This window comes from Charadrius vociferus, unplaced genomic scaffold (genome assembly GCF_000708025.1).
Source record: "Charadrius vociferus isolate BGI_N301 unplaced genomic scaffold, ASM70802v2 scaffold311, whole genome shotgun sequence".
NCBI lineage: Eukaryota > Metazoa > Chordata > Aves > Charadriiformes > Charadriidae > Charadrius > Charadrius vociferus.
The window spans coordinates 1,725,620-1,792,548 of NW_009646965.1; the positions used below are offsets into that span (position 1 = coordinate 1,725,620).

The window sequence follows — 66,929 nt, forward strand, 5'->3', positions numbered from 1 at the left end:
AGAGTGAAATGGAGCAGCAGCATGTTTCAGTGAACACAAAATTCAGAGTGCTGCCTGATAGACCATTTTCAGACAGTCAGAGCATCGTCACTAGGTAAGTTACCTAAGGTCACACTACTCTTTTCATAAACCCACCAGGAGACAATATAATGAATTACTGCTGGGCTACACCAACAACAAACTAGTATTTCTTTTCCTGTGGTGGCTCAGTTGCTCTCCTCAGAGAGAAGAAAGCAAAGTCAAGAAACATATAGATACATATATTTGAAACTCCACCTCTTATTCTCTACACCCAGGCCTAACACTCATCTCAGCCATACTGGAGTGCCAGAAATACCTGTTCTCCCCTCCACGTTTGTCAGCTACACCTTGCTGCACCCCTTTCCCTCAGATACCAGTTTGTTATTCTCTGACAGTAAGCACGTTTACTGTGGCTGCCTGCAAGCACTTCAGAAAGTAGGTAACTCATCCCTGCTATTTCACTTGATCAAGATTTATTTTGATGTTCAAGAACAGTCTGTGCTAAATGAATGTGTTCTTGTGGAAGGGGACACAAGCAGCATATAGCACTAGACTACAAGATTAATACATATTATTTTTTTTTTTAGAAGCTCTGAGGAGAAATATTTCTGACAATAGCCATCAGGCTATTGTCAGGCAACTTAACCTCCACAGCGTTAGGTTACTATGCCCTGAACTACAGGGAAGATTTAGTTTAGCTTTAACTGCATAGGACATACTGGCCCTAGAATTGACATCCCAGCTGAAGAGGCAGAATCCACTAATTAGTGCGACAGTACATCGAAGGGATTTTCTATGTACCAGAAGCCAATTTTGAAATACAAGCAGTATCATGTACATCCCAAGAAAGCAAGCGCTAAAGAAGCTTCACAGCAAGCATAATTGATGATTTAACAATTCTTTGCATATAAAATCTTAATTAAGGTGTTTTGAGAATCAAGAACCTCTGTGTAAGAGGCATTCACCATTAGCAGCTTGTTTTTACTACCTGCTCACAGATATCATGCTGTAGGAACTCACAGAGGTTTTTTTAAGCAAAGTTACTACTCTGCCAGCCAAACTAAGCTGGTTTAAATAGTTGCTGTAAAAACTGTAGACTCACCACCTTTTTAGTTATACTGCAGACATCCCCAAACTGATAGTAAATAGCTGAATTTTGAAATATTGTTGAATTACAGGAGAAAATATAGAGACCTTACTTTTCTAATGAGAAACGTGCCAACCTAAGCACATGTGGACTGCAAAACAGTGTACTTTAGAAATATTGTTATTATATAACATTAAATCATACATTTTAAAAACGTGTAAACTGAGTGAATAAGTACATCCTTTTCCCTTTTTCTTTAATAGATGCTTTTTACTTTATAAGTAAAAAAATAAGTAAAGGAGGTAATAAATTTATCAAAAATAGTGCTTTTGGTTGCATTACAATAACTAGCTATAGGAGAGGGTTAATGTCTTTTTAAACAGAACAATACAGAGCATATCTGATATCAGTGATGTGCTGGCTATTAGAATTAGAGATACTGCTTTCAGCTCCTTGTAGAACAGGCCAAATGCTAATCACTGTCATTGATGTAAAACGAAATTACATCTACTGAAGCCAAAAAAAAATACAGAATACTTGCAAATATATACAAAAGAGCAGATTTATACAAATGTAACTGATGTGGCCCATTATCCTAAAAAAATATCTTAAAACATAAAGCTAGAAGAATGAGCTTTTTAATTGTCCAAGACAACTGAACTTCTGCTTAGGTCTAGAGGTAATTATCTACTAGTGCATCTATGTGTTTTTATTTTTGTAACTACAACATTTTTGCAGTATTAGAGTAGAAAAGTCCATTCTCTACACTTATAGTACACATCAAAGAATAAAAAATATCTTTTAAGAGCACACTCATAATACCTTAATTTTAAGAACTGGCTTCCTGAAGGTTTCCAAACTGTGTGATAAACGAGGGGCTAAATGAAGGGACAGTAGCATAATCCTCTCTAAATGGGCTTATACGATGCTGTTAATGCTGCTTTTGCAGCATTAACATACTTCAGTACTTCAGATGAGATCATTCCAAAGCTGAAACTGCGTGCAGAGGCCATCTCCAGGTCAGGGACATGAAGTTATTCTGCAGTCACACTGTTTTTCCACTGCCTCAACCACTATTGCTATTGTGTGATAAATGGCAACTTGCTATTTTTAGGGAATAAAAATAAGGGGGTAAACATATTCTACTATACTGCATTAAAAGAGTTTTATTCTGGCAAGTAAGTACACTAAGATTCAGAAACCTTTGTTACCAAGAACACACAGCACAAGAGACAGAATGAATTTGAGTCAAGGATACAGCATAAAGCCCCTTTACAACCAAAGCACTATAGCAGTTCTACTTTAGTCTCCATTCACTGTAGAAAGGACTCAAATCTTAAGGTTGTAGCAGAAAAATGACATAAGAAATTCAAGGGTATCAAATGTTTATATTATGGTGGGAGACAAAGGTGTGTATTACGGAAAGTGCTGAATTTATCCTGGCAGCATTCATAATGGTGGCTGGAGAGAACCCAAATAGGTCAAGAAAATAAGTCCTAAAATTATTTTTCAATTATAAATTATCCTGATCGGTTGTTTTCAAGTTTGCCATTTAGTATGATATGTTTTCATTATTTAATAGGTGCAGGTCTCATGACAGACCTGATGAGAAATTAACAAAAACCTACTTCAAAATAAATCCAGATCATAACCCTCGATCTACACTTTTACTTTTTTTATCCCATTCATTTTCTGCCTCACCATCTTTCTGCCTTTTTACATAGCAGAATCACATATATTATGTCGGGTTTAAATATATTTTAGCATTTCACATTAACAAAAATCTCCATTCTTTTGCGTGGCATTTGAGCAAGGTGTTTAACAAAAGAGCCAAAGAAAGACAAAAATCCTAAACAGAATTAAATCTTTTCCTGTAATTATTATACACAAATCACGAAAGAACCTATATGAAAGAATTAAACTGAAGGCATGGATTTTGATCACAAAATGTTTACCCCAGATTTGTAGAAATCAAATCCTGACATTTTCATCCTAATCTTCAATAAGAGTTAATACTGATGAGAATACATTACAAACTGTCTTCTCTGTCTAAGCTTTCTCCCTTCATAAACAAAACCAGAACGATCAAAATAACAGTCATTTTAGAAATAATACAAGTTAAAAATGGTTCTGAAATTAGGCACCTAGCAAGAGACATAAACCAATTCATTTATTTGAATACATATCTTATTATTCAAAATAGCATGCAGAATGTTATCTGACTCTGAAGTAGCAAGGCAACTGAACAGTTGCCCTTATTTGAAATAATTCCACCTTTCCTAAATAAGTCCACCCTCTTTAAGGGCTTTCAGAACAAGAGTAAAACCATCCCTCCAGTGTCAATAAGCAACATAGACTCTTTTAATCTGGTAATGTAAAAGCCACTGGAAACAATAGACAACCGCTATGTCCAACCAGCAGTTCTGATAAAAAATTGTTATATTCTCTACAGGTGTGCCAGTTCTTTTCTGTGCAGAAAACCACAATTGCAGAACTTAAATGATCTTAAGACTCTCATACAATTGTAACTATAGGATATGATCAGATTAGCATGTGTGCAGAGCCTTCTTTTAGCTCTAGAAGAGATTTTTTCTTCTTTAAAATTATGTTTGTTTCTTTGCCTCTCTTTTTCTCATTCTGATGAGAATGAGTCTGATGAGTCTCTGCCCAATCTAGAGAAAGTATCCACAAACAAGAAGATTTGGCTAATGGGATCTAATTCCTTTTTTGGCTACACAGGCATACCACTGTGAAGTGAATGGTTTTATAATGATATCTGGAACAAGAACAAAGTACTTAAGCTTGCAAACACTGGAAAAAACACACATTTCTTCTACGTTTCAGGCAGGGAGAGCACAGGTGACGTGATTTCAACATCAGAACCTGCATCACTTTCTTTTTTAAAAGAACTTGTCTCATATTCCAGGCACAGTTATCCTTCTGATTGTCTTTTATACATACTTAAAAGTATTGTCTTATACTTTTTTGAGTCTCATTGGTCCCAAGTGAAGAAGTAATAAAAGAGAGAACCAACGCACAGACTGATCTCTCCCCAGAGATCATCCACTTTTTTCTCAGCAAAAGCTGGAGTCTGAGACTGTAGACAAACTGCTACTAGGTACTTGGAAAACACCTTTTACATGAGGCCAAAATACTTCTGTGTTGCCACATCTAAGTGCATTTTTTTTTACTGAGAAACATTAGCGATATCAAGATATAACAGTTAAGGCACAACAGTTTCTGGGAACAGCTGAACCTGTCTTATTTTTTTTTCAAACAAACAGGAACATTTAAGCTATGCCATGACTCACTCTGCAAATTGCCGTGGTCAACACTGCCTTAGCTATATTAATATCAATAAATTAATGTTTTGACTCTCAGGACACCGCAGCTGAGAGTACAGGAACCTCTGACAGCAACACAGTTAAAGGCAGAGATAATGCAAAAGCAGATCCAAGCAAAACTGTCGAAATCAGTACTCCCAACATCTATAAACATTTGTGACAAGCATGCAAAAACTTAAATGCTTGTCTCAAGTTTTGTAGCTCAAGCCATTGTCTGAGGTTAAAATAAGAACAGCTATTTCACTGAGGGTTACCCTACCACTACACCTGTAACACATTTCATATAAGCAGGCTCACAAACAGTTGTCTTGTAATCATCAATTAGCTCAGAACAATGTTCTATATTCTGAATTTCCTACAAAGACTGTTCTGTATTCCTGCTCTTTAATAAGCTTCTGATTTTTCCACATAAAAAAAATACCACCCCTCAGTTTATTTTCACTGTTTTCCCTAAACAATTCTTTTTTAAAAAAGGGCAAGCTATGTATGTGTTTTTCTAAGTGTCCTCTTTACGCAACTTACCATCAATTCTGTGTTTAGTCAGCTGTGCCATTACATCTTGAACAGCATTAGCACTAATACAAAAGTTCTACACGTCCACAGATTACTTATAATCCAAACTGATTTCAGCTGTATTAAATGGTTTCCTCATCATTCTGGATTAACGTCCTCTGTGTCTGGGGGAGGGTGTAAAAGAATTGAAATATAATTTCAACTTCTACCCCCAAAAATAACAAATTCTAGATTTTTAAAGCGAAAACATTTAATAACTAAATAATTCTTCGATACAGTTTTAAAATAAAATGCTGAACTCTTTACTGTCTGTTTTAAGTCAAAATTCTCAACAATTCTTACTGATGATCAAACTTCGAGCCCTCAAATTACTCAGGAAATGAACTAAACTAACTAATTCTTAAGGCACATTAAGAAGAGTATGTGGAAGAGGTCATATTTCTGTATGCTGATAAGAAATCTTATAGATTTATCACAAATTCTTCCGTTCAGTATTTATGGACCACTGACCGACCTGTGTCAGTGGAAACATATGGGTTTGTGAACCAGCAGAGGAATATAAGGAAAATTTGCTAGAACATGTTCCCATCTCCTATCTGAAGACAAGCACATTGAAGATTATTCAAAAATTGTCTCCTGCCCAGCTTCTTATATGCTAAAACATTGCCAATTATTAAACAGAATGTATGTGCACCAAATGTTTTGAGGCACAGATTTAACTGCTTTCTCACTGATGTGAAATTTTGACAAACTACCACAGTTACAGCACACATACATAACTCAGTGTAGTATTGTTTCTTTATTAGGAAGTGAAATTTAAATTATCATTTGAAAACAACAGATAAAATGTAATGTCCAACTGTTTGTATATGTGAATAAATGTCATTGGAATTATATTATCTTCACTCCTGTGCCATGAAAACAAGCTCTACATTACACACACATATATGTCATAGCAGATCTTGTATGTTCCAGGAGCTCTCTGTGCTCCTAACTTTATCATTAGTATCTGCCACTGCTGTAGCCCTTCACTCAACATGAACTGCATCCTGGGAAACTCCACTAAAGATAACTTATGTGAAGAAGTGCACAAAACTGGAAGTCATATCAGGAGAACTTGTTTCACCAGTAATATTACATGTATCAAAGTAGCAATTCAGACTTACTGCACATGGCCTTTAATTTTACTATGTTTGCCGTAGACTGTTTGTCCAAATTCTCTGAACGTTTCATGAAACAAAACCGTTAAAAATTGTGTAGCAGCTTTCCGAGGTGAGGAACCCCTAACACTTTAGAGAACAATACATTATGTGCTGGGAGGAAGTGAGTGAGAAACATACGCAGTTTACACATCATGTGTGCAGTAAACACACATTTAAACAATGGACGGTACATTAGTCACCAATCCGTTTATTTTGAAAGTGATCTGAGCTCCTTGAATTTCACTTGGAACTAGTACTAGAGGAATGCCTTATTCTAATTCAGTACATGTATTACCATAGTAATAAACTAATTCTGTTGTTATTACATGTGTGTTATAATTGGGGCTCATGATACTGAAGTCAACATAAAATGAACCCCAGTTGAGAGAAAGAAAATATTTTAGGGTTAATTCTCTGCTGAAGGCTACCAAATAAATTTGAAATTGCCAGTTGCTAAACCCACTGATTTCACAATGTTCCTTGACACAGACTAAGTAGAGATGAAAGAAATTCTACAGCTAGTCCCTATTGTGCAGTCAAAAGACTCAGCCCTTTGATAATGCAGTTCCAAATTATCAAGAAGTCAATCAAATAAGTGCTAAAAAAATAGTTTCTACATATTCACAATGGCCTGATTAAAAGATGATGCTTACGTAAAATGAAAAGGACTGCAAAATGTCTCACCCAACCCTGCTATGACAAGCAGCTACATTATGTAACTCGTTCATAAAAGGACCAGAACCTTAAACAACCTTTAAGTAGTTAGTTCTGTCCCAGACCTCGCTCTTCTGGTACTTACCAACCTGGCTCTATATTCCAGGCTGGATTTACTATTCACTGTTAGTCAACATTATTGTTCCAACATTAGAAAGTGTTACCTTGCTCAAAAGATACACTCCCTATGTATATTCTAAATAAAACTTTTTGACTTAAAACAAACAACTGAGTTTACTGCATCTTCCACCTATTAGCCTGCAGGAATCATACTAGTTTATAGACAATGAGTTAGATTTGAACACATATAACGTGTTCACATGCATTAAGTACAATAACTTTGTATAAGTTCTTGGGAGCAAAATGGGCCTTGCAGAGCTTTCACCAGTGATACTTTGGAAGCAGTCCCACTTGGCTTTCCAAATGAATCTGTAGGCATCAGAATGAGAGAACTTCTAAAGGAAGCACAAGTAATGCAACAGTTATTGATGGTCGATAAACAGAAAACCTAACAATGCCATTTCACTGCAAATTATTGTCAAATTGAAATGGGATTTAACCACAGCATTGACATTTAAATGGATATAAGACACATCCCAGGGAAAGTAAATGTGAACATTTGTGCTGATTCCCTTTTACCAACTATTATCTCTCTCTTTGCCAATTTTCTTGTATGCAGTAAAGGAAAAGTTCTTCCCATATTAATACTGAAATCTGTTATTCCATCAGCATAAGAATGAAAAAAGAAAGGAATGAAAGATGAGTAGTACACTTTGAACTGAACCAATACAGATTTAGCCGCTTTACTGTAAATTCCTTCTTAGGCAAGCCTTCCTGTACCCGATTCCTTCTCTGCAGTCAATACTAGATTTATTTCACCACAGTCTCACAAGAATGAACTACTAAAGGTCATGAGTCAAGGGAGGTTGGACCATCACTAGCAGAAAGCTTGATAAGAGGTTCCAAAGGATGCAAGTACTGTATCAGCTCAGGTCCTGAAAGCTGGTCTGCCTTGACAATACCGCTTCCAGTTCAGGACATAGAGCTTGTTCAGATGTCTCCACACCACAGTCAACTGAGCATTGGCTAAAGGAATTATGATCCCATTTACTTTAGTTATATACCTCACTGTTAAGCTTGTAAGAAAAAACTACCAAGAGCTTTGATGAAACAGAATTTTCTGTTTAAATATCCATCTAGTATTGGTTCATAAAACTGCCTCACCATTTCTCATTACTTTTAATGATATATAAGATGCAAGATGTAAGACCACTAGAAAACAGTAGAAAAGCATGGATGATGAAAAGAAAGACATATGGAGAAAACATGAACAGAAAAGCCTAAAAAGGGAAAAATACAAAGTAATAAACACAGATCCTGTGTGAAATCGAGAGCTCACAGTCGTCTTGTGGACGCTAGAACAATCATGGTACTATTGCATAGCTGTGCATGCTCATTTTGAGAGGTAAAAATGTTAGCACTGCACAATTTTAAACAATAAAGTCAACCTTGTACCTTCATTTTCATTTTTAAATTGCACAAACCACAAAGATTTGTGGTGCATAAATCCATTTTCAATAGGCTGCTTAATTGGTACTGCAAGTCTGATGTATCAGCTGCCTGGGGATCTGGACAGCAGCCAAGCAGCCCAAGTTCAATTCGTACAGTAGCTCTATCTGCTCTTTCTTCTAACATAGAAGGACTACAGCTACTATAACTTAAAGTTACCACTAATGCATCTTGCATAAAGTTTACTTTATAAAACCCTTCCCCAATCTATTAGAGCTATTAAGAGAGCAGATCAGTACTTCAAGACATTCCGGACTGAAAAGTACTTTGTGGGGTTTTTGTTGTTTTGTTTGTAAACACACTTCAATTCAGTAGCCTGATGTGAAAAGTTCAGGAGAGCTGGTCACTTTTTTCGGTATTATATTTATAAATACAGCAATTCATTATTCTGTTTCTCCTCAACTAGAAAGGAGTGATGCCACATGAAATCAGTAACCGTATCATACATGTACTAGTGCTGTCTGCATATCCCTTTTTACTATCAAATTTCTTTATGAGGGAAGCCGTGATAAAACGTCTATTTTATAAAAGCTTAAATTTAAACACACCCATGTTGAGATGATTTCCAATAGGTCACTGAATAGCAATGCATTGTAGTGTGTCAAGTAAAGCTGAAACAGCTTGGTAGGATCTTTGGAAAATAAATGGAACAGCACAGGCTGATATAAAGGCAGAATTTCTTTCTCTGTGTATAAATATTTTGGGTTTGGGAGTGTTGTTTTTTTTTTAAACTCACTCAGTTTCTTTCTGTTCACCTTCTCACAAGAACAAGTGGTATAAATATTCCTGAAAGGTGAATTTTGGACTCCGGTACTTTAAATATTAATCAAAAATAAACTTCTAATTATGTTATGAATTTAGATAAAATCCTTTTATTGCATGACCATGTATTCTTTCTAACTGATCTGCCCATCATGACTTGAAGGCGATCGATCTATTGGTCCCACGTATTTAAAGAAAAGCTTTCTTGTATGCAAGCAACGTTACAAAGCTATATGCATCACTGATTTAAAAAACAAGTCTGTATTCTCCACTAGAAATTTACATTAATATGCTCTTACAGTAGCTTAATTAAATACTCACTGCTAAGTACCACATGTAAATAGTGTGACTTGTACAAAATTTAATTTGAAACTATTCAGAAACACCAGCTGCAAAAAATAGAGTATTTCGTTACAAAATCCTGTCAAATCAGCATACTCCTTTGGAAATGTCTATTATTATTCATTATCTGATCCCAAAGGATAAACCTAGAGAAACTGTTATTAAGTTTTGAATCCAATTCTATTATAAATATTTAGCATCATGGGAATACTCTGAGCTCTCCTCTTTATTTTGCTCTTGAGATATCACCTAAAGGAACTGTTAGGTTTTAAATGTATCAAATAATGTAATACTGGCACGTTTCTCACTTTTTCTTCAGCAGTATGTTCTATGAAAACAAATAATATGTTTTTCCTTCATCAATTCATGTTTGTCTTGATTTGTACATAGGTTGTCATACTCTGCATCACAATTGTTTCAATCTCTATATTGCAGAAAAACAGGGAATGAGGAAATTAATTTACCAAATTATTAAACTGTTGTTTACATAAGAAAATAACTTACCTTGCAAATCTGTGCTATCAACGAACTATTCATTTTAAAGACCTTGCAAGTGTAAAATTAGCTGTTACAGAATTGCAGGGTTTGAGCAGTAAGCTACTGTAACAGATAAATACATACAGCAAGCCAAAACACTAAGAAAAAACATTTAACATTGAAGGCAGCCAAATAAATTGCAACTTTTTTTTTCTTTTTTCTTTTTTTAAAGAACAATCCTTCAATAGTTATTGTAAGAAATGTGCTAGAGATTATAATTCCAGCTGCAGTTCACAACAGTAACAAGGCTGTCCTGGTCACAGACAAACTATTTTCACTCCTCTCCAATTCTTCTGCCTAATCACTTCATAGGCGAGGATTGAATATGATAGTATTCTCTATAGCGAATACAGAGACCAAAACTTTCAAGCTTACATACCTTACATTGGACAACAAAATCCATTTTTAGTCACGAGCAAAAAAAACCCTGGATTTTGCAATGAATTGGTCACCTGTGTATCTCTCCACCAGAATCTCAGAATTTAAGCTACTTTACTGCAGTGTCTCTCCTTTTGGTATTCAGGAAATTGCCTACTAACTTTGAGTTTCAGAATAATGTTTTTCATACCGTAGGCTGAGTAGCCAGAAACAAATCTACCTGACTTACATGTAGTCTTTTAGGAAAGCTAAATGAAAGCCCTAATAAAACAGTACTATCAAACCACTTGCCTTGAGTAGCAGATATACAAAGTCTGCACATAAAAAATAGCACAGAGGTATTTATCAGGTTACTATTCTACATTGTCCTATAGCCACTTTAAACTGATGAGACCAATTATATATGGTATCAACTACTCCCAGGGTTTTGCAGTTATGTTTATGAAAGGTTAAAAGCAGGCACTAATATGAGTATCATGACTCTTTTCAGGCAGTAGGTGAAACCTTGAAGAAAAAGTGGCTCTGTCTTCAAAAAAGTGACCTGACCTTTGCTTTGGTGGGTTTTTACTCTGCAAGAAATAAAAAGCACTGCATGCTTTCCAATGCATCCTTTCTAGCTAATAAACTATTTTGTTCTATCACTCAGCACAAAAGGACTACATTTTATAACAATCAAATAGCATGTTATTAGAGCTAGCTAACGATAACTCCACACGTCATACTAGAAACAAGCTTCATGGACCTGGAATATGTCATATGAATCATGAACAGAGTAAATACGTAATTGGCCAAGAACCTTTGATATGCTTACTAATTAGAATTAATTCTCATCGAACTAAATAAATTTAATTTTACAATGACTTTGCAGTTCTTTGGATATCAAAGGCATCACAAATCCAGCATGCTTATCATTTATGACACTTCTGCTCTGAGAATTTCTTGCAGCATGCAAAGAACTCTGTAGGGTAACTGTGATGTGTTGCACAAGCAAGCTAACCTAATGTTGACCTGATGATTAATAAAATCTGTTAAAAAACCACAACAGAATGTAATGTTTTTACCTGCAATTGATGAAATGTTTCTGAAATAACCTGTAGTTCAGTATAAGCAGTAGTGTTGGGTTTTTTACTGGACACAGAATACAGTGCTAGTGAAAGTAATTCTAGTACATGATGTGGTAGTAAAGAACCCCTTCTGTTAATAGACTTTTAAGTATTTAAATATATTTAAGTCTAGTGTAAAATGCTACTTTTATGGAGCCAGATCCTGCAGTCTTTGTACAGCTAAAACTTCCACAGAAATCAATGGGAGCTTTGTAAGTATAAAAATAAGGCCATGCCCAGGGTCACCAGCATAATACAGTTCTGCTGTTATGCTTTATGTGTGTGCTCAGACTTTCTCTGTCACTTGCAAGAGTATAAGAGATCAAAATACAGAAACCCATGTGAAATCAAGACGACAAATACCCTTTTTAAATAAAGAGTATGGTTTCAAAGAGAGAATGGCACAAACTGTTAGGGCATTTTTTGTTTGGCTAAAATATTAAGTATTGTTAAAAACAATAACTTTGTCTTGAATATTTACAATATATTAAGTGAATTTTAAGAAAAGTGATGTTTAAAAAAATAATCTTAAAGTTCAACAACAGTGATCTCTTTGGAGAACTGTAGCAATGCCTATGACAGCAGAATTTGGCTCCGTATATTCTCTTAGCAAAAAACAGACTGTTTAAATAATGTAAGTTGCTTTTTTAAAAATGTTATTAGAGCTATAAACACTGTGGGCCCAGCCCTACAGGTAATACTTTTAAATTTCAGGGAGCATTTGCCTCAGTGAACTACAAGGATCTGTGCTTTATTTGCAAAATCAGCTCGATGCTATTTTTAAGCAAAAACCAGGCATTTCAGACATAAACTTTTGGATAACAAATTAAAGCAAGGGGCTGATCCTGCAGACCTTATTCCTATGGAGATCCTATCCTGCAGAAGGTCCAAACCCTTCCATTCGACTGGAGTATTTCCAGCCAGCCTTGTCCCAGCAAGGCAGTGCCGTATTCCCGTTGACTTCAATGGGGCAACTCTGACAAGTCACGAGACTACGGCCAGAGCCCAACCACGTTGATAACGAACCGGTTCACAGATAGTTTTTTATTATTATTATTTTTTAACAGTGTTTGTGTATTCTACTTTCAACCAAGCTTTGCTTCCAGCCGTAAACGCCGTCAGTTTAACGACTGGATGGTTGTGGGGTGTGTTGTTGGGAAGCGGTTGTTGGTTGTTGCCAGGCCCGCTGCTGACTCGCGCCATTGTTGATTTCGCTGTTGTAGGGGAAAGGCTCTAGGGCGGCAGATAAGGCTGTTGCCATGGTGATGAAGGAGATTCCGAGGGAGGAGTCTGCAGAAGAAAAGCCCCTCCTTACTATGACATCACAGGTGGGCAGAGCGCGGGGCTCAGAGGAGGCCGCGGACACAGCGCGAGATGCAAAAGCCCCACGGGAAACGCGGCACGCGCAGCCCGAGGGGAACCTCACCCGCTGCTTAGCTTCCCCTGGGCGCAGTGGGGCTGGTTGAACCCACCCGCTAGAGGATCCCACACCAATGTCAGCACAGTCCCTCACCGATATGGGGAAAAATAGCGTGGGGTAAATAACGTAATCGCTTGGGGGTTTAGATGTTTTGACATGAAAACTTAAACAAAAATGCATTTTTGCCCCCAAATAAAGGGATCTGTAGAAAGTACGGTATGTCTCAGTTACCAGAAAGTTATTTAAAACCAATTTAAAATCTCAGTTATAATTCATGCCATCAATATTCACACCACAAATATTCATTTGCAATGCACACATAAAATACTCTATGCATATATGAAATAAGAAACAACCACTTCACAGCAGTATCATTTTCAATCTCTCTGATCCCATCCCTAAGCTCTCACTGGGATTCTGCTCCTGGTCCAGGTCAGAATATGTAATTTTGCACACCCCACTGCTTTCATTTCTACAACTCCAGTCAAAGGGGAGGATGTAACGTCATCACACTAAGCCTTACACCTTGGAGTAGCCATCGAACATTAGGTGGTTTCATTAGTTTCTTGAAGACAGTGACTGAATGCTACAGTAAAACACAGCACTTCCATCTCGCAGCAAGAGTGGATTGTATTCCCTCCGGTCGCTCACATACATGAATTTGTTCCCCAAGCAAGTGCATTTAGTTTACTGTTAGTATTTAGCACACACAGGTGATTCCCACTCATCAGGAGGTTTAATGGATGTAATCTTAACACACAAGTTGTTCTTTTGTGAGAGCCTTCGGCAACATCCACAACCCTCTTTTATTCCTTTCACATCTAAAGATAACAGCTACTGTACTTTTTGAACATATTTAGGATGCACACAAGGCCAGCACATACTTCTCTTACAGAGAATCGTGGATGCGCTGCACTAATACACATATTATAGAAGTATCTTCTACTACTTTGGAAACCAGGTCTGGCAATCTCCTCCTCAGCCCCTGTTGAACACTGTATTTCGCTTGCGGTGAACTCTAATGTCTATGGAGTAATTGCACAAAGGAAAAGGATGCTCTCTTTAAGGCATCCTTTCTAATTTTCTACTAAGTGATAAACAAACAATTAGAAACCAACACAAAATGCTGCCTCCTCTACCCATCCCTGCCCCCCCCACCCCACCAAAAAAGTGCAAAACTTCCATTGGCTTCAACAGGGCCAGGAGTTCAGCCTGGGTTCAGTAAATGTTTAATGCACCATTTGTAGTGGTTGTCAGTCTACTCAGCAGAAGTCTATGATAAATTTATGAGTAAAATGCTTGTGTCTGTTAGTCAGTGTAATTTCTTCCACTAAACACAAATACCTACTTCCCTGCTATGCACCAAAGGGGTGCAGAAGCCAAAAGGAAGCAGAATCAAGTGAAAAAGTGAGTATTTTCCATAGCCATCTCTGCATCATGTATGTGTGATGTGCAGTTACGTGACCACATTGCATACATCATTTGTATCCTAATTATCTGGCTGTAATGTTGTTTTGAGATGCTTCCTCTTCAGTGTGTCTGTGTAAATGTGTACAGCTCTCATTCAGACCATTCATTCTGAATAATGCACCGCTATATTGTGATATTCATTTAGCCATCACCATCAAAGTGTTGTCTCTGCTCTTTACATGATGAAACAGATGGATGTGGTTGCTGCTCACAGAGTGAAACACACAAGTTCCAAATTGGCTGCAAACAAGTTTTCCAAGCCAGATCAAATTGGGTCATCAGAATAAGGCCTGGTCCTTCCAAAGTTACCACCACTGAACCCAGTATATCTTAGGAAGGAATTACACACAGTAGATATCTTTGTTGCTCCATCCCTACAACCAGTTAAGCAAGAAACTTGCAAATAAAATGCAAGGTTCAAGCGCAGATAGAGGAGTACCAACTGTTCTTAAAAAAAAAAAAAAGTGAAATGTCTCATTTCCAAAATCCTTGCTGAATGGAGGATTAATCACATCTGACTGTGGAGCAGACTCCACAGGAAGCATAAGTGGAATCTGATACATGAAGAAGAGATTCTAGATCCTCACTTTATGAGAAATAGTTAGTGATAATGTACAGAGGTCCCTGAATTTGTATTTTAAGAGATGCCTCTTTGCTCTCTTCCTCTGGAAAATGTTAAAAACATATTCAAGAGAGAACAAGTCAGATAAATATTTGCATTTTGTTGTTATGCTTCTAGCAAAGCCCTGCTTATAAAATATGACACTTATTTGTTGACATAAATACTGTCAATTAAATTTTAATGACATTTCAAATTCACAGATTTTATATCATCAGGTATTATTTTATATCATCACATCTGGAGCCAAATCTTCAAGTAACAGGAACCAAAGAAATATTGCAGACTCCAGTGGGATTATGCCACTATATGGCAACTGGGAATCTTGACCATCATTCCAGAAGTAATGAGTGTATTACAATAAGCAGAGGGATATTCTTCATAATTGGATAGGCCTTTCAGTATCTATTTTTTTTATTCTGTCTCAATTACTTTCAATGAAAGTCACTTTATTGGTGTGAGAAAGTATTCAGTAGTTGCCAAATTTAACACCAAGCATCAACAGAAAGTAAGCTTTCAGTACTAAAGGGATTTTGTGGAAAGCGGCTCTCTACCATGTTGTTTTCTCCCTTTATCTTTTGTAAGATAATTCAGAAGAGACTGGAACAAATTAAAAAAGGTTGTGATTTTTTTTATATGAATAAAACCTAGAAAAAGTGAAAGAATATTGAATATTTGCTAAAGGTTCAAAGATTAACTGGAAGTTAAGCTACTATCCCATATACTTCTAATTAAAGCAGAGAAGTAAATGAGAAAATTCGTGCATAAAAGTTTGATTTGAATTCCAAAATAAAATTTTTTGTTTAGCCTCTTCACAGCTTCTTTGCATTTGTCAGGAGGAAAACAGCTCACTTCAGAATTACTTTCTAATGAGAAATTTAAACCTAAATATCCCCTGGAGTCAAAGTTTAATTGTACAGTCAGCCATGAAATTCCCAATTTACTACAGGTCAGCGAACTTCAAAAGATCTGATTCAATAAAGTACTTTGATCCACACTTACACTTTAAAATATGATTAACCGCTTTATTGAGCAGTAAAAAAAGTGCATGCTTAAATGCCTTGCCAGCCTGATTTTAAACAAACAAATCTGAGTCACAAGAGTTATTTGTCACAGATCCATCACACCTAATTTAGATTCTTCATTAGAATACATAAATTGGAAAGCTAGCGATGGTAGGATCCCTACAAAGATAATAGTAGGAAATAAGACCTGCAGGAGATGATTCATGTCCAAGATGGTCCTGTGGCAAATACACTCTGGAACAAAAACATGAGTTCATGAAAAATTCACCAATAAGAAAAGGAAATGCAAAGTATATCTTGAAAGCTATCCCCACTTCTGTTTATAGCTGAAAAATATGGGAGCTGCCTTCTTAAAATTTACATGAACTACACAGACATTGTACATCAGAGTACAATTTTGATATTGACTGCTTATAATTTAAAAAGTTAACCTACAGAACACAGTTTTTGGATTTGAACTGGAAAGAAGAAATTTTAAAAGTTGAAATCACATTACAAGAAACATTTCTTCACTCTGAGGGTGGTGAGGCACAGGAACAGGTTGCCCAGGGAAACGTGGAAGCTCCATCCCTGGAAGCGTTCAAGGCCAGGTTGGATGGGGCTTTGAGCAACCTAGTCTAGTGGGAGGGAGGGTGGAACCGATGGTCTTTAAGGTCCCTTCCAACCTAAACCATCCTATGATTAAATTCATCCTGTCCCATGAAAAATGCATGCTACAACACAAGTTGTCAGAAAGGAGAGATACATTTCAGAGCTACACCCCAATTAACTCCACCAGATACTTAAGACTTTTTTTTTTTTTTTTTTTTACACAGTCTCTCTATGAGGCATTAATTAGTATTCAGGAACATTTTAATTTAAAGTGAACTTCATTTGCATGCCATTTGTTGATCCATGCACATTTAATATTTGCTCAAGGGCTTTAGTAAAATACTCAAACACTACCACTCCCTAAATACTACTGATTTTTCTTTTTTCCCCTCTTGGTTGGGCTTTTCTGTTGTTTGTTTATTGGTTTTGTGGTGGTGGGGTTTTTTTTGTGTTTTTGTTTTGGCTTTTTTTTTTTTTTTTTTAACACTTTTTAAACTCTGATAGATCTTCCAAATACTTCCATTCAACTTTATACAGGAAACAGAATAAAGATCACTAGATCACTGATATTCTGCTCCTGATGTTGTTAGTAGATTTTCTGATGTGTATCAAGGACTCACTACATGAATTTGATTGCATAATCAGTTTTCAATATAAAAGTTTACAGTCCCATTTGAATCAAGCATGTTCATTCTAAGCTTCTCAGCATTAGACTTGCATTGACTTACAGTCCACTCCATAAATGTTTACTAAATAACATTATAAGATTGGCAGAAAGTTGAAGTGAATGAATTAGCTTCTGTTCTCTTTTATACCAATCTAAACCAGAATTAACTCCATTTTAACTAACTGATATACATTAATGTAAAAAAAGGCAAGAAACATGCCAGTATAAGATAATGACAATAATTAAGTTTGGACTACAATAATTCACTGTACATTACAATCTGCTCTCTGAGGACAGTGGCAACTTCCTTACTGATCTTAGGACAAGAGCTGAGATTATTATTTTTTTTTTTTTAAAGGATTCACAATAAATTCATTAGCAGTATTTGTCATACATCTCAAATCTGTCTCGTTTGATTTATTATAAAATTTTTCAGTAGTTTAGCAGGGGACACTTCTTAAGTCCTATGGATAACTTTTTTTCATCTATTATTAAAACAAGGTCAATATAAGAAGAGTAAAAAAGGAAATAAAATTCATAAGTGCATGCTTAGCAGTACAAGTATTGATTGAATCTTTACTTCTAAGTTAAATACTGCTCAACACTATTATTGCTTTTAGGGCAGTATGCATAATTTCAGCAGAAATATTCTCACGAGTATAATAAAGTTGTCTTGACAATATGCTTAAAAGTCTTAAATTGGCTGCTTGCCTAAAGTTATACAGATTTCTCTGTCACATAAACTAAATACATCTTCCATGAAATAACATTTTTAATTTGAAATTACCATAGGAATTGATGGTGTTATTTTTTCATAAAGTAAACTACAGTTTCATACATTTAAAAATTCCTTACCATTCCATAAGCACAGAAAGATTTTAACAAACAATTTTTAATAAATAATATATCATGCCAATTAAACTCTTCTTTTTTAATATTAATTATTTATGAATAGGAATTAATTTTCAGAAATTTGTTGGTTATTCCTTCATGAGTAGTCTAAGTAACAATACAATATCCTGTTAAAGAGTTGCAAGCCATGTACTACAGTTGTTCTGTGTTCAGACTCACTGTTTGTACAGTGAAACTGTTCTACTGAATTGCAAGTCCAGAAAAATTCACAAACAGCTTTTCAGTGTAAAGCTTTTCAATCTGCAAAAAAACCTTTCAAAGCAAGCACACATGCCATGACAGATCCCTACGGAGAAAGACTGTAAAGCTTAACAAGAAATTATGACTTGCTTCCTATGACTGCCCACAGTAACGCATCTAAAACGGCAACCTTATTCCAGATAAGCTACAGAAGTCTATTTTAAAAGAAAAATCCACAGAAAGGACAAGAAAAATCTGTGTGATTTCAGAGTAATTACAGCCCTATATGCAAAGATACAGCAAGAATACAGTAAAAGATGAATTTTGTTGCATGGGAAATCAACAAAGGACACTTTCAACACAGCTGAAGATGGAATGGCATAAGCTTTACAAAAATTAAATTCTGTGACAAGCCATGATATTTGATATTGTTAATTCTCTCATCTTCATCTTTACAGTCTTCACACTGCTATAGCATGAAAATTTGGTCTTAAAAAAGCAGTTGTGCATGCTTCATCTAAATTGACATTTGATTATGTACAATACTCAGAATAGTGCATGAGGCTGTATACAACCCACTGGTGTTGAAACTCTTGAACTCTATGGATCACTGGTGGTTCACAAAGAATTTGTACATGCAGCTCACTTCCATATGCTAGCAGACTTCTTTACTTTCAGCTATTGAAAAACATTAAATAATTTTCTAATATTTTGTAAGCAATCATCAGTATCCCCCAGAGATGCTGCGAGAGTACAAACATAATGCTAGCAATGCGAGTGAAAAAGGAGTGAAAAATGACTTCTCTAGTTTCTGTCCTCTGCACCTTATTTAAAAGCATTTGAGAACTGTGGTTCTCAAAGTCAGACTTCCTCTTCAGCTGCAGTTGCCACACAAAATTTCAATGAATGATACAGAAACCATGATCTAGCATCATGAGTTACCATTTGTTCCCTGTAGATATTGTCATGACACTTGTGCCTTCTCCCACAGTATAGGTTTCTTCAAGGCTTTCTGAACAGATAACTTTGGATTCTGTAGCCTTGCCGTTCTACAGGACTTCCTAACCTGAGTAAACTCAGCTTACACGTCAGATTTGTTAGCCCCTCAATTAACCAGCAGGCCATTTTAGGAGTACAGACTAGGTCCTTCCATAAACTAACATTACAGAAATAATTTCTTTAAAGGAACATTAATTTCTTAGTGATGATATTACTTCAAGGATTTCTAAGCATCCATGATGATGCATTAATTTTGTCTTTGATCACCATTATAGATTAGTTCTCCAGTTCAGACAGTGTTATGAGGAAGAGAAGAGGCTGAAACACAAATTGCAGGGTAACACCACAAAGAATGCATAGCCAAGTGAGGGAAAATAAACAAGTAAATAAAATCTTCCAACACTCAGGAAGGGGAGGCACTCTGTTTTAGTACACAGCTTCCTTAAAAAGTGCATAGAGCGTGCAGATATTAATGCAACAGATTTACAGTAAATCACATTTTTATGATTAGTAAAAGCCAAACTGTCAGTCACAGTCAAAATTTGACAAGAGCAACTTTCCTCCCCTTCCCTCATGGCTCTGATCCACCAAGACCGTTAAGCACATGCTTAACCTTCAGTTTTGCAGGACACACTTAAGTGCTTTATTGGAGCCAGGCCAAAATCCAGGAGCCAGATACAACTACAATTCCCATGTTTAGTTTCCTTTAGCCAGACCAACAGGAACAGAGGAAAAGAGATGGTGAACTGTGAGATATTTAGTTCTACCTTGCAACAATACACCATAACTTGTATAGATCAGTACTTACAAACACAGATAGGATGCTACTGTGGCACAGCGATCACAAGTTATCACCAAGCAACACAACTGCTGTTTATGAGGATGCAACACAAGCATGTTATCATTTACCAATTTAGATATCAAGCATAGGTTTTAAACAACACAGCTGGCATGTAAATATCCAATACGGTTCCTGTAGTAACCCTCCCACAGCTTCTCTGACTTCACACAAGCCCTCTGTCAGTTGTTTGCAATAGGCCCCAGAGGGTCACTTGACTTGTGTGATTTCAGGTAAGATATCGTCACCTCTGATTCACAGGCCACTCCTCACATTTCCTACTGCTTAGCAACAGAGTACAGGTTATCACCTGCTGAGCAAGACTAGTCTTCAGAGAGGCAGCAACACCAAAGTGCTCTTTGCAGAGGGGTCAAATGAGTTTGTCTCAATTTTAGAGCTTCCCACAATTCACAATTGGTGGAAGTCAGTTATACTGTGTGCCCTGTGAATTGATTCTCTGTTCTTGTGAAAACCAAATATTTGGCTGGCACATCAGTTTTGTTGAGACATAAATTCACACTACGGTGACAGAGAAAAGATTAGTATGACCCCGGCACAAGAATGATGCAAAAAGTCAAATAGTGATCACACTTACTATGCAATAGCAAGTCAAGTGTGTTGAAGTGATAATTTCCATCATGAAAAATTTATAAACACACTAGGAAAGTGGGTGACGGAAAACAAAATTCATGCAATTTGAACTTTTAGCATGATACTAGTGATTTTGTCAGGAGTTCCCTTTCCAAACCTCCCTCAGTGAGAAAAAGAGGTCTTCCATTCTTATCCTGCCTAGATAATGATCCGCAGACACAACCTTAGGCTAGTACTTCCAGTTATGCTCTAGCGAACAATAACCTCAATTTCTAGTTGTGGTTCCCATTTATCATTTTTTAAGAAATAGCAAGTTAGTGGAAATGAATTCACTTGTTTCCTCTTACCTTACTGAGCACCACCAAAGATCGCAATGTGTCAGATGTGTGCAGAGAACCTATCTATCAAGAAACCATTGTTGTGTATAATACAAATTTAGTGACTGAAGTTCGTGCTTTAGTAGATGTTGCTGTTTGAGTTAAAAGAACAGTATAACACTAAATAACTACTCACATTAGTCTAACACGTTCACCTCTTTGTCCAGTCTCAATGAAGCAGCAGACAAGTTGCTCAAAGTTGAAAAATACAATTTCTGCAATAGAAAATCTGAGTTAAAACATCCCTGCTTTCTCCCATGCTCATTACCACATGTTCATTACCACACACTGAGCTTTCTAGGTCAGACCATTTCACTGACGCAGTCAGCAGCCCAACCACACTGACCAGCGCGCTGAACAGGCAGTACACCAAAAGGTGTAAGTGCCCAGGAGCAGCCTTGCTGCTGAACTCTACAGGGGATTACCCATTAGTAGTTTGGTGCTTCCTAAATGCGTAATTCAGTCAGCCTCAGGTGACAAAATGGTAGAATCCAATCCAACTAACTTGGGTAGCTAATTACATCTAAATTTTAGTTGCCTCTTGAACCAGTCTTTCTAAAATAAATTCCATATATAGCCAGTTGGAAAGCTAGGTGCCTTTGAGAGCCTCCTGAGGGACAGCCTAAATTAGGCAGGCAGGATCTCTCTCTGGAGTTGCTTTTCTAGGCATTTATCTCTCCCTATTGAACATGGAGGGAATTTAGGCACTTAATTTAAGAGAACTAGTTCACTATGTGCTCAAAACATAGGTGCTAATTAGCTGCCTATGCCTGACTGGAACCCCCCAATTTAGATTCCAAGTAATTTATCTTAAAGACTAGCATTATGTTATGCCCTACTAACATTTAAAAAAGAAACAAAACAGCTTGCATGGTACACTGCAACCAGATCAAGATCAGGAATGTAGCGAGTGTATAAATACGGGATGTCAGGACCATACCTTACTGACGGCCTTAGTGCACTCCAGGACTCCCACAGCATAACCCCAGCACTCTGAGAAGAGAAAGCAGACAAACCACTTGTAGCCATGAGCAATGGAGGTTGTGTAGGTGAACATTATCAACTGTAAACGTGACACTAGGTAAGAAGTTGGTCCTCTCAGCTGTTCCGCTGAGCACCAGGTGTGCTGCAGCTCCCTCTGCCTTAACACCAAAAGAAGTTAATCTGTGGAAACTTTTCACAACAGAGCCCTGTCAACTGCCCACCCCTCCTTTTTTTTTTTTTTTTTAAATTAAGCGGCTCCCTAGGCGTTTCATAAGTCTCTTACTACAACACAAGATATAGACTGGGAGCAAAGCAAAACCAAAGCCATAGCAGTTGCTGTATACATACATAATCTCCCACCGTCTCTGGCATGATAAAACACACCAACACCAGGATCACAACAGGCGCCTACATTAAAAACGTGAGCCAAAAGCCCTGAAGATGAACAGAAAACAAGTTTTTACAGGACAGCAGAGCTGCCACCAAGGTATCAGCTGAGGGCTCGCTGTGCCCCACCCAGGGTCCCTAGGGCAGCACCAGGCCTGAGGAGAGAACCTAGGGCTGAGGCTGCAGGAAGAGGTTTTATCAGGCATGGCACTCCTGTGGAGGCAAGGGGAGAAAAGAAGGCCTGGAAGGATTTAGGGATGGCTGCATGGCAGAGGAAAAGATGCTGGGTAGGTGACTGAGGGAAGCTGAGACCAAGCTGGGTATTAGCTAGAGGGAAGAAAGCCCTCTCATGGCTGCTGCTTCCTCTCAGGCAGCCACCACTTGCACCTCTTCCACAGCAAGATCTCCACTCCCACCCCAACACACCTATGCCCAGACCTGCATAGGGTTTGATTTTTTTGACCCCAAACCAGTTTCTCCAGCATAGTTAATTTAGTTCCTACCTACCCTTCAGGCCTGAGAAGCACCCAGAGGGAGAACCACCACAAGCTCCCTCCTCTTCTTCTCACAGCCGCTCTGGAGGCAGTATAGAGACCACTAGGGAAACAAAAATTCAACAGCAAAGGCAGCTGCAAGTAGTAAGCTACATAAGCTGAATAAATGCAGACAGCTGGGGAGGGGGTGGATGACAGGGCACATAAAATGGAGGCCAGGTGGTTCTCCTCAGTGCAGATTAGGCAGTCCTGTAGCCCAGGGTACTGAGGGCAAACATGGCTGACATGGCTTCTGGCATAGCCGCTGTCTGAGCTTGCCTCTGCACCTTGTCTCATATCTCTTCTAAATAATGCTTGCTTTGAGTAGATTTAAACAGTGGGGCTGATCTTAGCTATCAGAGGACACTTTTGAGTTACCTGGTATCTCACTGACAAACTCCATATATATGCTTTTTAGAATAAAGAAGTCCAATAGCAGTACTGGGGGGAGAAAAAGCGCCTTTTGCTGTGGTGCTGTCCAACAGCAGAAGTCAGTCACAGAAAATTCATTTTAATTTGGCAGTATTTTATACTCTGGATGAGTCTCTTCAGATGTATTGGCAATAGGGAGTGTCACCCTCTGCAGATTTTAGATATCCTTCACTAAAAGGAATATGCAGGTTTTTTCTTTAATTAAAATGGATTTTATAGAGAAAAATTAAGTTCTTGGAGGCATTATGAGAATTTATGGCACTCACTGGCTAAATTAGCACTCAGAAATCAACAGTTTCACAGGCTGAGTATATAGCGCTTGGCGTGTGTACAAATATTGCAGACATAAACACGGAGCAGCGCCAGCCGCCAGGCTCCTGCTCCCAGTGCCGCTTCCTCCAGCGCAGGCTGATGTTGGGATGCTTTCTTAATTTCGCTTTGCTTCTCTCGTCTGCAATATAGAGATAATACTTCTCAGCTCTGCGGTGGTGCCAGGCTTGATTCATGAATGTTTTAAAGCATTCTGTGATGTTCACCCTGAAAGGTGCTTGAGAACCATAAATTATTACTTTAATATAGATAATAGTTTTCATCTCATGAATGTTTTATAGTACTACTCCAAATTCATGCCTGATATAACTCTAATAACTTGAGGAGAGTTAAACTAGGGATAAATTTGGTACAATATATGAGGCAGCAAAATTAAATTCAAAGTATGAGACTGAGGACTTCCCAAGTGGCATTGCATACAGAGTCATGTCAGAAACCTACCCCACTGCCCGCTTACCTACAGCAAAAATAGCTGCTCATGGCATTCTTTAATGTTAAGGTTTGATTCATCATGAAACGTCAGCTTCACGACAAAAACATATTTTTCTAATATGTTCTATTGCTATACATATGTAGTTTGTATTTACTGAGAATTAGTAGACTTGATAATGTCTGTTTTGACCCAGATATTTCAGTTGAAAGCAGATTATTTTTCACAGGAACAAACCTTTTAAGAAGACACTCCTACAGCTTCCACTCCTTGGTCATGGGAGCATAGGACACAGGACTGGAAGGAATCCTCTGGGCCACAGTCCACTTCTCAAAAGCAATCACACTATAAACAGACATGTAGAAAGCTTGTCAAAAGCCATTTTAAATAGGTAGGCTTTTTGTCCCCCTACCCTAAAAAGGATGCTGTTCATACACTTCACTGCTGTGACAGTTAGATTCTTTTAATTCCCAGACCAGATCTATTCATGGCCTGTTTAGATCTCTCTGTTGTTGTGCCAGCCTTTCTCAATAGCTGAAATAACTTTCTTCTTCCAATGTCATCTACCCACTCTCCCTGTATGTATACATGAAAAATAATCATATTCCAACTCAATCTTAATTTTTTTAGCCTAAGAAAGTCAAAGTCTTTTAGTATCCCTGTAAAATGTGTTCTTTATTCCTCTGATCATTTGGGTGGCCCATCTCTGATTAATTTAGTGTATATGTTCACAAAGAGATTCAGAGAAGAGGAACCTATTTGTTTTGTAATTAAACAAAAATGCTGCAAATGCATCAGAAAGAAGACACAACTTAATAAAAATTAAATCTTGGTATTTGCTGGCAAAATTGATGAAGTGGATATTACCACCAATCTTCTTTCAGTTTGATGGTAGAATTTTATCAAGGGACTTTGAACAATACACTGCTGGTATCAAACTAATGAAGGCCTGTTGCTGAACAGGTCTTCCTTATATAAACAACATAATGAAGAAATTTCTAGGGATGTGATAACCAGCTTTGAAAAGAAAAACATATTTGCCAGACATCTGCTACTTCATACTTCACTTGAACCCTGGAGAAATTCAAATCTTAGTTGGTTCTAGTCTCCTTCCCCTCCATGATTCTGATTCTCAGCATTACTGCTGCTCCTCCCGGAGTTTATCCGCTTACCCCTGCAGCAGGTTTGGGCAATAAATTGCCTTTCCAGTAGGTCTTCAGGTTTTCTATTCTTCACTAGCTTCAGTGAGTGATCTTGGCTGTCTTGGTTCTCATAATCTTTCTTCATTCCCTCCTGCTCCCATCTTTCCTATTAAAGAAAATTCCCATGGAATGTAATGGAAAACTTGATAAGCATCCAAATCTTATGCAATAAAGTACCCTATTGATACACTTGTATAGGTACAGAAACAGAGTATTTTCTGTGAAGTTTTCACATTTACAGTTATTCCTACAGAATCTCTTCTTCCCTCCTGTCCCCCTCCAAATGGCATAGGACTTTTCTTTATGTTGTTAGCATATCACAGCATAGATCACTGAAGATCCAGCTGATCCAGAGGCTTTGACAATCTTTCTGCTGGATGCTATGTTCACCCAAATATGCAACTTGTTGCAAAAGTACAGCAGTTGCTGCTGACGCTAGTTCCTAGAATGGGATGTGTAAATGCAAAAAGAAAAATATATTCAAGCAATTTTTGCTGGTATCTGGATTTGATCATAAAGAAACTTAAAATATTAAGTTATTTGGACAAGAATTAATTAGGCATCCACCTTCTTTTTTTCACCAATAGAAATGAGTAAGGACCAAATCATAAACAGAAAAATACGGTCCTCTTCAGTCTTAAAAATTAGTATTAGGTAAAAGTATATTCCTGGAGATAATGTTGGTACTGTAGAGCTACCTTTAATGGAAATCAAACGTGTGAAGCTGGTATAAATGCAATTTCCAGTCAAGTGTTGAGATTTACCAAATTAAGCAAGTAACTTGTGTGTGTTAAATAAGACAGCAACCTGGACAAACAATTTGGAGAGTTAAAACCCTACATGATTAAGTCATCTGTAAGGTGCATTTGCATATGGGTTTAGCATATGTAGAATTAGAGTTTGGGACAGTATCATTCCCAGATTTCTAAATTAAGTGCCTGCATTTGCACATTCTGCTACACACAGTTGGGCAGGCAATCACTCATCTGTCTTCCATTTTATTCATGTAAATTGGTATTGCGGTGCAAAACTGTAAGGTGCTGGGCAAATGAATAAGTGCACATATTATACAGTCAATTGGCATTAGGTACCAGCTTAAATATTCGATCCATCAAAATAATGGACTTTTTATTTCAATAGCTTTGCTATTTTCTTGCAATGTTGTAATACAGAAATCAAGTACTGAACAGCAGTGAATCTAAGATGTTTTGCTGTAGTAACTTTAGAGATCATCTTGCTACTGGAGTAGCTAAATGCCAGTAATTAACAAACCTAAAATGAGGATGAGTAAACACCTTTTTTGCCAGTTTTTGTCCATGTTAGCATCCTAAATTTAAAAGTTCAACTATATCTGAGAGAAAATTTTGAAAATTCAACAATGGAAAAAGAGTGAGAACAGAATGAAGAGGAGAGAAGAGAGGATAAAAGTAACGCTGAAACAGCTCCAGATGAAAGCAACAGACAGAGGGAAACATGCTTTTACATTATTAAAGATAAAGTAAATGCAGGCCACATTGTCAAACATCCATCCAGCTCAGCTTAGGTCTTGATCCTCCAATCAGAGATAGATTGCAGAGAGGAGACTTTTATTTATGAGGCTGTTTTACTGTTTTGTCTTTTTAATCCCTAATACATGAAATAGCCTGTGATATAGAGATTTCCTTTAGGTAGCAGAAAAACAATGCATTCATGCAATTACAATGAAAAAGGAAAACTGCTCATAAATAAAAACTATTGTGAGTCTTCATACATTCAGGAAGTTCATACATGCATACTTCATGCAGGAAGTTCATGCATTCACCAGGCTCCATCCACTGTCATTCATATGTCTTTGTATTGCAGAGAAGTGTTTTCTGTCTCAGCAGGTTATTGTTTAATGGGCTAATGCATATTTGCTAGATGAAATGGTATTGTGCAAGTTCTGTGGGGAGGGATGTTACTGGTGAAACAACCAACCACTTCCAAATACTAAAAAAGCCCTGCTTAGTCTTCTGGTGATAGAGAAGGCCAACTTCACCTGTTGATTTGAATGGAGTTACATCAGGCCTTGTATACTTTAGCCCTATAAGCAATAGTATGCAATAATTTCAATGGAAAAATCACCTTGCTGCTTTATTTTTGTGCAATTTGTAAAACTAGAATATAATTTTGCCCCAAAAGAGTGACTAAAGTTTTTTATTTTAAGCCCAGAGCTATTTGTACATCTTCTAATTGCAATATCTTACTCTCTCACAATCAAAAATAAAGCACATTATATTGTGAGAATATGTTTTATTTCTTTAAATTTTGCTGCTCAACAACACTCTGTGACCCTGGGTTTTTTTGTCGCTAGCTGGTGAATGAGCAACAAGAAAGCAGACCCCTTCTGAGCCCCTCTATTGATGACTTTCTCTGTGAAGCTAAACCAGAAGCTGTTGCAAGGCCTGTAACATCAAATACTGCAGGTAAACGAAATTCTTTACTATCCTTCTCTAGCGAGAAATAATTTTAGTATTATCTTAATTATGGTACATTTTTGTCAAGTGATTTGTTGATTTGTTACTATTTGCACAAGATTACAAGCTGGTATTAAATGATAATTTCCTGATCTAGTAGTAGAAAAAACTTTGTTACATTTGAGGGCAAATCGATGTGATCCACATCACATGTATTCTAGCAGATCTCTGGGGCTGAATTAAAGGGAACTTGTTTAAGTTCAACAGGAGGCATATATCAGTTTGATCAATTCTCAGTCTTTGGTTTTGTAAAATTTTAACCTATGGGTAAGCTACATTTAGCCTGGTTTGATCCAAACCCATTCCTTGCTCTAGAAAGACTTTCTTTAATAAAAACTTGGATGGGATGTCAGAGAGAAGGGAAGAGATATCAAAACAGTTTATCCAGACTGAGTTCGGAAACTTTGCTAGTGAAAGGATCTAACACATTTCTTAGCTCTTTTGTGCTGCAGTGAGACAGTAGAGCAGATAATAAAAAGTAAGAGTGAATCCTGAAAGCCTTTTGAATTATATTGCATTGTTTTTTAAGTATATTGTCCTTTGGAAGTGTTTTTAGAAATTGGCCTCTTCCTATTTGGTATATGTTCAAAGGTAAACAAAGCGGTTGAGCAGATCAACAGATACAGTAAAATCAGCATAGCACTACAGTATATATTTCTATCTCATAAAATGAATTGGCTTGTTAGAAGCCATTTAATTAAAATCTATATACATGCAAATTATTAAAATGAATAATTAACAGCTGGATGATTATCTTCACATGTAATTAATGTGTCTAAAGCAGTATGCAAGTTATAATAACAAAAACTGGAACACTGAATTAAATAACAATTGTAAATAATATTTTTTCCTTTTATATATATCTAAAGATATTATAGGGATGAATAGAAATATTTCAGGTTGTTTAATAATGGTGTTTCTTATAAAAGAATAAGTATCTGTAGATCCTATATCTGCCTTGAATATCTATCAATCAGATTCAGGTGGGTTAATTTGATTTATTTAATAAGAAAATGAACATTTCTTCTTTTATGAAGATTGATGAAATTCAGTGATTTATCAAGAACACAGATAAAGCACTGCAAGAGATAACACTAATTGATCTGTCAAAAACACCTTCTCTATAAAATGTTGATAAAGACGTAGTTTTTCTATCTTTTATGTGCTGAAGAATTTCAAATGTTACTTTTTAAGCAACTTTTAAATAAAGAACTCGAACTGAATGTGCCTTTTATACTGATATAGTCCTTAACAGAAATAGCAGTAGAATTTATAATTCAATATTTATCCCCCAAAAGATAAACAGCAACAACAGTAGAAACCACTACTAAACCTACCATTATTCCTTTATGACCCAAGAAGTCCACCCAAGAAGCTGTCTACTCTTCAGCTTTTTCCATAATGGCACGTGGCACAACAGTAGTGCCCTAAGCAGCTGTTACCAGTACTAGATAAATCATAAGATTAAACCAAATCCTATCTAAAAGCTCACATGGAACCCTCACAACATAAGAAAAGCTGGAGTAAGGCCACAGCCTTAAGACCTAAGATATCTTCAAGATTTTCAGAGGAAAAGCCTTTTATACAAATCAAGCTTTTTTAAACTGCATCTGTTTAAGCGCCTGAAATCCCTAGTCATATTTGAATATGCTGGTCATCATCTTTAGCCAGGAAATATATATCTACTCTAGTCAAATGCAACTACATTAATAATTTTTTTCCAATTAAAACAAATTTTAGTAAGTGAGTTATTTGAATTAAAACAACAACATTGAATTCTAACATTTTGTCTCTAAGTATTATCAGCAGGTCTGGATCTCTTGGATCTTAGTGAACCTGTCTTACAAACCCAAAACAAAGCAAAGAAATCAGAGACTCCATCAAGAACTGAAGGGTTAAAAGCTTCAACCCACAGAAAGAAGACAGACAGTTCTGACCTTATCAGTGTGGATACTGAGCAGAAAGTCCAGGCTGTCAGAGTTTCAGACAAGTCTTCTCTAGATTTAGGTGAGTGTAGCTATTTTATTAGTGCTGCATAGCCTTGCTTAGCACAAGTTTCTCCTTGCTGCTATCACAAACAATGAGCAACACCAGAATTTTTGTTGCACTGCATTTTAGCAGGGAGCGTAACCTTTGTTCCACATTAGAAACTACTTGAAACACTTTGTCACTGTAAACATATTTTGCTTTTGCCTTTGCCATTGTACCTACTAAGTTGTCACTAAATGTGCAAATAAAGTTTTGAAAGGATTCCTTCAAAAAAGAATTTAGTCAGGGTCAGTAAAACGGTAGAAAAATTTATAGGGGTATCATGGGAAATTGTTAAAGCACACAAATCAGAGGCAGCCCGTACTGGATGTCCTTTTCAGAACTGCAGATGTCAGAAATACACATTAGATTTGTAAACACTGCTTTTTCTATGCATACAAGAGGGAAAGAAAGCCATTCTTGACAAAAGAGCTGTATTTGTATAGACTGAAAAAAAAATCCCAAGCACAACTCAATATCTGCCAAGCATGATCTGTAGATGAGCTTTGGAAAAGGTGAATTTAATTTAGTTCCATCCAAACTAAATTACTTGCACTGCACCTGAGAAATTTGCAAGGTAAATGCAATTTATACTGAGGTAGCAAATTTTCCATTCATCAGCACAGAAATTTTTTGAGAGAACTTTGTCTTCAAACAGGAGCCGAACATTTCATTTTTGCAAAGCAACTCTGACATATGACTGAATAATATCAATTGCCTACACAGTCATTTTTAAATGGTAGTCACTAAAGGGAGTTTTATTTTTATGATTTGACTACAATTAGGAAATAAAAAATATTCAAAACTATCAAATACTTAATATAATTTTATCAACAGATACAAATCACTGATTTTAAGCTGAGAGTTTCACTGACATTCTGACCATGAATGCTAATAGATTTAGAAAAATGTTGTGAATTCCCAACTATTTTCACAGAATATCAGCTAGAAAGTTGCACAACATTTCTGTATATTGGACCTTGACTAAAATATAGTCTTTGGTGGCACCATTTTCACTATAACCTACATTTAACAAAGGAGATAAAATTTTCTGCAGTAGTTTCATTAAAAGATTAATATTTTCTTTTCTTACTTTTCAGTTGATATTCAGACACAGATAGAGAAATGGGATGATGTCAATTTTCACGGAGACAGGAGTAGCAAGGTCCACCCTTCTACAGAGCGAACATCATCATCATCTAGAGCTCCATCAAAAGAGCTTTTATGGTACAACTTTTTGCTTTCCTTACAAAAACATTTCCAGTCTAGCTCTCTTAATTTACAGAAATGCTTGCTTAATGACAAGTCATATTATTAAATCTGTTATGTTCACATTAAATGTGTTCAAACAGACGTTTTGGACAAGGTATCATAAGCAAGGACACTATAAAATGACATTTTGCCAGCAATTTTTAATGTTGTGAAAAGTAGCAGGTGCAACTACTAAATAAGTGGTGGTGAGAATTCTACAGAGGCATGCAGTGATCCAAACCCAGCTACAAACATGTGAATAAAATGAGTAAAAACGGATATTTGGCAGTGATTTGACAGTCACCGGATATCCAGTGTATTTTGTTTTTGCTACTAAGAGGGCAGAATTTCTGTGTATATCTGGAAGAGGGAAGATAAAATAGCCAGCCAAGAACTACCTCTTTCATGCAGTTCAACTAAAATTGCAGGGGATGTAAATGAGGGAAGAATCAGACTGTGTTTGGGAACAGTTCATGTAGATTAATTCTGCTGCCTTCTTGATATGGAAGCAACAGTCATTCACTACATTATGCATGACCATAATTAGCATTTTGATACACTAAAAGCAGTTTTCTGACCAAATGATGCTTATCCTGTATCTTAACCTGGCCTTTATCTGTGTCTTTCATTAACTTAGAGCTTTACAGAACTTTTGCTCAGTTAACTTGACTTTGGTCTCCAGAGTTTCATTTTCTAGGAAGTAATCATATTAGGATATTGTGGCAGAAGAATGCACATATGCCAGGGTGAAGTCTTGTAATGTGGTTGATTCTTAGATGCTGACTGCAGGTACAGTCTTATGTCATTGTCTAACATCATTTTGCCTGGCTATGAAACAGAAGCATAGTGGCAGAGGCAAAGTCTTCATTCCATTATACTGGTTTCGTGCCAGTACATACCTAAGGCTCTACTGGCCTGGCTCTGTTCTGTTGTATTAACTATTGTCTGCAAGTGACTGAAAAGCCTAAAAGTGGGACCACTGGGAAGGGTCCAGGCACTTTTGATAACTGCAAATTAAACAATTCTGTTAAAGGAAATTACCTAATTAGTCAGTATGTGCTTATGAACCTGAAAGACATAAGGCAGCATGTCTTAGTGTGCTGTGATGAGTATGGAAATGCATTATTTCTAGGTCCACAGAAAACAGATCACAGTCTGAGCTGACTAACGTCAAGAGTGCTTTGGACTCTGATTCAACATCAGAATTAGAACTTGCACCTGCAACACAGGTAAGAGGATTTGGTAGATTTATTAACAATAAAAAGGCAAGTAGAAATTGTCCCACTGGCTAACTGTTCGCATTCTGGAAGAACTATTTAAGGGATATTTTCAGGATCATCAGTTAAAAGACTCATACAGCTAAATCTTCACACAGCTTCCAAATTAATATGTTATGAAACTAAATGGACTGTGTCAGCATCTCAAACATTCAGAGTTTAATACTGCAGTGAACTGTGACCTTCCTGTACAGAGAGAAAGAGTTCAAAATACAATTTATAGCATCTTTTTTCCCTTCCCCCAGTTCTGAAATTCAAACTTCTAATGGTTCCCTCTCCCTGTAATATATCCGTTCTCGAGGTCTCTTGGTCAACCAGGAATCCCCAGAATTCAGAAATGGCTAAGGAATACAGGAAGGAATCATTAGACCAACACTGATTAGCAATTTATCACCACAAGTGGGAGACCAATGTGGTCAAAGGACTTTTTCCTGCTGGAAAAGGAATTCTAATAGAGAGGGCTGTGGGCTGAAAGTTTGCCCAATTCCACTCTCATATTGCATATTGGACAGGACCTTGTGGAAATGATTACTTAAAGTTGTATGGGTTTAGATATGTATGTATACATATATATGTGCAAACATACATTTATATATGCATTCACATAGATCAGGTTGCTTATACACCTTCTTTCCTGCTTCTTATTTTTTAACTGAAAAATTTCCAGTTTAGCCAATGCCACTAGCAGGGGGAAGACAGAGTTTTTTGGTGGATTATCTTTTAGTTGAAAATAATTTTCTCCTCTTCCACAGCTATTTTGAGGCCTGGACTTCAAAACCTTTCTGGAAATTAATGGAAAATAATAGCCTTGTTTGAAAATGGAAAAATGAGACACAAAAATGCCAAATGTCCTTCCTGAGATTATGTACCAGTTTTTGCAGACAATAGAAATAGAATCCAGTTATCAGGATCCATTCCTGTGCTTTGGTTAGGAAAAAAGTCTCCTTTACTTCCCTGCCATCTCTAGATTACAAACAGGACTTTTTTTCCCTTTGGAAAACCTAACTCTAGTTATAATGCACAATATCTTTCCTTTCTGCGCAATAGATTTATATATCTTCGTAACATAAAAGATCTGTTGCATCGTATCATCCACTTGAGATGGACAGTGTGTTTTCACATGCTTTGTCCAGCTTATCTTTAAGTACCTCTAACCTTTTTAGGAGGCTATTCCTCAGCCTAATAGATCTAAATGCCAGGAAGTTTGTGCTCAACTGAGATGTGTGTAAATCAAGTAGACAGTCACAGAATTTAAGTGCTGTGCCTTTCTGTAAAAGCAGTTACAAATTTAGTATATAACATCTCTACTTTATATGGTCTGTTTCCTGTTTATCTTCCACTAGAATAACTGCAGAAGCAAAAATCTACATTTTTAATTCAGTAAAAGTTCAGCCAGTTAAGGCTCCATACTATTTTGTAAAATGACTGGTAATTCAAAATAAAATAAGTGAAGTGGAATCAGCCAACTTGAAAAAAAAGAAGCAGAGTATAAAATTCTTATCTGTTGTTCTGGTATATTTCATGGTTTGTTTTGGTTTGTTTTATCATAAACTGCTTTTTTTCAAACTTGTGATGCTTTCAAGTCATGAAATATTGTTAAACTGATAATTAGTAGTGCAGAGAAATGACCTGAAGTGAGATTGTGTTCTTGTTCTAGGTAGTTTACTTAGAAATTTAGTATTTTCATTCACTGCCTGCTTTATCCTGCTTACACTTGGACTGTCAAAGTTGTCAGCTCCCAACGAACAGGCTCATCTGTCTTGGCTGAGTTCTTAATCTGCTTGCAAAAGAAATCACGTTAGAGCTTTTATCAAAGCATATGTTTTCCATATTTTGTCCTCTATAGGTCTTGTCTATCTCATTTAAGGGTAACCTTTGCATATGCAACAGATTCTGCCATACCCTAAAGATTTCATTTTGTCAAACTTGCTGCAGTTTTCCATCAGCAATTTCTCAATCACCTTCATCGCTCATCTTTGACATGTTAGATCTAGTTCCTCAAAGTGAAATACTAAGTAACTAGGCCACTTTTTCATTAAAATTATGCAATCTTCTTAACAAAATTCTGTGTTTACCAGCACTTATGCCAATACAAAATCACAAAGGCAAGCTTTTAATTAATAAGGAAGAAATGTGTTTGAAGGCTGGAATGGGCAATAGCATGGTGGCTGTCATTGGATGTGGCTGTCATGCTTCTCAGTATTCTACTCACATCATACCTTACCTATTATTGACTCTTAAACTGCATTGGCCCAAAGAATCTTTGTTTGTTCTTTCATCTGCCATTCTGGAAAGGTCCTTGTTATGCTTCTATTAATACTGAGATATCCTACAGTGCTTGGGTTTCTTTGAAGGTTTATTTTTTCTGTTATAATTACAACTGCAGAGGAAGATAATATGTTCAATTGTATATGCATAAAGTCTGCTCATGTTTTAACTCTCTAAATGCCTCCCTGGGCATTTTAGATATTTTATTACTCACTCAGATTGCATACAAAAAACCCCTGACATGATAAAAAACTGTACCTAATACTAATATGTCAGCACTCTTAGACAAAGATATAGCGCAAAGCCTGAACCTTAGAAATCTGCAGTTTGGGCCAGCAATATTTAGAGTGCAACATTTATTACCCACTTCTCCCACATAGCTACAGTAAGACTAATGGCCCTAGGTCTCCCTGGATGTGCCAGTTACTCTAACGATATGAAGAGTTACAAGGGACATATGTAGCTCATTATTTGAAGACCTGCTCAAAAGTGAAGACTAACCAACAGTTAAGGTCCAACAGAACGTAAGCAGACTACAAGCTCAGGAAAGTGTGTGCAAATGCATTGGAATGGAAGATTTTGTCCCTGAAGACAGCAGCCAGTGATCAGCTACAGCACCTCCATTGTAGAGTGGTGAGCATATCAACCCACAGTGTATGCAGAGTGTCCATACCTCAGACATACCCATTCCACCCTGACCTGCACCCCACCTTGCACTCCCCTTAAGGGAGGCAGCTGCAGAGTCCCACCCCATCACCAGCTGGAGATGAGGAGTTCTCCAGTGCTGGCACTCCATTCCCATCCCCTCTCCTCCTGCGCTAGTGAAGGGCAGTATGGTTGTTATCTGTGGGGTCTTTCATTTCTGGGCATCACAACTCAGAATACTGCATTGTCTGTATGTAAATGCAGCTTATATGAGTTTTGCTGTTTGCTTCTTTTTCTCCCTCTGGTTGAGGGCAGGTGTGCATATAATTGAGGAGAAGGTATATTTCTCGGGGGATTATGCAGGGACAATGTGTATATTCTGGCATGTAGCAGAGGAAGGGACTTCTGTTCTTCTTGTGGTCTTCCTGCTCGCGCCTCTACTACCCCAACAAGCTCACTCTCCCCTTCTGCACTACTACTCAGTCTGAACATCATGATTTACAGTATTGTCCTTGATCTAAGGAAATTGCAGTCACTGGAAACAAAAGGTTAAAAAGCGGAAGTAATCAAACTGTTTGCAAGAGCCAACTCATAAATAATGAAAAGGCTAGGAACATAATTAATGTCTATCAACAGAGTTTTGTGTCAAGAAAACCAAATTTAATTCTTTGATCAGATAACAAGGTCGGATTGATAAATGTTGCTGTGCGATATTCTGCAAGATGTTTGAACTAATATACCATATTCTGATTTTAAAATTAGCACCATACAATATGAATAAATCAGCTGTTAAACAGATTAAAACTGATTAACTTAAGTCCTCAAGTACAGGAGTTATTTAATGGGAATTGTAATCACATGGGGGTTCTTCTGTGATTCCAAAGAGACACCAAAGAGAAATCTTCAATTTTATTGATCTGAAAATGAATATACAAGCCATTCCCAATAAAATTTGCATATGATGCAACAGTGGAATAAAAAAATATGTAAACAAAATAGTCATAAAAATGAGCTGGTGACCAACATATATGTACGAATACATATTCCAATACAGTCGCTTGAAAAATCATACATTTCAGAACAAGAATGCAGGCTCTACTTACAACACTATGCTGGAAGGCAATTTGAAAAGAATCTATGGTTCAGAGTGTACGAGGATGTCAGCATGAGTGCTCCCTGTGCAGTACTGTGGCAAGAATAGCTTGTAGAAGCAGACATAATTAGTGGGAGACCTCAGGAGGTCACCTGATTTCTGTATAGAGAAATGGCAACACAAGTACTGGAATATAGAGTTCACTTTGGTTGACTGTATGGCTATAAAAAAACCAAAGCTATAAAAATAAAGAGGGAGAGTAAAAGAGACACAAAAAAAGGTTGAAATGTGAATAAAATGCCTTATAATGACAGAATTTAAGATCTCAATCTCTGTATATCATTTAAAAGACCATTAAAACCTCATTAAAGTCATCGGTATCTTTCCACAGAGAAAACAAGGGGCACTAAAAAGCACTTTAACTACTGGAAAAAGAATAAGAAGTAATAGTTGGAAACAGAAATTAAAATTAATAAGAGAAGCAAGGAGGGTCATTAAACAAATTTGCAAACAAAGTGATAAGATTAAGGTCTCTTGATAACTTCAAATTAAATCCAAGTACCTTTCTCAAAGACATATATTCCAGACAACCTCAATTTATTTTCTATGGAACGTCAGTTTCATCCTGTGGGTGTTGAGTGACAAATACCATCATGTGATATGAAATGGATTATTTGAGCCAGTTCTTTCTTCTGCCCTAAGTTCTATTAATCAATAAACTAACGGTTTAGTGTATAGGAATGGTTTTTGGTACACTGTCCATAACAACCTGAAATCTCTTCCTGGCCTCACCAAAGGAAAAAAAAATTTCCAACCAACATGGAGCAGAGTTAGTAGGTGTGAAAAGAAAAACAACAGATCCTCAGTGTAGACCTTCCCTCACACTCTGTGCTTCCTGTCACTTGTAGCAAAGTCCAGAAGCCAACACAAAGGAATGCACAGAACACCCCCTCGTACCACGTGGTTCTCACAGAAATTGTGCTGTATCGTTCTTTTCTACCCATATGTGTATCATCAACCCAATATACATTTCACTCGTAATCTCTACTTGAGACACTGAAGATTCAGGAAAAAAACCCCAGAAACTTCAGGGATAGACTGACAAATGAATGTCATCTCTCTAGGTAAAAACCTATGTGTGTACACACACAGACATACGTGTTTGACCATGCATTGCACATCACTTATATGAAAACCCAGGAATGTATTGGATATTTCATCCCAGCCGCGCACATTCCAACATTTGCAGAATACAGCCCAATGAGTCTGAAGTGAGCAAAATTAGTCTTTTAGCACTGTGGTTCATTGAAACTGAATATTACAAGTACAGTCATCAGAAATATGGTCATGTAAATTAATGCAGTTGGGGCTATGGTCAGGCAAATGGCTAATGAGTTTAACCTCTTACAAACTCAAGGGAAGGGATTAGCAGTCAGAGCTCTCTTTAGCAAGATTAGGCCACTTTGTGCTTTTCAATGCCATCATTGAATACTGTTTGGTTTTGTACTGTGCCTTTTGTGCTTAAAAAAAAAAAAAAGTTTTTAATAAAAGAACAGGGAGAAACTTGTTATGTACTTCCAAATGGGATCGACTGATAGTAAGGCACAGAAGAGAGAGCTGCTGATTATAAAAAGGATTTGTCCTTCCAGTGAAACCCATAGCAAACTTGGTTCCCCAATGTGATCCCAAAACAGAACCTGAAAGAAAAACACAAAATGTACAGGGAAAATGAGATGCTTTCCTCCTGGAGCGTAGTGAGTGGAATGCATTGCCACAGTTATAATACAGGAGAAGGAACAATTAAGGTAAAAGACTTATACAAAATAGTCAGCTCTCTTCCCTTCGTAGTCCAACTCTTGCATTGTCTTTTCTTGGATGTCTCTTAATCTTTCACACATCTTGAGTGAAAAGAAAAGTCTGGAAAAGATAAATTACTCTGCTTCCCATGAGGAATGATCTCTGCTACAGTATAAGAGAATTCAGAGGAATTCATGCAGGGACACAACTAGCTTTGCCCAAGAAAAAGGCCATTTGGGGCTCTAGTCAATTAAGGAAATAACTCAGAAATGTGGCAGAGAGTATATCATCCCTTTCTGATTTATTCTTCTATTTTTTAGGCACGATCGACTAAGGAGCAGCGTTGGGGAGGGCCTCTTCTCTCCAGAAATCACTCCTTGGAGGAGGAATTTGAAAGAGCAAAGGCAGCTGTTGAGGTATTACTTCATTTACTAGTTTCATTTTCAGCTGATGTTCTACGGATTTCTTATTCATCTTGCAGCACAAGTATAAGAGAAAGTTGGAACTGGATTATTTAAAGCAGGGAAAAGATACATTTCCTGGAGTTACTCATTTAAAATAGCAGTTTCTGTCTTAAAAAAAAAAAAAATAATAACCTTTGCTATAAATGAAGATTAGACAGAACCAACTTTTCAAGCTCAATTTTTATTGCTGTAGCAAGTGGGTCAAGAAAAATTCCCCATAAGTGTAAGTACTTCCAAACTTAAAGTATAAGAGTGAGACAGTTTTTTCCCCAGCAAATGAATGTGTGCAATAGGTTATTTAAGCTTAGACACAAACCAGCTATCCACAGTGAAAATGGAATTCAGAATCATTGGTAAACAGAATGATTACCTGCTGTAATGGGTAACTGCACGTATAGCAGTAACCATGCACCAATGTTTTTTTATAATTAGTGGCAGGATGTTAAACACAGAAGTACACTCACTTCCTGACAAATCAATTTAGTTTGAAAAGGTGCAGGTATTTGGATAGTTCTCCTATTGCACTTCTGTTTTTTTCACTAACTACTACTTTTCCAATATGAAAAATGTCTCTTAAGTGTTGTCCTATATCACTAGTCCCAGTTGAAATCCTGGTCCTGTCTAGAGATGAGGTAGGATACATATTTTTTTAATGGAATCCAATAAAAAAATTAGATATAGGCATCAATCTTGAACATCGCGTCTTCTCCGGGATTCAGTTGGTAACCCTTCAAAATCCCTTCGACACAAAGAGCCAAGGCAGCCACATCCCACCAAGGCCAAAAGTTCAGGATGAACTATGTAACAGTCACTGAAATGAGTTTTTAGGGTGGAAAGGATGAGGCTGTGAAACCAGTTCCTCAAAACAGATTATTTTAGCATGAACTGCAGTCTCAGTCTCCAAACATCTAGAACACTTTAGGGATATTTGGGTTTAGATTAAAATGTGTCTGTATTTTAATACTCTTAACTCAAGATTTATGCCATTGTAATTCCAGTGCTGGCAGTTGAACTATTCTAAATTAATATTGGTTGATTACAAATAAAACTAAGGCTAAATCATATGTTGGCTTCTAGCTAGAAACAGAATTTCGTATTTAAGAAATTAATTTGACTTGTAGGGTTTTTTCATTATATGGTAAGGTAAGACCACATGGTTTCTACCATGGTTTCATAGGATCTTATTGCACACAAAAAAGTTCTTGTCTCAGCATAAAAGGCTAAAATGGACACGATCAGTAACTTAGCTGAACTATACATTGAATGCATTTTTCTTGTATTTTCTGAGTGCACTGTTTTTTCCTGATCAAATAGATTCTTTATAAACAGCTGCTGGTGACGCACAATAGATTTTTTGATGTCACACATCATACACATTTGTTCCTGGCAGGAAAGGAGAGACTTGCTTTCAAATTGCCACTGCTTAAGATGCTCTAGATGTTCCTAATTGCACTGCAGACTGATCCTTAAGGTGGGACGTGTTGTGCTGTAATCTGTGATTGCGACACAGGGAAGCTGATGACGAACATCTCTGCGTTACGGTTAGTGGTTAAGCAAATGGTGTCAGTACTCTTGCAATTGCCAGAAACGTGTGTGATGGGGAGTTCCCAAACATTCCGCAGAAAGAAAAATGAGTTGAGGCCAACAACAGATTACAAGACATTATAGAAGATAAGATATTGTAAAAAAACTAACCTGCACATTAAAAGGTTATTCTGAGGCAACAAAGAAAAATTGTTAAAATGCTTTAATGCAGTCTCAAAAACAGCTATGAAAAAGAATCTAATTAAATGTTTCCCTAACTCTGTAGCTGGCAGTCTTATTCTTTCTGCTTAAAATAGAAACTTGGACCAGGTAGTTAAAATGTAAAGGAAAGCATTCTTCAAGAACCTATAGGGCAGTTATTTCTATTTGCATATGAAAAGAGTTGCATTTTCATCTTAGCTAAAATGAAGTGGTAAGAAAGCTAGCGTGATTGAAATGAATTTCAGCCCATCTCAGAAAGATTAGTGCTTTCTTAAGTGGAGAATAGATACAGTTCAAAAATTCATCTTTTAGGCTTTGGATGTTTCTGTAATATTCTTCAACTGGGAAAGCTCAAGTGGTAAGATTAGCCAGAAAACTGATCAAGAAAAGGAAGCAAATCTCAGGTTCTTTGTGGCCTAGTTCGAAAGGAATTAATTAACAATTCAGTAAATGAAGACACCAAACTTTATCCTCTACCCAGTATTCACATTAGAGCTTTGGGAATGGTTTTAAGATGTCAGACTTTGAGATTAATGAAGATCCATGAGGTAATTCTTTCTTAAGAAGGTTTAAAGATGTCTATGCCATTGGGGAATCTTTTAAGAATAAAGAGGTAAGTAAATTAGTTTTTTTACTAGAGAGGGTCCAGATTCACTTGCAGTGATCGGTTGCTTCCAGACTTCACTACTTTTTATGTCATTCTTGAAAACTGGATTTGATTTTTGCCTCATCCCTTTGCTATGCACGTGACGGAAGCACAAATAGCCTAAAGTCTTCATGATTTCTAAGTGCCATACCAAATATGTTTTAATGTAATCTTTCTAATAATTAGCTGTGTTTTACCAAAAATGGGTAGTTTTGAATTTTTTAAAAATGTCAGCATGGATATTCAGATCCATCCTGTACCTATATTCTGTTAAAATGATTGTTTTATCATCCATCATTGGTAATCAGTTAGAATAAATAAAAATGAAACCAAGAAAGTGAAAAAACTTAAAACTGAGAAATGTCTCAGAGATGGAAAAAAAGCAATTTTGATATTTTCTTATGCCACATTTCCCTGATGTAGAGATTAAACTGCAGATGCCACACTGTTTTGTGAGCTTATGCAAAAGAAATTTTAAGCTGTCCTTCTCAGCCTCATTTTATTTACAACACCATGTCACATGAGCCATCTGCTGTATAATATACTGTTATGAAGCATCAGAACATACCACAGCTAAATTATGTGACAATAGTAGGAAGAAGATGGGATGAATTTATTCTAGCCTAGGCAAACATAGTCCAGAATCTTTGTGGTTCCCGTGAATACCAGTTAGAATCCTTTCTGTACCTTTGGTATTCCTGTCTCACTATTTCGACATCCCTTTTGGATGTGCCTAAGACTGTGTAAGCCACATTTTAAAGTGGGATCTAGGAGCTTACGTCATTCAGATGCATTTTATTTGGTACTCTCTCAAATCACAATATAAATCTTTGCCTTGATATACATTTTTTATCTCTAAACTTTACTAAAAAAGGCATACTTCAAATTTTGTTTTGAGAGGATATCAGCTAAGGAAATCTTAAGTAGTTTGCACGTAAGTTTAACTTACTGTGTCTTTCAGTGAAGAGTGTGTTGGTATGTAATTCAAAGAAAGAATAACCACAGAATCTTTCTGTCTTATGGACTGGTCAAGAAGAAACATTGCCAATTAATTTTTGGCAGTAGAGGACACGCAAAATTCTACTCTTAAAATTATGAAAATAGGTAAGTTTAGAAATTAACCAGCAATATTCAGAGACTACACTCCCCACCCCACCTGTTTTCACTGTATGATAGGAAGTAAAGAACCTGGAAATATTTTGCCTCCCATTTGTTTAACTGCTTCAGCATATTTTTAAATACTAAGAGTAAAAATAGCCTCTTTGACAAAATGAAGAATATTGTGCTTGGAAGCAGTCAGATGGTACGAACATTTTTCCTAGTTGTCATTCCACTTAACTGTTGCAGATCTGAGAACGTGTTAAATGTGTTCAACTGGTCTGAAAACTTTTGGTATGTCCAAAGTAATTTGCCAGCACTGAGGTAGCAAAAACATTGAAATGAAGTAATTGGCACCAGTCACATAGCAAATAGATTTAAAATTAGATCTAGGAGTCTTGATCCAAAGCCAGATTTTCAGAAACACTCAATATTAATTTAACCCTCCTGCCACTGAAGTCAATGAAAAAATTACTACTAATGACAGCTGAAATAGACTTGGGCCTTTAACAAAGACTGTGTAATATTTACAGTTCTCTTCCTCAAGGACATTATACTGCTCTGCTATTGGCGTTGTTATTTGTCACAGCAATATTATAGCATTTTATCAGGTGCTGTAATTGTGTGTGGCCCAGTTGCTCAGTGCAGCTTTGCCATACCAGTTTCAGAACCCCCACATGCTGGGTGTGCTTAGAAAGCTGTGGCTGGGACTTAAGCCCATTTGGCCCAAACAAGCACATCTTTGCTTATAATTGCAAAATAACAGTTGGGTCCTGGCCCATGTCCAAGTAGTATATGATGAGTTGAGAGACTTTCTAGCAAAACAGGTCTTCTCTCCATTACATTTTTCCTCCACCTTTGACTCGCTGTAGATAGACATTAAGCATAGCTACTTGAATGCATAGAAATTCATTAGCTTTTTAAGTGGAGTATGCACACAGTGAATTTATGTGTGAATTCTACATATGTAATTAAGCAGCAGAATTTGAACTTAAGACCTAAAACCACTTATATGCTTGCTTGCAATCTACAGAAATGTGATTTGTTTCCAAACCATTGGTTCATAAGGGATTTTTGTGGGACAGACAAAAATTCTAATATAAACATCATACATATATGCATCTATATATAACTATTTCTCTAAGTTAATCTGTTTCAAAAGGAATTACTAATTACTTTTCAGTAGTTTTATTAATATTAATCTGTGGGAAAGGGAAATTACCACTTTTTTACCTCACCCTGAATCTCAAAATTACTGCTAGTGAAAACATGCTCAAGTAATTTCTTCTCCAATGCAGCGCAGGTTTGCACTGAATGCAAAACAGTTGATAGAGACATCTGTTGAACAGGATAGTTGAAGCGATTCAGGCACCTGTGGTCATGGCTGATAAGAGTAAAAGAGGGAATGATCTGATTCATTATCTTTTTCAAACCCTAAACGGACATTTCAGCACAATCTCACAGCTATTTAAAAGACTGTATTTCCTTCAAATTCGGAATGAAAGCAAATTTGGAAACCTTGGAAGTTGTTGTGTAACAGACTTGTCAAGTTCTGTTCACTTCTATTACAGAGAGTGAAATCTCCTCTCCAGGAGTAAATGATTCACATTTGTTTCCAAGTCCACAGAGGAACATAGCAGGCACCTTCACAGATCCAATAATTGCATAATTCAGAAAATTCTGAGTATCCTAGAAGGAAGTGCTGGATATCAAGAGGCATGTGCTACAATGAGAGCCAAAGGGAAATGCCTGTTAGATTTCTAGAGAGGGACTGCACCTTGCCATTTGTAGAGCCTTATGATTTACAGCAACCACGCCTGATGTTAGCCAGTGCAAATCCTCCTAATCTCAAATTAGGATACTAATTAGGATAAGGATGCTAATTAGGATACATTTGAGACTAATACCTAGTCTCAAATGTTCCTGACTCATTCTAGATATGGTAATAGCCTGTGCTTTCCTTTTCCCAAGTACCTAAGGAGGGTGGTAGCAAGTCATGCAATCACAGACTAAGCAAATCATGGCTGGCTGTGGAGCAGTGGCAAAGCGGTCAGTCTTGTAATGAAGATTCAGACAAAACTATCTGGATGGGTTTATACTACCTTCAATTAATTTTGATTAGCACCTGACTCTCAAATAGTTCTGTCTAAACCTCAATAGAATTATTTGTGCTGTTGTCTTTGACATAATTAAGCTGAGAAACTGTGCCCTCAGTAGTGTCAGTTCACTGAAGTTCTGGCCGTGGCCTTGTAGGCACTGGAGAACTTTGCAAAGGCGTGTGGTGCTGAGCATATTTCCTGCTTTGGAACTGCTTTTCAGGGCTTATGACTAATGCATGGAGGCTGAAAAAATAGCACCTTAACTTGGATTCTCCCCTCTTTTTTTTTTAATCCTATTTCTATTTCTTGGCATCATTTTCTAGTAGCCGCAGTGGTTCCCTCATTCTAGTTGTTACACATCCTAAATCTCATTCTTTTTTCATCATTTCTTTTTCTCTTGTATATGCATTTTTCCCTCTTGTCTTTGAACAGAATGTTAATCTTACAGTACAATTTTATAATCTCTTATAGATTCCTCTCACCAACACAGCAGATGATCAATATTAAGGTTTCTCTGCTATGTCAAAAAGCCCCATTTGTATTAATTCTCTTGTGCAACCGCTCTCTGTCTAAGCCTTGCCATTACCGTTTTACATAGTGGAAAATGATTCTGAACATACCACTGGGATGCTTGCTCTCTTTTAAACTGTTTTATCTATTGTTATTCTTTAGCATGTATGCTTAGTTGATTTTTTCTTTTTTTCTTTCTTTTTTTCTGCAGGGGGGTGCAGGGACTAACAGCATTCATTTCCTTTAAATTTTATATAACAATTTGCTGTTAGCATCAGTAAGATGCAGTGTAAGCTGCTGCAAATCCTGCTTCAAATAGAACATACGCTGCCTCTGAGATAAAGAGTTTTCTGTTGACGAAATGCATTCCAATACAAGAGATGAAATTTAATTATATGGAATTCCAAATTTCTGCTCTAGTATTTCAGTCAGTAAGATTATTAATAGAATTAATACTGCTCAGCAAAATTGCCAGACTCAGACCACTCATAGAAAGAAATTAAAAGCTTAACATTTTATTTTAAAGTTTTGTTGTTCATTGTTCTTCCCTTTTTTCCTCTCTTCTAGTCAGACACAGAGTTTTGGGATAAAATGCAAGCAGAATGGGAAGAAATGGCTCGCAGAAACTGGATTTCAGAAAACCAGGAAGCACCAGGGCAAGTCACCATCTCAACCATTGAGAAGGTAAAACAAAGTTTTTTAATACAGTACATCCTTCATGTGAAACTTCGAGATGAGCTTCAGCTATTCAAGGGAACCCAAGAAAACTCTTTGGACATGGAAGCTAATTTTACCCAAAAGAGCTCATCCTCTTTAACTGTCTGTGAGTGGGGTAGATTTGAAAGACCTTACCATAGTGAGAATACATTTAGACTTGCACACTGCCTGAATTCAGCTGAAAGGATCACAAAGTAAACTGATGGATTATGGGCACTTCTGAAGACAGGCACTTAAGGAAGAGTACCAAATAAAAAAATCCGGGCTGGCACATTCAAACACTGTTGAGGATAGAAATTGTAGAGATTCTGTCTCTCTTCTTCATCCCCTCCATTGTATGGTTTAATTTGATTTATATTATGTAGCTGATATTAGCATACACCCTTTACACTGCAGTGGCAGGAAAAGAAAAAGGCAAAATTTAAAGAAATACTAAAATAAACTCAGGTGCTTGCAGCACTGTTCTGTACCTTGAAGGTTAATTGAAGATTTCAGGCTATTAACTGAAGAGACATCGGGTTACAAGCACTGCAGGGAGTCAGCTGCTTGATGTGTGCTCTTTACCATCAAATTGGATGTACTGGGCTCACACTAGGTTCAGTTCTGCTGTTATCGCAGTCAGTGTGAGTTGTTGCCATTATCTTTGATGGGAGCCCAACATGAGTACCAGTAAGTATAACTCCAGAGCTAAAGTAAAAATAGAAAGCAGAAACATAAATGTCCAGTGATGCTCACTTTTTACACTTTTTGTCATCAAAATTTCATGGGGAATCTCATACTATTTTCATAGAACAAAGGATGTTTACATCCAGTTGGAAAACAGCGAGTCATTTAATTTTATAGAGTTGCCATCCCTTGCTACAGTGCTTCATCATGAGTCCATTATCTCTCTTCTCCAGGGTTATTATTTCCATACTGAGAATCCCTTCAAAGACTGGCCTGGTGCTTTTGAGGAAGGACTGAAAAAAATGAAAGAAGGTGACTTGCCAGTTACAATCTTATACCTGGAGGCTGCTATTCTTCAAGAACCCAATGATGCAGAGGTATTTTTAATCATGTGCCTTTTACTGGTAAAGGAAAAGGGGACTCCCTTTAGCATGCAATGATGGAATGATTTTGGGGCCCAAACCTTTGCTGGTCATGACTGACTGAGACAGATTGAATGCTAATGGTGGTTTTGAAATAGTACATGCCTTGAAATAGATAAAGGTGAACTCCTCTTCATAAGATGAGAAACTGTTTTTGAAATTGCAGCATTTCCAAGTTGTCATTTAAAAGCATTCAAAAGAGACAATATTTCAACTTTTTCTTCTGGTACATTAAATTAAGCAGCAGTATTTCAAAAAGCAGAGAGAATCCCCAGACCCTCTGGAACGCCTTAAAAATATGCAACTTAATAATTGTTCTTCACCATTTTCTGTAAAATTCTAGCAGTATTTAAAATGTATGGTAACTCAAATTTAAGTAATCAGCATGTGATCATACACTGAAAAAATACCTTTGCTTTCATTGATAATAAATATTATCAGGCCCGCCCAAAGATATTCAAAATGCATTGATTTGTACTGTTGGTACGCACACCATAGAAAAACCTGTAGTTAGTGCTGGAAAGATCTGCTATTTTTATTCCCCCCGCTGCTTAACAGTGGTATTAGTTGTAACTCTGCTTGCAGTTGGGTATATGTAACAAAATAACACAATTATGATTATTTTTGCAGGCCTGGCAGTTCCTGGGTATAACACAGGCAGAGAATGAAAATGAGCAGGCAGCCATTGTCGCCCTCCAAAGGTAGATGAAGATAATTGCTAAATAAGGGGTCTGATGAGTATTAGGTAATGGAGGTCTAGGTATATTTAACAACCTACTTATCTTGTAACATAAAGCATTTATTTAACTAACTAAAGCATTGACATAGATATAGAAATCTTCCCAGTGACTTCAGAGGAATGCCTAGTGATTAATATTGCTGTTTTGTTAAATAAGTGCAATATTTAATCTAGTAATTTAAGTAGTTTCACAAAAGAAAAGTTACATGGCCTGATAAACATAAATTAGATATAATGCAAATCAAGTGCCTTTTTGATATTCTAGCCACTTAGCATATTTTCTGTAGCCTGTCCTTTAATGAAGAGGTTTTCTTAATTGGAACAAGCTCCTTTCAGCTGCTGAATACTAAACTGACAACATTTTCAGGTTGCTAGAGATGTGAAGATCGCAGTATGCTTCTATGTAAAATGTCAGTTCCAAAATATCAGCATTATTATTATTATTATTACTATCTTTCTGTAGTGGGTTTCCATGTTTCTGTTTGAAGCAAGTACCCTCTCCATGTTCAATTGCATTGGCAATGTTAACCATTAAGTCATTTCACCTCAGGATACTCTAACTTATTCATATGTAATTTATTAGCTTACCTGGACAGAAATCCAAGGGGCTTCCTGATTTAGGGCTTGCTCATTCCCACAGTTTTGAAAGAAGCAACAGTGATGTTCACAAAAAGAAATCTTGTCTTCAAAATACGTTTTTGTATAGCGGCAAACCATATTAAACTGTTCACATAAAGCTTCTCTTTCTTTACTAGACAGATACTATAAAAATGAATCTACCTACATTTACTCATAACCAGAAGGATGAAAACAAAACTTGTATGCTTACATTTATGTACATATGTATGTATGCACAGCAATGTGTATATATATGCATAATGCACTTACCACAAAAAAATAAGACAAAGTCCCTTCTTTAAAAGTATTATTGGGTAGATCTTACTTCTGTGAGTGATTTTTTTTTTACACAGATTATTTGGGAAGAATTAAAGAATTGTGTTTGGCTAAAAACATACCTCAATATATTTTTATTTTCTGCCCAGGTGCTTGGAACTACAGCCAAACAACTTAAAAGCTCTGATGGCCCTGGCTGTAAGTTATACTAACACTGGCCATCAACAAGAAGCCTATCAAGCTCTAAGAAACTGGATAAAGCAAAATCCAAAATATAAGTATATAGTGAAAAGCAAAAAAGGGTCCCCAGCACTTACCAGGAGAATGTCTAAGACATCAGATGAAAGGTAAATGAAGTGTAAATCCTGATGGTGGAAAATTTAACGACATCACTACGAATGATGGTGCATGCTGTGCCCCTTACTGTCTAGAAGTCCAGCCTGCTCCCTATGGTGGAAGACTCAATGGCTCTAGTGGCAGGAATTGGAAGCCAACACAGGGTATTTGGTTTAGCAACTGAAGGCTATATGTTATACAGCTCTGGAAGTAAAAAAAAATAAAAATAAAACAGCTAAAAAGAGATGTTTCCCCTCAAGTCCCATTGCTTTCCTCTGACCCTGTCTGCTGCCTCTGTATTCCCACATCCTCATAACTTCAGCTGCTTCCAAATCCATACCGGGCCTGTATCCTGCTCTGCTCATGTGTGTTCTTCCTATGTTCATCGTATTTCCTATACCCCAACCAAGCCACTAGAATCCAGGAATGACTGCCATTTTGCAGCGGGACATGGGTCCAGTTCACTGAAAATACTGGGAGGCAGCATCTGCTTGTTTAAAAGCCATTCTGTTACTAAACAAAGAGATAGTGTAGTCATTTTATTTGACTTCAGCCTAGCATACTGTAATGGGAGCTGGCAGCCATTTTAAATAACAAAAAAATTCCTGAGTTGGCAGCCCTTCATCATGATTTCAAGAGGTCGATAACTAAGTGTCTCTGAATTGCAAGATGCATGATAAAGTCATTAAAGGCATAAACATGATTTATAGAACTAGAGCACTAGGGCTATCTCACTGCTTGTCATTTTGAAGACAGGCCTTATGTCTGGGTTGACAGGCCTTGCCCTGGGTTGACAAGATAATTTAGTATAAGCAAAAATAAAATACGCAAGTCCTGCTTAATTGCTAAGTGTATTATTCCACTTTGGCTTCATCCCGCTGACCTCTGGTGTTGTCAGTGCAAAGGTTTTATGAAGCCTACAGTTGGGTACAGAAATCTTAAATTGTGGCATCTTTCTTCAGGGGTGTTGGCTAGTCGCTTGATCTATTCCTCTTAAGAATTACTACAATTTTTGCCAGTAAAGCACTCTTTTACATGTGAGAAACTCACCTAATTTTAATAGTTTTAATAAGGCTTCATGTTATCTCACTTTGACTTCATTATATAGGTGAACTTTTTTATTCCAGACATGAGTTTACAACAGCATCTGGAAGGAAATATTTGCCATGATGGAGCTGAAGCAGCTTATTTTCAAACGTTAGGAGTATATCACTTCTGATAAATGCGCTACAAGGGTTTTAATTTCTGGCTATACAATCAATATTGCAATATTTGTAAAGAACTGTAAGATGGAACTTCAAGTTATTTTTCACCCTTGTCTAGCTCATTACTTGAAGAAGTAAAGGATTTGTACCTGGAGGCTGCTCACCAGAATGGTGATATGATAGACCCTGACTTGCAGACGGGACTTGGAGTTCTTTTCCACCTGAATGGAGAATTTAACAGAGCAATAGATGCATTTAGTGCTGCTTTAACTGTTCGACCAGAGGTACATTTTATGCTTTTACATTTTTAGAATTTAGCTTTACAGGCTTTCTCCCCTCTTGATCAGACTAATATTAATGAGATGTCACTTCAGCCATTAAAATTTTAATACCTGAAATAGAAATGTTAATTACAAGACAGTCCCATTTAGAAGCAGATTTATACCTGTCCAATTTCTAGCTGTGTGCTGATTAATTGTACTAGTTATATAAAGTTGCCTGTAATCATCAGTCAGAACCTCACATTCCATGTCAATTAAAAGAAGTACAATACTGTTATTTTCTGTAGTTCTCCTTCCTTTGCAAGTGGAAATGAGCTATTTTGTCCCTTTTTGACACCTACAGTAGAAAACTCATTTTCTCACCAGGACTACACATTATGGAACCGTCTTGGAGCAACCTTGGCAAATGGGGATCGAAGTGAAGAAGCTGTCGAGGCCTACACACGTGCTTTAGAAATACAACCTGGCTTCATTAGGTCCAGATACAATTTAGGGATAAGCTGCATCAACCTAGGGGCATATAGGTAAGTTACAAAAATGTGTAAACAAAAAAGTCAGGGATCATAACTACCAAGTGAAAACTCATTTTCTAGCTGGAGCTATCTCAGGCAAAAACCCAAACAAATATAGCTATGTAATCTCAGCTATTGTAAAATCTGTAATTATTTTTTACAAAGTAGTAACAGAGCAATGATACTTTTCTTATAGCCACAAATCCTATATAACAGAACTACTGAATTTCTATTAAAAGAAAATAAATCCCTCATTCAGCAAGCTGCTTAAGCATTATTTTAGCTCTAAGTGCAAGTACTCTTATTATAATCAGGATTGTTCTCACACATAAACTTAGTCCTGTGCTTACGAGCTTTATGAAAGAAAATATAAGAGCCTGTCTTTAGAAGAGAAACTTCAGTTAAACTGCTTCAAGTAGTTGATGCCATAAAAAACACTTTCAGTACATCCTTCAGGAATCAAGGGTGATATTGCAGGGTCCCAACTGTCAGCTCAAGACAGTTAAGATGAAGGGGAGCTACACAGCAATGAAGACAATATCCCACATGTATGAATAGACTGTTCTGCATTACTACAAGCCACGTCCACTTGTTTAAAGAAAATCGAGCAAGAATAACACAAAGAGGCTGATGAACTGCATTGTAAAATAATATACTTGAGTCTAGCATAGAACTTTAGAAAGTTTTACTCTGATTGTTAAGCAAATTATATTGCTTGTTTCTTTCTTCTTCTTCCCTACAGAGAAGCTGTCAGCAATTTTCTCACTGCTCTCAGTTTGCAAAGAAAGAGCAGGAATCAACAACAGGTTCCCCATCCTGCTCTATCAGGCAATATTTGGGCAGCACTTCGAATTGCTCTGTCTATGATGGACCAGCCAGAACTATTTCAAGCTGCCAATGTGGGTGATCTAGACATTCTGTTAAGAGCTTTTAATCTAGAGCCGTAATAAAAATATCCACAAATTGATTAAATTGTATTAGGAAACAGAGAACTCTTTTATTACTCATCTCAAAATGACCACATTTTCCAAAAGATCATGGCTGTAGATCAGTAGGGGAATTCTCTCGGACATTATTCAAAAAGGAAAAGTTCAAAAGCACAAAATACTGTAAATAAATTCAAACTCAAAGGATCGAAATGAGCTGCGGCTAATCCGACAAAGCCCTGAACTAGATGAAATAACCATTTCTGAAGAATCTTCATCCCATGCAAGCTATATCTCTATATATACGCAGCTATACAAAGAAAAATATATTAAGAACAAACCTAGATAATCATTATTGCACATTAGAATGGCAAGCAATGCATCCAAGGAACTGCTTAGTAGCTCATCGCACTATGCTGACATCACTTTGCCCTACAACGTGGATTTCCTATCCTTTGGTTTCTTTGTTGAAAAGTCTTTTCAAGGTTCATTTTTAACATAGCTCTGAAAATAGATGCATGTAAAATGGATGCATTTTGTTTTGAATATATTTACTCGTTGGCAGTCAAGGAAATTTTTGCTTCCAAAGGTACCTTGAATTATTTGGGCTCATAGGTTGTAGACCATGTGCAATGTTAAGAGGAACGTTGCACATGGACGTCTATGGGATTACATGATGTACATACGGGAAGGCCAAGTGTTGCCAGCAGAAGCGGTAATTTGCACTAGAATTGTTGCTGTTTAAACCAGCTATCCTTGATCTTGGACAGAGTATGTCTGCTTCAAAGGAGCTCCTAGCAGGGTCTGCACCTATCTATGTACTTATGCACTTTAATCTTTCTTTTTGTAAAATAGTGCTATGCTTTTATTTTAGTTACTAACAACAGAATGTACAGGACAGCCTTGTTGGCATAGAGGACCAAATATCATTTCCTGAAATGTGATGAGAGGGTTTTCAATATTCTTATGTTTAAAAAATGCAAATACAGTATAAACTGCAATATCTATTAGAAAGATTATTCTATTATGCATCCATCAGGTACTACACACATACATGCATGTGCATGCACATACATGTTGTATGTGAATTATGTCATTGCAGAACACAATAAGCCACAGATCTTTATTGCAAATAAAGAAGAGTCTTCATAGGAGTTAATGCCTGCAGACCATGCTGAAGGGAACATTTTCCCGGAAAAAAATGGTCTATATAATGCTTGTAGTATTGAGACTAAGATTTGATCCTGCTGTTATGGCACACAGTAGCAAAAGCCTCAGTGACCTCCATGATAGCAGAGTAAATCCTTAGATTACAGCAGTGTTTGTAGCTGCTTAAAATGTATATACATACACCATCTTAATTTTCCCTGATTGGATGAATGGAGAACAGTATTGGGGGCAGTACCCTGCCACATGATGAATGGATTGATTCGGCTACAGTCAAACACATTTGGCTCAAGGTGAACATGTCAATCAAAGACAGGAACAGAAATTTTTGAGGAGGTAGTTTTCGGTTGCTGATATTTTTAATATTTTTCCTAAATAGTGAAAGACAGAAAGTGTAATTAGATGGCTACTGTGTTGGTCTGTGATCAGGAATTCAATGGGCAGGGTAGCTATTAGAATGTGTTAAAGTGGGACAAATAGTACATTTCCTATAAACAGCATTAAAAGAAAAGTCCAGCTCAATCAGCTGGATAAAAAAAATAAATAATTCCAACCCCCCAGATCACAGAGAAAGAAGCTCTGTGAGAAGTGGACAGTTTCACCAGTACAAACCTAAATTTTCCTGCAGCTGTCTGTTATTTTGAGCAACCACTCAAAGGAAAATTCCATGTAAGACAGTGTAATCACTGCATCTAATCACCAATTATAGTTTGTTAAATAAAAATAATAAATTCTCATTAAAAAAATAAAAAGCATACCCCCTCACTCTCTCCCACAGAATAGAGATGCTGAAACAGCTACAGGAATTTTTTTAATAGTGCTTTATTAATTCATTGTTTGCATATATATTCCTGTTTATCTATTAAGGGTTTCATAACTGATTCCCACAACTTTCTCTTATCAAGGACTGACTGGGAATGTCATTTTAGCTAAGTGGGCTGCTGTATGCATATCTGCTGACAACAGTTTGCTCTTTTGCTTTGACAGCGATGTGTGATGACAGCTCTTTATTGATAAGGCAGAGCAGAAGGTGCAGTGCAATTGAATCTGGAAAGTGATAAGAGAGAAGGGAGGCAGCTTTGAGAAGAGGCTGTAAAGCAAAGGCATATGTGCTTAGATTTTGCTTGATGCCCCTGCCATCACACAAGTTCTTCTAGAATATCCTCTGTGCTGTTGTGTAGGATAATCAGTGCTTATCCAGAGGAATTAGCTGTTCAGGAGCTTTATTTTTATACCTTTCAAATAAAAAAAAAAAAATCGTAACTGCTTGACTTTTCAGAGTCAGAATGACAAGGGGCATTTGATACTGATGGCAGTTCACTAAACCTCTTCTCCTTTAGCGTGTGGACGAGTAACACAGCAGTTGTGTTAGGAAAACCAAATGCAACTCCTAGCCTCCCCAAAAAGAAAAGACAAAGTAGGCAGCTTTTGATTTATCCTGGGATGCACTGCTCAAAACTGCATTCATCTGCTGATACAGGTCCACACCTGAGGGGTTGGACTAGATGATCTCCAGAGGTCCCTTCCAACCCTAACCATTCTGTGATTCTGTAATTAGTACAAGGAGAGCTGTCTGTGTAAACCTAGAAACAAATCACTGGGGCTGAATGCTGCCTCCCAAGGGGATACTCAGGACTCGGTTCATCACGAGCACTGCAATTCTGCTGTACAGGACGCAGGCTACAACACCTATCCAAAGAGATCGTGCACACTCTTGGAGATTGTCCCAACTGTCCTCTCCTGTTTTAGATAGCCTATGGCCTGTTAACCCTGTACCATTGACCGAGACACTGCACAAGGGAAAGACGAAAGCAGACAGACTTATAGAGGATGGTGGCATATCTCCACACTAGACACCAGTTCTGGCCTGGTCTGTGTAGGAGAGTGGCCGGTGACTGAGCTCACCTCACTCTAACAGGGCAGGCTCAGCAGCTCTTGGCACTTCTGGGCACTTCTTCAACATCCTGGGCTTTATTGTCCTCATTGGGCCCCCACTACCAAGCACTGTCAGTGCAAAAGACGGGATTAGATGCAGCTTTGATCTGACCTCCTCATGGAGTTTCTTAAATGTTCAGTGGCAAGCATGTACATTTGTCTGAAGCAGCAAGAGGAAACATGTGAGGAGGCTACAACACATTAACACCCTGAAGAGGAAATTAATCCACTCGTACTTCCAACCAGGCATGAGGTAGGATACATAAGGCGGCTGCTGAACAGTAGCAGATTGAGCCTGAGAGTGAGAGACAGGAAATCTGAGTCCTGTTCTCAGCGCTCCCTGTGAGCCCCACCAAGTCAAGACCTCCCGCCCTCCCTGACTTGCCCAGGTGTGCAAGGAAGATGGGCAAAGAACAGCCATTGCATGTGATGGCGCTGTGGGAGAGCAGAGGAGTGCTGCCGTCCCACGGACTGCATGGGTGAGGTTGCCACTCACATAAACTGAAAGGTAACACACAAATAGAGGGTTGCTCAGGACTAAGTAAGGAAGAAGTTTATGTTTACGTAGAGACTAGCAATTTCAGCACAGAAGAGACTCAGAGACATTTCAGGATTACAACTGCACAGCATCTATGGGGTGATGCCAAATTAGAGTGCTGCAATGGTTTATCACCATCTCTAACCCGTTTCCCCTTCTTGTTACTCCCCCCCTTCTTGTTACTCCCCTCTCTCTCCAGAGGCGATTTTATCACTGCCAGGTAATTGAAACCAAGTTTTTGAGTCATTCTTCTATTTTATATTTCATGCAATTAAAAAATGCTTTCCTAACCCCAGCTTGTGACTGTCCCTCCTCTGCAAGGCTTTATGAATATGTATGACCTCTAAGTCTGATCCATTGACCTCCTGTATTCTTCACAGGAGTGCTCAGCACTTTGCACCATCAGCTCGTGTGCACGTACTCAGTTGCCGGATGAGGGCTGGCCTCTGATGCTGCTGCATGTGCTGAACAGGCACTGAAATCAAAGTGATTATTTATGGATTGAGGCTTTGCAATGAAAGCTCATCTCTAAACTGTAATGACTCTAGAAACCTTGTTGCAATAGACTGGTTTATGTCAGTTTGAGGAATCAATTTGATCTTTAGGTAAACACTTATACATGTCTGAATGTAATGGCATTTTCTTACGATCTGATAAATCACAGCACTTGTAAAAATATCGAGGGGGAGGTTCAAATGACAGAAAAACCTCACATGATGATATTGCATGCAACTACATTAACAAATAACCACACTGAAGTATTAACACAAAGCATGCGGTAATGCTACTTGAGTATGTTTACAGAATGCATGCAGAAGGCCCACACATAGGGTATTTTTGAACTATTGATTGGTATCTTCTATGGGATATTTTTAAAGTACTTTGCATCTGCCAAACTCAAAACTGAGTTGTTCATGTTATTTGGAACAGGTTAGATCAAACGCAGAGCCCTTTTTAAATTGCATTCTTAGAAATCATATTGTGTTATGGATTTCATGTTTGCTTCAAGTATTTAATTAATGACAGACATCTGTAGTAACAGCTTTTGCAGACATGTTTTAGTATCCTCTTAAGAATCAAAAAGCTAAATGTGCGTAGCTTTCACAGTGAAGCTGGATGTTGGGATTTTCACATTTTCTTCTCTAGTCTAAACCAGATAGCACCAAACCAGAGAAAAAGATTGCCGGAACCAGTGAAACAACTATTGTCTCAGTCTACGCTTACTTGCCACGGGCCAGGCTTTTCAAACTTGCCCACTAGCTCCAAAGGCAGCTCAGCATCTGACCGCCCTGTTTGAAACAGGTAGATGTAAAACTTCACAGGATCTGAGTATCTGCTGCATCCACTGATTTCAGCTGCAGACACTTAATTCAGCTGAAAGCTCAGAACATCAAGTATGAAGAGCTAATGAGCCAGTTTAGAGAACCGGGGCCTGCCTGTCAGGAAAAGGAGGACCCGCCTCCTGAAAAGGAGGACCCTGACAACACCAACAGATCAGCCAGATAATCCTAGGAACATCCATAGAGCAAGAGCCTCCATAACACAAATGTCACTATGGCAGAAATAATAACTGATAACATTACTTGCAGCCACAGAGGCAAAACCTGAGGCCTAAATCATTGCCCGCTGGAGCCAGTGAGAATTGGAGTGAAACCATAAATTGTTTGTAGATCCCTTTTGGCCAAACATGCATCTGGAAAATGAGACATACTAGTTACTTCGCATGATTAACCCGCACAGTTGAAAAACTGAGATTTCTGGTCACCAGTGTTGTCAGCTTAGCAGTCTGTACCGTGAACTTATGTAATAAATGCTTATAAAATTCCAACACTGAGTATTCACTGATAAAAGTGATAAACAAAATGCACTGCACGTTGTGAAAAAAATGGTAGGTATGCAATACAGTATTATCTACTATTCAAACCTCATCTAGGCTAGAAATCAGACTCCTTCATTATAGTTCTGCTATTTTTGGACTGGTGAAATAAATCAGAGAAAATGAGTGCCATGCATGAAGAGATCACTGACACTGAACAAACTTAGGCAAAATGAAAAACGAGCATGTCATGGAATCCACAGAAAGCTTCTGAGCCTCAGCCCACAAAGGAATAGGTATTAGGCATGGGAAAGAGACAGAAGGAATCGAAAGTGTCCTAAAATAAGCTATAACTTTACAAATGCTTGCACACGTGACAGCCCATTGAGCAAGCTTGCATGGTCAAGACTTAATGTGCTTTGATCTTTTTTCCCCTTCCACATTTACAGAATGCCATCGACATTGGCTAAAACTTTAATTTAAATAGCCTTTTTAATATCAGTAATCTATTGTAAATTCAGAAAAAATCAAAACATTTATAAATATATTTTATATATCAGAGTATAACATATCTAGAGTAAAATAAAACTATATAGTTTTGAGAGGCATTCCGTGCAGCTTCTTCTATATGCTGTAAACTGTTCGAAAACCTTTGCAATCTTGCATCAGTTTTTTTGGCTTTATTTTTAAGCCAACATACAAGCAAGGAGTGATTATAGGGTTGGCAGATACTTTCGCCTGGGCCATCTGAAGAGCCCTGCTGCTGCAAAGGCTTACATTACTCACTTAACTCTTTGTGTTGACAGTTAAGTGTAGGTGCAAAGCTTAGCAGTGAGGTGGGCGGTGGATGCGGAGGTGGGAGTTCAGCCCTACACCTGAATGCTTACATTCCGTTAGAAAGGTTCATATTGACCCAGACCGAGAACCTGAGTCTGTAAGTACGTATGGAGTAAAAGATCAGTTTCTTACTACAGGTAATGTTGCCTCTGTATACTTAGTGCATTACCAGCTGTGTATAATATTAAACACAGACCTGTAGTTTACTGATGCTTTAATTTGATGTTTCCTTGCACTGCTCTTTAAAATAATCTATTTCCTCAAAAAAGAAGGATGTGCATACTGGATGTGTTAAATTTATTAAGGTCATAGATGACTATTTGCAGAGCACCACATTTAATGTAGTATTTTTGTACTGTAATGGAAGCATGCCTTCCTTGGGTTCTTTTCCACATATTAAATTGTATTTATTTACCTGTATTTATAACTGTGCAATTTTTAAATATGTTTTAAAAATAAACTTTGTCTGTGGCTTCAACTATTTCAAAATATCTTTCAATTTGGAAATGGTCTTGACTATAATTACTTGAACTGAAAGGAGGGACCTACTTCTCCAAGTGAAATAAAGGATTTTTTAAATGAGGTCTTCTATCCTACTGTTTACAATGTGAACAATGCTCCTCTGCTTAAAAATTAAGCCCAGAAGAGGCATTTTTCATTTCCAAACATTTTTCACAAATTCATCATTACCCTGAGGTAGAGTTATTTTTAGAATTTATTTTTATTTCAAAATGTTGATCAATTATACTTACAAGTGGAATTTATACTAGCTGAGGTCTGCCCCAAAGGATTTTGTGCATATACTCCATACGAAGAACAAGAGAAAAAAGTAGATCAGAATTTTTCATGAAGATCACGCAACTGCACATCTCAAATTTAAACCAGAAGTAGTAACATTAGAACACCATCTTTCTGAAAAAACAAAGCCAACTTTCAGTGATTGAAATCATTATTCAAGCAACTTCCCATAAACCACAGTGGGAGTTGGCTAGCAGTCTTTTTCTGTTTTGGCTTTCATGTGGTAAGGTGAAAGAGCTGACAAAGTAGAAATGGTATCGTCTTTATACTTTTGCTATTGGATACTGACATAAGCACAGACATGGGAGGGACACAAAATTCCTGTGCCCTACTGCGGAGACAAAAGATGGGACCCAGCAAGGGGGTGGTGACATTTACAGCAGAAAGCTATTGACAAAGCAGGACAACATTGGTATGGTTCTGAAGGCTGACACACTCAATGACATATGGGTTGCTGCAGAAAAAAAAACCCCAGAAGATACAGCCACATTTTGCCTGTAGAAAGAAAGCTCTGTCAGAAAATCCAACTGGCTGCCTGTGGCTTTAACCAGAACCTTCTACTAAAGAACAGGGAACAGACACTAAAAACACGCTAACCCTTAGGATGCAAGTAATGTGTGCTTTTGATACTGGCATGTTTTACCAGGAGATGCTAAGGCTAGTTCAGTTCTTGCTGCTTAAATGTACCAGCAAAGCAGCAGCAGGAACGCCCATTAGTTCGGTGCTCTGTAGCAAACAGGGACCAGAAACACAGCACTGCAGTCCTGAAGCCAAACAGAGAGAATGTTTGGGAGAAAAGCGTTAGTGCCAAATCCTACGTACAAAACTCCTCAAAAAATCCCTAGGAAGGATACTGGTAAAGAAGGCTGAAAATATAATCACCTGCTCCACAACAGCTGTCAGCCAGGTGCTATCTGCCTTCAATATTTTTATGGCATTCATCTTTCACCACAGCTGTCGGTGCCTCCCTTATTCATGTCATCCTTGTAGCACACCTGAGGGACAGAGAGGTGTTACTTCCCACTTTAGTGAGGGGGAACAGAGACCAGGGGCGGTGTTAACTTGTCAGTTATCTAATACTGCCTTCCACAAGCAGGCTGCAAAAGTTAGCAGGCACAAATCCTATAGAGGAAATTCTTGCATGCAGTTTGAACAAGGCCCTTCAGCTTGCATGAGGAGCAATGTTCTCCCACCTCTTCCAACTGCCAGAAGTGGTGTGAACACAGTGTGGTGTGACTTGCCATGGTCACAAAGGACATCTGTGACAGAAAAGAAACCAAACCAGATCATTAAGTTTGGACTTCAGGAGCTGAACCATCTTTACTTTTCTTATCATTCAACATTCTACTTTCCTAAATTTCACTTACAGCCTTGTAGGTTTATCTCTTACCTCTCCTCCAGTTCCTGGTCCCACAATCCTATAAAAAGATGAAAAGGTTGCCATCCCTCAGTCTTCTATTTTAGCCTATTCTTGCATCTACCAAAGACTCCCAGTGGTCACACTGCTATGTAAAGTGCTTACACATGAAGAAAAAACAGACTTCTCCTTCACTGAACAGCAGGTCAAATTTCTAAATGAGGAGTTACAGATCAAGATAAAACTGTAATTGAACAGCAGGAATTTGGGGGTGAAATGACAACACTCTTCGATATGAACATTGTGAACTCTTGTGTTCAAAGAACATCAACTGGCTTAAAAGTTAAAACCAAAAAAATTAATCTCAGTCTAAATCTTATTTTCTATTTTTGCCATGTTTTATATCCACTCAGGGCTTGGGGATTTTCTGGTTTGTTTGTTTGTTTGTTTGTTTTACATCCATAGAAGTATCACAAGTCACAAGAAATCAAGACTGTCACAAACTTCTTTGCTCCCTATGCAGGTTTTTTTAAGTAAAACACCAAACATGAACAAAAAGAGTAAGGAAAGAGGGAGCATCAAAACATACTCAGTCAGTATATTCCTCTTCAGTTCAGACAGGAAAGAATGAAGCAAGAATCCAGTCATAAGATGTGAGAATATTTCTTTTTAATTTAAAACAGTTGCAACAATGTCATTCACAACCTTTCTCATCTCAGACAAATACTCTCCAAAATGTTAACAGTGCTTCAAGCAAACAACTCTGAATGGTGCAAAGTAAATCAGCACAGACACTTCCAGGATACAACAGTAAAACCACTGAAGAGTGAATAAAAGTCAGAAACTGATCTCAGCCATTAAGGTAGGAAGAACGATGGGAAAAGAAAAAAAAGTTCTGTCCAGTTACATATTTTGCATAGTCTTCCAGTACATGAAAACAGCAAAGAAAAAAAAATGGCTGCTGCCAGGATGGAGAACAAAAGTAATGAATTGGAGATGCTTCTAAAACAATCTAACGAGCTCTGGTTGCATTTCTATTCAGAATGTGCACTACGACCCAGTGGAGGCTGCCTGAATCAAAGAAAATGGACTGATTCTTCTTTCAGTTACACCAAAGTCAGTCAGAAGAAACGCCACTGAAACCAGTAGAATTACAAGTGACAGTAGTTCAGAAACATCTAGGCTTGTTTTTAAATCATAGCATTGAATAAATGATTTTTTTTTTAATCCTAATTATATTTTAGCTAGGAAGATTAAATAGGAGTTTGTGCATACATGTGTTTTGGAGACTGGAGACTGTGACTCAGAATAAAGGGTCTACTGGATCCAGCATGCTGCTAGGAATGAGAGGGGAAAAGGAAAACAAGGAAAAATTGTTGAGTTTTTCTTCCTTCCTAAACCTAAATCTATCATATGAAAAAGTAAAAATCGGTCCAAGAAGTAACTGCATTATTTGCTGCCAAGTTCTGGCTTGCCATGATTCTCAGGTTAGATTGTCTCCAACAGCTCACAGTGATTTTTCTTCCTCCATCCTTTTTTGTCGAGAAGCTCTCAGCACACCTAACCCCCCAACAGCTATTACAGTACCCAGACACACAGAGTTTCCCCATCAGCCACTGTCCAGGTTGTGCGCTGAGGCCTGGCCCAGCACAATTAAGTGCATACAAATTTTATCAGGCAAAGCCTGATAAATTAGTCATCTATTCAGTACAGTCTGTTTGATTGTGGCTTCTGCATGCTGAAGTTTAAAAAAAAAACAAGCAACCAAAAAAACCCCAAACTCCTCTCCCCGACGTTAGGCTGAAGAGTCAGGAGTTTACATCCTGCTCCTCCAGATTCATGATATTCTTCACACATATCCCATCGCAAAAGCGAGATGACTTAACTGGCCATTTGAAAAAGGAGGGAAGCCACTGCTTTAGGAGATAGTAATTCCTCAAACAGCTGAAGAACTTTAACACATTTTCAAGTGCAAAATTTTAGCAGAACTGTAAGTCTTTCCCCTAAACCGCTCCTTGCACTTCTGACCCAGTGAATGGCTCTCCCCTTTCAGTTACCATTTCCAGTCTATCACCTGCCAGCTTTTCAAGTGTGCCTCCCATTAATCGAGATCAATCAGTCCCACAGCCATTCCAGTTTTAGGATGTACCAGACAAATGGTTTGCAAGAGTCCAAGCTCCATCCTTAAATCCTATGAGATCAGCCATGTTTCTAGTTTAATAACGAACATAGGAACAACTCTGTTGGCCTTTACTTGCCCAAGGTTTCTAAATAAAAAGGTTGTGGCCACCAGATCCTGTTAGGTTATAAATAGCCCTTTAAGTTCATGAGGCAAGAGGAAAGCTGTTGTGTTGAACTTCCTTGGAATATAACAGGGCATTAAAAATAATTAAAAAAGAAAAAGAAAGAAAGGAAAAAAAAGAGGCCTTTTTTCCTTTTTCTACTGCCAGAATGAAAAAGCACAAAAATAAATATACAGAAGTTTGGTTCTTTCACTTTAAATAAAAGGTGTATGACTGCATAATTTGCTGGCATTTTCAAATCTGGCATTTTCTGTTGAAATACACAAATACTAAAAACATGGAAGAAGGAAAAAAAAATTACTGGCAGCTTTTATTTTTTCCAGAACTGGTGGCACAATAATTACAAGGCAGCTGAATCTCACAGGAGCCACTTACTGATGTGCTAGGATGTCGTTCTTTTGTGTCAGTAAGAACACTAAGTGCAGGAAGCTTTCCCAGCAGTTAGGCACCATTTACAGTCTACAGAATTATTGCACTAGAATTTCACTCATAATCTTTTAAGATCAAAAACTGACTTAAAAAAAAAACCAAACACAACAATGTTTTTTGGCTCTGCATGAGGCTATATGACCAGAGGGAGAATAATTTTTCTCAAAACACTGGGAAAAATAAAATGCCCTACTCATAACCAGATTTTTAATTTGGGTTCTCTTCTGTAGTGAGTAGCTGCCTGAATTTTGCTATTAAACTTGCAGGCATTGACTGCAGAGAAAATGTAATTACACCTCCCTGCCTCTCTTGCACTCTGTAAGGAGGAATTTTTTTTTTTCTGACTGTTCCAATTTATTTTGAGGGCTCAGTAAGATTATACAAGGCGACTCCAGCAGCAGTCTCTAAGCAGTGGCCAACACTGTGAACTTTTGGGTTTTTTTTGGAATCATGAAAGGTTTTCCACTAACAATTGTATTTTTTCTAGAATAGGTGTTTTCAAATACGATTTAAAAAACTCACGTATATATTCTTGTTTGTGACACAAACTGAAATAACACCCAAAACAAGAGACAGGAAAGGCCAGCCCCTATCTATGCACCCCTTCATCCCTGCCAGAGATATAAAACCCCTTTTAGAAGGTATTTGTTGAAGAGATCAGATTATTGGTGTGTTTGCAAGTTTTCAGCAAGCTAAAACATCATTTCAAGGCGGGGATTTTTTTGTTGTTTGGGTTTTGTTGTTGTTGCTTTTTGTTAGTTTTTTTGTTTTTTAAAGGGAGGGAGGAGAGATTGGCAAATCAATGAATCAGCAATTTTACTAAGCAATTTCCCCCACCAATGGATGGAACTAAATATTTAAGCAATCTTTGGCAGAAAGCAGAATTGCACTGTGAGTACTTTCTCAGGGAGTTGATTTCAGCTGGAATGTGAGTGGTCTAGATGCAAATTTCCCTGAAATAAATATAATTGGACAATAACCCCTTCTTTACCTCCTTCATAAGAAAATAAAATTTAAATAATAGCCTTGCCTGTCCTGAAGGTATGCATTTAATTTTATAGTCTGGTTCTTTTGGGCATCTGTAATCCTGAATCTGTTGGGAAAACCTGCAAAACAAACATTCAGGAGAAGATGAAAACCCCTGTGTCTGCAAAAATAAAATCTACTATTTGTCTTTGGCAGAAAACATATAGGGCATGGACAGGAGATTGGTTCCATCTCCATTAGTTTCTTAAGTTTATGCATCAAAAAGGCAAACCAAAATACTGTAAAACTTAATTCCAACAGATATAAATTTAGTTGACTTTTCTCACTGTGCCAAAAATAATTTCTCAAATAAGATATTCTGCTTTGAAGAACACTTGCACACCTCCTCCCTTCAACTTTGTATGTGATATGATTTCTCTAAGTGGTCCAAACTCTGGTTGAAAACACTGGCTCCCAGTTACCAAAAATGCAAATATTTCTTCCTGGTCTTCAACAGATGCATGGACAGAACAGGCAGAAGATGGGATGAACTGGGCTATTATTGTTCAACTTTGAAACTTCTGTTTTCTCCATATACTGCTGCAAACTCCACCAGTAATCTGCATGGTCTTAAGGTATCCTTTAAGGTCTATAAATTTAAAACAACATACTATACATCACCCAATAGAAATTTTCCCTATAACACTTAAGGCAGCATCAAATGACTGTTTTTAAATAAACTATAAATATCCCATGTTTTCTTTTGCTTTTTGGCAGCTAGGGGTCTTTTGTTGGTTTTAGATTTTCTTTTTATTGTACACTTTTTTGGGCACGTTAAAAAGGCTTATGGCTTCTTAAGGCCAGGTAATAGATTCGAGGCCTAACTTGGTATCCTGTGGTAAAAATAAATGTAGCCCAGGTCTTTGGGAGGTCGTTCTGAGGCACAGACTCTAAGGTCATTGTAGATCACCCATCTGAAATGAAAACAACATTGATTACATTCCATGTGTATAAAAATCATCACGATTTAACAGGGACTTCTCACACCTGAACTTCAAAGAGCTTAAAATCTAAAATTAGGCATTGCAACAAGAACAAAAGATCAGAGAAACAGCTGAAGCAGCTTTACTGGCAGAGTCAGGAACTGAAAAGGAAGAGGGATGTGCAGAGGAATGTGCAGTTACAGTTCAAGTGAAGGCAAATCAGGGATTCCCAAGGCCAAATAATAGGAACATAACACAATCACAGCCAATATCAGCACCGCAATACTAGCAACACTAGTATCAGCCCATAGTTTGATGGGTTTCGATTGATGGGGAATGAAAGGAAGTTGGGGGAAGCTCAGATAATAAACAAAGCCAGATACAGAAATGACGCCCCAAAATGAACAGCAAGCACATGATAGCTGATGATATGTTTCAGCATAGACCTCGGCAGAATCAGAACTGACTCATCACATTTACAATCTGTAACAGTCTTCATTCTTTGGTGGGAAATGTATACATGGTAACTTCATGCATGGTTTGTCTGCCTGCTCTGTACAGATGCACGCTTCAAAGTAAACGTTCGCTTGTCCTTGTGTGTGTCTCCCAAATCCACTCACCTTCCTTCTTTTTTGAGATGACAAACATAGTGGCCACTCATTGTGGATGTTCCCATGTGGCTGATGAACCCAAACAGCTCGTATCCTGTTCAAGAAATACAAAGGGAAACATAAGTCTTTTATTGCTAACGTTGCAATATGACTCCAGGGGATACTTTCTTTCTAATACTGGAGAAGCAGTTTAGCACTCCTAACTCAGACTCTGCATCCCCAAACAGTTTCTGCTAAGATTGCAGCATATTCTCGCTTCAACTAGCAGTCAGATTCATCGTCAAACATCAAACCAATCCAAATCAAACCCACATATATCTGTTCGCATACAGCCGGGCTGTGATCACAGTCCCTGCCAGGAAAGAGAAAACAGCAGATTCATTCCTAGTTCACAGAGCACCACAGGAAGTGCCAGATAGAGAATTCATTCTGCACACAAATTTGCTATGTCTACAAGTGTGATCACAGATCCCCTATAAATCAAACAAAAAACAGAAGTTTAAATTTGAGCAGCCCATAAAAGAGAAGACAGGAAAGAAACCTCTTCCTTTAATACAAGGACGATTTTTGTGCTTAGAGTCTCTGGAGAACTCAGCATTGGTTCTTGCTCCCCACCCATTCATGCCATTCACCCAAATTACCACCAAAAGTAAAAGGGTACCTTCTTGCAGGATATTGCATAAGGACAGGGGCCTGGATTTTGGTGGAGAGGGCTTTCTGGAGCCATTTTACAGTATCAGGTTGGTTATCAGGATTTCAGGCACTCAGTAAATGGTCTCAGTCTATAAAGGCTAAGTACCACAAAAAATAATTATTCCAAATATTTTTTTTTAACCTAAAAATAATCAATGTTTCCCATATCTCCAAGAGACTAAAGATTGGTCTTTCTAATGTTAGAAACAAAGAAATTAAGATTCTTATATAATAACAGCAACCACAGAAACAAAAATCAAATTGGTGGTTAATTTTTTTTATAAGACCATTCCAGTCAAGATCAGAAGTACAAGTTTAGAACATACTATATTTATTAGAACTGGTCACTGAAGACCCTTCAAAAAACATTATGTGATAGCCTTATGTTAGAAACACTGCTGAGCTTTTATACTCTAGTGCTTTTACACTTAAAGTAGGTTCTTTGCCTACTTCACAACTTTGATTGCTGCACATTAGCCCCATCTTGTGGTTTATTTAGCAGTAGTATCCGTGAGGATCTCCAAGAAAAAAAATGAAAGAAAGTAGCAAAGCCGTACATGCAGGATACCAACTATTTAGAATAAGGAACTTGGTTGAAGGGATCAAATCTCTCATCAGACCATAGGAGGACAGAAACTCAGGTGGTCTGTAACAGCAGAGTTATATTTAGGATGCTCAGCCTCTGAAGATTTAAACATTTTAGCTTCTCTTTGTCATTTTATCTTAACAGCAACAAAACAAAAAGTAAAGCTAGGCCAGGAGACTTACATGCTGCAGCAACAAGAAACTAGGACTCTGGTTATTCGGTGAGTCTAGGGAAAG

General features: G+C 37.4%; 2 protein-coding genes across 4 annotated transcripts in view; one reads left to right on the forward strand and one right to left on the reverse strand.

Annotated features, from left to right (window-relative positions):
• Positions 1-10,962: 10,962 nt before the first annotated feature.
• PEX5L (peroxisomal biogenesis factor 5-like) lies at positions 10,963-51,701 on the forward strand. Of its 3 annotated transcripts, XM_009895307.1 has the most exons (14): positions 10,963-11,025; positions 12,796-12,900; positions 27,892-28,003; positions 29,852-30,061; positions 31,183-31,309; positions 32,466-32,562; positions 38,734-38,829; positions 45,544-45,660; positions 46,593-46,736; positions 47,412-47,482; positions 48,564-48,761; positions 50,074-50,239; positions 50,603-50,760; positions 51,491-51,701. In XM_009895307.1, the coding sequence occupies exons 2-14, from the start codon at positions 12,832-12,834 to the stop codon at positions 51,693-51,695; spliced, it is 1,770 nt and encodes a 589-aa protein (XP_009893609.1). In that variant the 5' UTR covers positions 10,963-11,025; positions 12,796-12,831; the 3' UTR covers positions 51,696-51,701. The 3 variants fall into 3 exon arrangements, with proteins under 3 accessions (XP_009893609.1, XP_009893610.1, XP_009893608.1); XM_009895308.1 differs by lacking the exon at positions 29,852-30,061; XM_009895306.1 differs by lacking the exons at positions 10,963-11,025; positions 12,796-12,900 and adding an exon at positions 22,687-22,701.
• Positions 51,702-64,644: 12,943 nt separating this feature from the next.
• USP13 (ubiquitin specific peptidase 13 (isopeptidase T-3)) overlaps positions 64,645-66,929 on the reverse strand; it is a 39,859-nt gene continuing 37,574 nt past the window's right edge. Inside the window, exons 20-21 of the mRNA XM_009895328.1 lie at positions 65,424-65,508; positions 64,645-64,794 (exon numbers count right to left, since the gene is read on the reverse strand). Of these exons, the coding sequence (XP_009893630.1) occupies positions 64,701-64,794; positions 65,424-65,508 (179 nt within the window). The 3' untranslated portion in view covers positions 64,645-64,700. The remainder of the gene's footprint in view (positions 64,795-65,423; positions 65,509-66,929) is intronic.

Coding starts and splice junctions, on each gene's coding strand:
- PEX5L (XM_009895307.1), top strand. CDS start 12,832: ATGGTGATGAAGGAGATTCCGAGGGAGGAGTCTGCAGAAGAAAAGCCC. Junction 31,310..32,465: donor CCATCAAAAGAGCTTTTATG/GTACAACTTTTT, acceptor CATTATTTCTAG/GTCCACAGAAAACAGATCAC. Junction 32,563..38,733: donor AACTTGCACCTGCAACACAG/GTAAGAGGATTT, acceptor TCTATTTTTTAG/GCACGATCGACTAAGGAGCA.